The sequence below is a fragment of the Chenopodium quinoa genome, unplaced genomic scaffold (assembly GCF_001683475.1).
Source record: "Chenopodium quinoa cultivar QQ74 unplaced genomic scaffold, ASM168347v1, whole genome shotgun sequence".
In the NCBI taxonomy this organism is placed as follows: domain Eukaryota; kingdom Viridiplantae; phylum Streptophyta; class Magnoliopsida; order Caryophyllales; family Amaranthaceae; genus Chenopodium; species Chenopodium quinoa.
In genome coordinates, this window is record NW_018744113.1 from 2432500 (window position 1) to 2504588 (window position 72089).

General features: G+C 35.9%; 3 protein-coding genes across 5 annotated transcripts in view; 1 reads left to right on the forward strand and 2 right to left on the reverse strand.

The window, feature by feature from the left end:
• Positions 1–34791: 34791 nt before the first annotated feature.
• Positions 34792–50964, forward strand: LOC110692494 (cell division cycle and apoptosis regulator protein 1-like). 3 transcript variants are annotated; one of them, XM_021869506.1, is made up of 22 exons: positions 34792–34976; positions 35542–35615; positions 35740–35940; positions 36911–37195; positions 40027–40124; positions 40368–41033; positions 41137–41182; positions 41897–41989; positions 42096–42151; positions 42558–42675; positions 45220–45431; positions 45530–45593; positions 46968–47141; positions 47771–47801; positions 47876–48993; positions 49078–49152; positions 49278–49352; positions 49426–49815; positions 49973–50149; positions 50228–50269; positions 50355–50417; positions 50556–50964. In XM_021869506.1, exons 2-22 carry the CDS (start codon positions 35544–35546, stop codon positions 50652–50654), a joined length of 4155 nt encoding a protein of 1384 aa, XP_021725198.1. In that variant the 5' UTR covers positions 34792–34976; positions 35542–35543; the 3' UTR covers positions 50655–50964. The 3 variants fall into 3 exon arrangements, with proteins under 3 accessions (XP_021725198.1, XP_021725196.1, XP_021725197.1); XM_021869504.1 differs by having other exon boundaries at positions 34799–34976; positions 49940–50149; XM_021869505.1 differs by having other exon boundaries at positions 34800–34976; positions 47879–48993; positions 49940–50149.
• Positions 50965–65083: 14119 nt separating this feature from the next.
• LOC110692437 (protein FAR1-RELATED SEQUENCE 5-like) lies at positions 65084–65755 on the reverse strand. Its single transcript, XM_021869430.1, has one exon. The coding sequence runs from the start codon at positions 65753–65755 to the stop codon at positions 65084–65086; it is 672 nt and encodes a 223-aa protein (XP_021725122.1).
• A 2889-nt stretch (positions 65756–68644) lies between these two features.
• LOC110692438 (protein FAR1-RELATED SEQUENCE 5-like) overlaps positions 68645–72089 on the reverse strand; it is a 4691-nt gene continuing 1246 nt past the window's right edge. The window contains exons 3-5 of the mRNA XM_021869431.1: positions 69623–69741; positions 68745–69464; positions 68645–68662 (exon numbers count right to left, since the gene is read on the reverse strand). Of these exons, the coding sequence (XP_021725123.1) occupies positions 68645–68662; positions 68745–69464; positions 69623–69741 (857 nt within the window). The remainder of the gene's footprint in view (positions 68663–68744; positions 69465–69622; positions 69742–72089) is intronic.

Here is a 72089-nt window from a genome sequence, read left to right on the forward strand (position 1 = left end):
CTACTTTCCAATGTACTTAGAATCAGATTAAAATCTTTTGTAGATAAAAAGATATGTCCGAAATAGTGGAAGGGTGTCAGTTTTGGATAGAGTTTCGTATTTCTTTCATATCTTTTTCGTTATAGCTCGGATTTAATATTATAATATATCATTGGAAAGATAATTTAAAGATCTATCCAACCCTATAAAATTTGGATAAAAAATATGAGGCACGAAAATAATATCTGACTGTCTTTGAACATCTTTAAAATCCGAATAGAATTAGGACTTAAAAAAAGAAAGTTTTTTAAAAAGGAAAGTTTTTATTTAAATCAAATTCCATGATCTTATCTTTTCAAAAAAGGATAATTATGATCTTTTAGAAACTTATAGAAGATTCTAATCAATCCTAATTAGTTTAGGAATAGGATTAAACCTTTGGACCCTCCTCATGATCATTGGGTCGTAGGTAAAATCCGGTTTGGACCCAGTTTAGTATTTTGGCCATAACTTCCTCATTATTCATCGGAATTGGGCTTATAATATATCGTTGGAAAGGTATTTTTGAGCCCCATCCAACTACACCATTATTGGACCCTTATTATGGACCAAACTAAACTGTATTGGACGTTTTTATAAAATAGAGTTGGTTTTCGAAAACAGAAAGAAGGATTTTTAATAAAAACTAACCGCAACACTAAACTTTTCGCACTTTCACTTCATTCGATTATGGTTCGACACGAAAGGTATTCATCACTGGGTTTGGTTTTAGGGAGATACAAATGGGTGTCTACATATACGCGTTCGATACTATCCCTCAAGGTGCAAGGATTAATTCCTCCTAAACTATCTTTGTTGACTCGATGATAGAAGTATTTGGGTTACTTAGGCACGGAGGATAAGTACTTCATACTTCGTGATGCAATGATGATGATTATGATTGATTTTGAATAATGTTGATACTACAAAGCATGCTTCAACGTTATGTTAAGACTTCATGACAAAGGGTTCCTAATGGGAAGATTATTTAGTCATGTATCTGTGTAGTGTGTGAAAGTGACACTAAAGCTAGGCTGCAAAGGCTAAGTGTATGGAAAATAAATTTAAAAGAGTCCAAAGATGGCGACTCTTAGGTTAGGTAGGCTAATGATGTAGGGATCAAGCCCCCAAGTCTAGCTCTAAGTGAATAGGGATGAGCGTTGGAGATCCCTTGATATGATCATGGTATAAGTGTGTGAGTGTGAATATGAATGCATTTTTATTACGCCCGCACCCCAATGTGAGGTTGCCTACGTATCCTTTAGGAATCAGGCCAAATGTAGCTCTAGCCGAACCTCGCACAAGTGTATGTATACCTCAAAAAGGTCTTTTTAAGGATTGTAACGTGGTTAGGCTAAAGGTTAAAGAAAGAAGGGGATAAAGGCTCAAGACCCTAGATAAGCCTCCAAGGTGAGCAACTTTGCTTTTGAATCTTTGTATTTTTATGCTTGAGGCTTTCTCGCTTTTGAGCTCTCTTTCTTTTTTTTTTGTTTATTTTTTCTCTATCTTTTTATTTTTCTTTTGCATTTTTATTTTTATAAGTGTGGGCAATCTCGATCGTGCGGTCTATCACTCACTTGGCATTCATGTTTCTCAGGCACGGTACCGAGCACTCGATAAGAGACGCAATCCGAAACGTGTTCTTATCAAAGATATTTTCATATCATAAACATTGGAACACTTTCCCTTTTGTACACTTTTATTTTTTTTATTTTTATTTTCACTTTATTCTTTTGAGATCACTCACGCTTTTGTTCTTTGAACTTGCATAAGTTGCACACCATCCCATCCCAAGGTTAAGTAGATATGGGTTGAAGAAAGAAAGGTCTATCATTAGACGAGGCTTAAAGTGTTTTATCAAAAAAAGATTATATATTTGAAGGGTGAGAGGTATGATGGGCTACAAGGGGTGCCTCAAATCATTAGTATACCTTGTGCTTAGTTCAGCGTTTTTTTTTTTCTTTTTTTTTTTTTTTTTTTTTTTTTTGCAATGCATTGATCATATGCAAGAAAACAAAATGCTCATTTAATTAAAGGGGAAAATAGAAAAAAAAAACCCTACAAAATAAATCTAAGGAAAACAAAGGGTGCCTATGCTAGACTTATGGGGGAAAGGTTTGAAAAAAGAAGAAGAAAACATGAAATCTTGGTGAGAAGCTTGCCTTGTATTTTGTCTCATCATTATTTTTTTTCTTGTCAATCATATGACTCGAACTCGATTCAACATGCATAGATGGGCAGAGATTGTGAAAGAATGAAGGGAATGATATGTGTGGAGAAAGCATGTGGAGAGTGGAAAGATGTAGATGAAGAAATATGGAAGAAAGTATGTGGAGAGTAGGAAGAAGATGTAGATGAAGAAATATGGAAGAATTAGGAATAGAATGGACCCTGACTCAAATGACGGAAAAATCGACTCATGCATGAACCTAAGACATGGTCATGATGACATATACAAAGTGTTTGCTAAGACTAGTGAGTGTAGGTGACATGTTAAGACTAGTGTCATGACCATGTGGCTAGACTCAAGCAAAGACAAAATTAAGACTTCACGTATGTGCACTAAACTGGACATGCTGTAGTATTTTAGTCATAACTTTTGATCTGTGCCTCTGAGTGGGACAATACCAACTCCAAATTAAAGATAAAACTCGGGGATACAGATCCATGGGTTATACGACTCGTAGTTCTTCCTAGAACTCCAGCTATGACCAAAACAAGTTGACGCATGTGCAGTATACGGGAATAAAAATCCGGGTTGACTAAAAGGAATTATGACTCGATTTAAGGCAATTTTATTAGTTCAAATTAATTAATTAATTAATTAAACCAAGTCCTTTAGTCATTGGTTGGTTTATTAACACTTATTTACAAACACAAGTCAAACCAAACGGTCAGTTTAGTCACATATAAGCTATGCACAAGTAAAAGATGCACAAATAGTTCAAGTAGTCACGACATGATGCAATGAGTTTGCAACCTAACCATGGCTCTAGTTCTCTAAAGTTCAAGGATATAGGTTAAGTCAAAGAGGGTCCATGGTTATGAGTCTGGATGCATCGCGCGGAAGCCTTACCTTTGGAAGGGTTGGCGCGTATGGATGGGACCCCGCAAGTTAAAAACTTGCTTCCACGGTTTGGTGGATTCACTAACTCGGATAAACCCGTTGTTGCCAGGAGCGTTCGATTGGGTAGATGGAGCGTGAACCCCCAGAGGGTTATGGCCATATGTAAAACACATATGGGTTTCATAAAAGAGAGAAAAAACTCAATCAGGAAGTAGAATCGAGCCAACAGTGCTAGAAATGGTTAAAACAAGAAGGCAGAGTTCTGGCTCGGTATTGGAAGAACTTGGCGCCAGACTATAGGGACTGTCGCCGCAAAAGAACCCCTGTTGCCAAGCGACAGAACTGTTGCCAGGCGATAGAAGCTCTTTACAGGCGACAAGCCCTGTTTTCTAGACGCTAGTTCCTACATGCCTTGGCAGGTATCTGTGTTCTTAGAATTTTCCAAATTTCGCAATATTATTTCGGTTCTAGTTGTGAAAGATATTTCTCAAATTTCCTACGTGTAAAAATCCTATGTTTTTTACTCATTTCGGATGGTTTATCCAATGAGGACCTTTTTTATGCATATGACAATAATGTTAATCAAAATTACGCACATGAAATACTTAGAACTTTTCGAGTCTCATCCGCTCATTCTAAATTATTGCCAAAATAAGTTTCAGGAATTAAAATAGAAATCTTCCCCAGCAGAGTCGCCAAAAAAATGTAGGGAATATTTTAAGCACTATAACCCCAAGCTTGAACCCCACTGTGTTCATACATTTAAGTATGGTGGCGTCAAAGGGAAAGAAAGAGAGCAAAAGATTCGCCAACAAGTTTTAGGAACTTGTAAACCAATCACATGGTGAAGGTTACACCCCTTAACGATCCATGAGATCGTCAACTCCATAAGGTCTTGAACCAAATAGGGTTCGGGGATAAGGGTACGAATCCAATCTACAAAAGAAAGGACCCGCCCTATAAAATAGGCCTCTACTTTATTCTACTCATATTCATGTGCGCTTTTAGACTAACATGCAAACATTAGGTTAACCCTAAACCTGTTTATCTATGTTGGTTGAATATTAACGGAGGTTGAGGACCCTATTTATAAGAAAATAGTCCAGAAATCGATAGAATTTGATAAAAAAAATAAAACTCCACGCTGTCGCCAACAAACCGACCTTGTCGCCAGAAATTCATCTTGTCGCCAGGCGACAAGCCTGTCGTTTGGCGATAAAGACATTTTTGCGGATTTTGTTTTTATCATATCTTTTGATCCTGACTTCCAAATAAGTCATATAACATGTTGTTGGAAATCTCTTGAAGTCTACTTTTCAATGCAATTATAATCACATTAAAATATTTTGTAGATGAAAAGATATAGCCGAAATAGTGAAAGGGTGTTAGTTTTGGATAGAGTTTCGTATTTCTTTCATATCTTTTTCGTTATAACTCGGAATTAATATTATAATATATCATTGGAAAGATAATTTCAAGATCTATCCAAACATATAAAATTAGGATATAAAATATGAGGCACGAAAATAAAATCTGACTGTCTTTGAACATGTTTAAATTCGAATATAATTAGGATCTTAAAAAAGGAAAGTTTTATTCAAATTCAAATTCCTTAATCTTATCTTTTCAAAAAAAGGATAATTAAGATATTTTAGAATCTTATAGAATATTCTAATTAATCCTAATTAGTTTAGGAATAGGACTAAACCTTTGGACCCTCCTCATGATCATTGGGTCGTAGGTAAAATCGGTTTGGGCCCAGTTTAGTATTTTGGCTATAACTTCCTCATTATTCATCGGAATTGGGCTTATAATATATCGTTGGAATGGTCTTTTCAATCCCCATCCAACTAAACCATTATTGGACCCTTATAATGGACCAAACTAAACTGGATTGTACGTTTTCATAAAATAGGGTGGGTTTTTGAAAACAGAAAGAGAGATATTTAAATAAAAATAACCGCAACACAAGACTTTTCACACTTTCACTTCATTCGATTATGGTTTCAAGCGAAAGGTATTAATCACTAGGTTTGGTTTTGGGGAGACACAATTGGGTGTCTACAAGACTGCTTCGACCTTTTCTGGATAGGCATCTATCCCTCTCTCACTGATCAGAAAACCCAAGAACTTTCCCGAGCTCACTCCGAAGACACATTTCTTCGGGTTGAGTTTGATTTTATACTTGTTCAGGGTGGCAAATGTTTTCTCCAGATCCATGATATGCCCAGCTTGTGTGACACTCTTAACAATTGAGTCGTCAACGTATACTTCAACATTTCTACCCTTCTGGTGAAGGAACATTGTATCCATTTCCTTCTGAAAAGTTTCCCCAGCATTCTTCAGCCCGAAGGGCATAGCTATGTAATTATACACTCCCCCTTCTGTGATGAATGAAGTTTTCCTGCCGGTCTGGCTCATGCAGGCTGATCTGATGGTACCCTAAGAAGGCGTCCATGAAGCTTAGCAGGGCGTGCCCGCTGGTTGAGTCTACCAGTTGATCTATCCGCGGTAGCGGGTAATAGTCTTTTGGGCAGGCCTTATTAAGATCTGTGAAATCAACACACATTCTCCACAGGCCATTTGCTTTCTTTACCATGACCACGTTTGCTAACCACTCTAGGTAGTCACAAGGTTTAATGAATCCTGCCTCCAGGAGTTTCTCCACCTCCTCCTGGATTGCTTGGTTTTTCTCCGTGGAGAAGCTTTGCTTTTTCTGCCTAACTGGCTTAATATCCTCCTTCACATTCAGCTTGTGTACCATGACTGCAGGGTCAATTCCGGGCATCTCATCTGCGGAAAATGCGAAAATGTCTTTGTTCTTCCTCAGCAGCTTTATGAGGTGTACCCCTACTCCTGGGTAAATGTCTTTCCCAATTTTCACCGTCCTTGAGGGGTCACCTTCTGTGAGCTCGACTGTGACATGCTCCCCACTGGGAAGTGGTCTAGCCATCTACTCTTTTGCAGGCTCGAAGTTTTCCATTGCTAACTTCTGTTTATCCTTTTCCCTGTGATATTCTCCACGCTTCCTTTTCCTCGACTTCTTCTTAGGTTGCTCAGTGGGCCTTCTCTCGGAACCAGACTGCTTTCTAGTTTTTGCGGGTTGCTTTAGGGCAGTTATGTAACATTGTTGAGCTGTCTTCTGACTTCCCCTGAGCTTTGCTGACCGTCCCTCATTAGTTGTGTAGGCCATGGCAAAGTGATAGGTGGATACCACTCCGCCTATCTTGTGGATGAGCGGTCTTCCCATGATCACATTGTAGAATGAAGAGGAGTTTATCACGAGGAACTCTGCTCGGACATCACGCCTTCTTGATCTTTCCCCTACACGGACTGAGAGCTTGATTATGCCTTCTGGGGTATGCCCTGACCCATTAAACCCGGTGACTTCCTAAATCACCCTCTTCAGGTCTTTTCTGTCCAACTTCAGCTCGTTGAACGCACTGATGTATATGATGTTGGTTGAGCTACCCCCGTCTATCAGTATTCAATCCACCTCCCAGTTTGCGATTCTCGTTTTCACCACCAGCGGGTCATCATGAGGGTAAATAATGCCCTTCTGGTCATACTCGTCAAACGTGGCTTGCGGCTGCGGGGGGAAGAGGTGGCCAACTACGCTTATAATTGTCGTTTATCTAATGCATCATCGCCCGCAGGTCAGCCCGCGCTCTGTTCACTGTTCCCCCATGTACTGGACCCCCGCTGATCACATACACCTTGCCTTCTGGCTTGCCATCTCTGTCTCTGTCTCTGGCTGGGCCCCTATGACCTCCTCTGTGGTCAGTGCGGCCTACTCTATCCTCATCCCTCCTTCTGGGAGGGTCATCACGCTGCTTAAACTGATTCAAGTACCTTCTCCTGACTATGTCTTCTATGTTGTCCTTCAAGTGTGTGCATTCTTCAGTGGTGTGACCATGGTCCCTATGGAAGTCACACCACTTGCTGGTATCACGATTTCTATTAACCATCCTCGGGGGAATCTGCCACTTATCATCAGCTTTATTCACGCTGAATATATGAGACCTGGAATGGGTTAGTGGGGTATATTGGTAAAACCTCCCAGGCCTTGGCCCTCTCTTTGGATCTGACCTTCTCAGTCCTACTGCCCTGTCCGCTTCTCTGCGGTTTTGCTCAGCCCTGCTCGGCTTGTCCGCCCTGGGTGTGTTCTCTACTCGGGTGGCCTCTGCCCGCTTAACTGAGTCACTTGGTGCTTTCCTACCCAGCATTGCTCTGTCAGTCTCGTCTGCTTTGATGAACTCGTGCGATTTACCCAGCGCTTCAGCAAGTGTTTTGAGGCTCTTACGCCCCATATACGCTCTGAATGGTGATCCTGGTAGTAAGCCACTCTGCGTTGCTAGTACGCTACCTCCTAGCTCATATTTGGGATGGTTGTTGCCTCCTTGTTGAATCTGGTGATGAACTCCCTCAGGGGCTCATCTTTCCCTTGAACCAATGACATCAGCTCGGTTGTCATCTTAGTTCGGCCTACCAGGGTTATGAAATTCTCCATGAACATTCTCTTCAGCTGGTTGTACGAGTATACAGAACATTTGGGAATGGTTCCATACCACTCCGCTGCTAGCCCCTCAAGGGTTGGCGGAAAAGCCTTACACCAGACTGAGTCTGTCATAGTGTAAAGTACCATATGGTTCTCAAAAGCTGATATGTGGCTTTTGGGTGTTGTGGTTCCGTTGTATCTGCAGCTTGGCATCTTTACCTTCTCCATTAGTTCCTCCAAAATCTCCTGACAAAATGGGGAATCATCTGGAACAACCTGGATTCGCGCTCGTTTGTCTTTCTCCGGGCTAGGTCCCCGCTCTGAGGCTGGTGATCTGCTGCGAGGGACCCGCTTCTCCGGGCTGATTTGAGCCGGGGTTATTTCCTCCACGCTCCATTATCGATTCAGGTTACGAGCTTCCAGCTCCAATACCTTCTTCCTCAGCTGAATGAGCTCTTTCTACTCAGGGGTGAGGGCCGAGGACGCCGGCTTCTTCGCTGCGGGCTACACAGCTGCCGCTGTCGGTGGCGGACTTGCTCCCTTACCCATATTGGTGAGGACCGCCGTCATTGCAGCCAGCTGCTCCTTACGGCACTTAGAGAGGTTCTGCTGAATGGCTGACATATTTACGGGCTGCGATTTCTGGGTTATAGGTGCTGAAACAATGAGATCATTGTTCGCGCCTGTTAACGGCATTCCGTATTTAAAAATGGAACTGGATCCCACCGGGTCTACTGGTTTCGACGCCGCTTTAGCAGCAGCCGATGTTGATCCGATGGGGTTGGATTTCTGCGAGATGGTTGATTTGGGGTTTCCGGTGGATCCTTTTAGATCGATGGTTACTAGGGGTGTTTTTAGTGGTGTTTGGCTAGTCTCATTGGTTTTGGACATGGGTGTCTGTACAGTTTCTTCTCCGGCCATGGTGGTTAGTTAACTAGTCCCTAGCTCAGTTGGTGAACCTCAGGTTAGATGATCCTTCCCCTCTTTCTAGCGCCGGCTGGGTCCCGTCAACTACCTACACAAGCCAGCACACTTAAACTGCCCTCGAGGGTGGCTCGAGGAACCCCCCTCCAAAGCTTAAGTTAGAGAGTGTTTAGAGAAAGAAAGTGTACTTTAAAATATGTAGGAAGTATAATGACTTGAGTGTCTAACCTCTTTTCCGTTGTACTTTACCCTCTATTTATAGGCGTGCCATCTCCTTCGTGGAGAGTTCAGCCTGGTCAGCCATACGGGATGACCCTGCAGGGCTAGTGAGCCCTCCTTTAATTGCTTTCTCGGCAGTGAGTGCGCACCCTAGGGGCTAGGCGATAGTTCAACGGGAGCTATCCTATACAGTAGGCAGAAGATACTGCTGCAAGCACTTGGTGAAGAACTTCAAGAAGGAATTTCTTGGTTTGCTGATGTTCCAATTGTTTTGGAAGGCTGCTGAAGCATTCAATCCATTCACCTTTAAAAAAAGCAATGGAAGCATTGCAGAAGGCCAATCCTTTAGCTCTTGTTTGGCTGTCAAAGCTTGGACCACAATCAAGATGGTCAAAGCATGCTTTCAATCCAAATGTGAAGTGTGATACAAACAAATCAAACTTTGTAGAAAGCTTTAATTCTACCTTAGGCATTGATAGATGCAGACCAGTCCTTACTCTGGTTGAAGGTATTCTCACATTCCTTACCTTATTTATTTGATTTAGTGTTAATTCAATAGTAGTAATTGCTTATCTATTTACCATTGCAATTGTTTCAGGTATTAGAAGAGTCACCATGGTTAGAACGGCCACTAGAAGGGAGGCATATGAGAACTGGAGAGATGATGTGTGTCCTAATATCATGAAAAGGATGCAAGTTATTAGCCATGAATCAAGGACATGCAAAAGTTTGAAGTCTGGAGATGGTGAAAATTTGAAATACTTGATGGAATATTTGTGCTTCCAGTGAACCTAAAAGAGAATACATGTGTATGTAATGCTTGGCAACTTACTGGATTGCCTTGCAAACATGCCATGAGGGCCATTTTGCACTCAAATGAAGACCCTAGGTTCTACATCAGTGAGTGGTACTCTGTCACAAGGTATAAAATGGCTTATGGCAACTCTATCAAGGCCATACCAGATGTGGAGAAATGGCCTGACAGTCCTTATCCAGAGATTGCCCAACCAAATATGAAAAGAGGAATAGGGAGACCTGCAAGGAATAGGAGGAGGGAAGAGGGTGAGCAAGCCAAAGGGAAGAGGTTCAGAACTGTCAAGTGCAGCAAATGCAAACAATTTGGGTATAATGCACAAACCTGCTGTAGGGAATATTTCAAGCATCATAACCCCAAGCTTGAACCCCACTGTGATCATACACTTAAGTATGGTGGCGTCCAAAGGGAAATTAAAGAGAGCAAAAGAGTCGCCAACAAGTTTTAGGAACTTGTAAACCGTTCACGAGGTGAAGGTTACACCCCTTAACGGTCCATGAGATCGTCAACTCCATAAGGTCTTGAACCAAATAGGGTTCGGGGATAAGGGTACGAATCCAATCTACAAAAGAAAGGACTCGCCATATAAAATAGGCCTCTACTTTATTCTACTCGTATTCATGTACGCTTTTTGACTAACATGCAAACATTAAATTAACCCTAAACATGTTTAATATATGTTGGTTGAATATTAATGCACAAATAAATCTATTATTGGCGATCACTTGAATTAAAATCATATTAGCCTAAACCAAATTATTAATATCTTATTAAGCGTGATTTCAAGTACAAATTCCCTTTAAACATGCATACAAGGCGTGATCAAGCAGTAACTATAATATATAATAAGCAACATAATAATCATCATAATCCTAAAAAGGCATAATAAAGCTTATATAACAATAGCAAGATCCTAGGCATGATACTAACAAGATTAATAACAAATCCTAGCATGTCACTAAGCATTAAAGAGTAAAGCTTTAAACCTAACATGGTACTAACATGATATTAGAAAAGAATAAAAGGCACCCTAAACATGATTCTAGAAAGCAATAAGAACATCCTAACATGATACTAGGAATTAATCAAATCTAAACATGATTTCTACATTGAAATTAAAATAGGGAGTAAGCTAATCACTTACTTTGAAGCCTCGTACCTCTTTCTAATAATAAAATACATGCGTTAGTAAACTTCAATGAAAATAATAAATTAAAGAATTAAATTAAATAATTTGAAAGAAAGAGTTTAAAAGTTTAGACTGGATTTGGGACCAAACCCTCAGAAATTATCATCCTTTCACGTCTGGGGCGAAGGCAACTTCGAAATTGGCTAGGTGTTTCCAGATCTTGTGAATGCGGTATTGTGTTTGTAAAAAGCTAGTTTAGAAAGAGAGAGAGAGAAAGAAAGCTATATTGCTCAAGAGAGAATTTGGTGATTGTGAATGAATAAAAACGGAGTTTCGGGACCCTATTTATAATAAAAAAAAAATAGTCTAGAAAAGCATAGAATGTGATAAGGAATAAAACTACAAGCTGCCGCCACAAAACCACTATGTCGCTTGGCGACAGAGTCTGTCGCGTGGCCACAAAGTCTGTCGCGTGGCGACAGGTCTGTCGATTGCTTTCCACGCGGAATCCAATCTTTAACCAAATTTGATCTATGAAATCCGTATAGAAGCTAAAATCGGATTTTTAATAAAATAAATAATAATATTTTATTCCAAATAAAACTCATCATAATATAATTATTAATCCTAACTCTATTAGGATTTAAAAGAACCTTCTAGAGAATTCTAGAAGACTATAATTAATCCTAATAATTTTGGGCATAACAATTAATATTGGGCCCTCCTATAGATCATTGGGCCGCATGTAAAGATCAAACCGAGCCCAGATTAGTATTTTGGCCATAATTTCCTCATTATTCATTGGAATTGGGCTTATAATATATCGTTGGAAGGCTCTTTGCAAGCCCCATCCAACTACACTATTATTGGACCCTTGTCACGGACCAAACTAAACTAGATTGGCTATTTTTATAAAATAGAGTTATTTTTAAAAACAGAGAGAAAGAATTTTAAATAAAAACTAACCGCAACACCTGACTTTTCACACTTTCACTTCATTCGATTATGGTTTGACGTGAAAGGTATTCATCACTGGGTTTGGTTTTGGGGAGACACAAATGGGTGTCTATAGAAGCCCCCACTTTGACTGAGTTTGGAGAACGCATGTTTCGAAAACAAAAGTCAAAGTATCGATAGGGACGGAGAATGATTCAGAACGTTCTGCGATCCCAAATCATTCTTATAACGCCGATACCTGTAACTAGTGTTAGTTAAAGAGATAAAGAGAGTTAAGAAATGCGTATCTTGCACCGTCGAGCACACGTCTCTAGAGTAACCGTTTTTGTTGCATTTTGTTTTGATGACCTTCCACAAGCTAGAGAACGCCATCCCGCCTGAAAACTGCTACGCTTGTAACTGCCTCCAATTTCCGCTGTGATAATCTTCCGCAAGCCAGGGAACACTATCGAAGATTGCTTCGCTTGAAACGATCCTCTTCCGCTTTGTGACCATCTTCCACATTTTAGGGAACATGATCAAAGATAACTTCGCTTGAAATCACCTTCAGGATAATATTCCGAAGAAAATTATCGAAGACCAATGCTTGTCGATCTTTAAAAGTTCGCTTGAACTTTGCTTCCGCTATGTCGTACGTCGGCGCTTTTACTGCTTGCGAACCATTACGTTGGTGCTTTTGCTGTCTATGAACCATTATGTCGGTGCCTTTTTAGTGAGCCAATGTTTAGGCGCTTTAAGTGAAGTGAGACAATCTTTCATCAGGTTGATCACTTGATTTAATCGTAATCAAGCCGATTACTAAATCATGTCAAATTGCTTAGGGGGCTAACTGGCGTACCAAGGAACCCACACTGCTGCACGAGGTCCACATAACCATAATATGGAGCCTTGTATACTGTTGTCGCTCCAGCGCTAGCCAGAACAACTTGTCGCCGCGTTTAGTGCTTGTCGCCAAGCGATAGACCTTGTCGCCGCATGACAGACCTGTCATTTGGCGACAGGGTTGGGTATTTTAAATATCCGCCCTTTCTTCTTCATTTCGCTGCTGCTCTGCTTCCTCGCGTTTGCTCAAAATTTCGATCCCCTTGTTCTTGCTCATTTCTTAGCCGAATTAGCTCAAACTTGTTGCAAATCGAAGCTTATCTCATCTATTTTCCCGATCTATGTAATTTTTACACAAACTCACTCCGGTTTTTGATGAATTGTGCGTTCTTGTTTACGAAATTTCGAAAAATTCGAAACTTGTCTTGCTTAATTTGCTTTTTTTGTTGAATTTTATGCTATGAATTTGCTTGATTATGCTTGTATATTGCCTTGGGAGTATTTTGAGACTTGTTTGACTCAATTTGGTGAAGAAACAAATGATTCACCATTGTTGGACCTCTCGAGGTCGTGAAGAACAATGTGACCCGTTCTTTGCGTTCTTTTCTTGTACAATTTGTCACAATATTTGCCATAGTATCGCAAGAAATTCTTTGGTTGCTTGAAAATGCTAATTATGCTTAGTTTGAATCTGTGCTTTGTTTTTAGTACTACGTACTCTGTTTTTCACGAACATAGTATCATGCGGCTAGGCGAACTTTAGATACTATAGAACCTTAAATTTAATTAATTTTCATGATATAGCATGGCTAGACGACGGGATTTTGGTTCTCAGTCGAGGGACTCGCGCCGAGAGGACGAGCCTGTTAGCGAGACCGAGGACCTTTCTTCTAGACTAGGACCTCTCCTAGAGTGGGATGAGCACACCCTTTTCTTCGCTCCAGTACACCACCTTTCGGAGCGAGTGCGGCGGGGTCTGCAGAGTGGACAGACCCGTAGTCACGGTTTGGACAACTCCACCATCGAAGCGCTATACGAGGCGTTCTTCAGTAGAGATGTCGCGCTTCGACAGCTTTGGGAGTCATGTGGGTTGACTCCCCTTTTTGGGCCACCCAGACCATGTATTCTTACGACGGGGGTAACCTCGTTGTCCGAGCTCTGGTGGAGTTCTTTTGGGACACCACCAACATCTTCCACTTCTCATGGGGTGAGATGACCGTCACTCCGGCCGACTTCAGTCTTATAACGGGTTTGGAGTTTCATTCTACTCCGCTACCGTTCGACAGTGACATTACTGTCTACTCGCCGATAGTTCTGGAGTTTTTGGGTCTGATCACTGTTCGGGCCCGTGCCGAGGCTTAGCCGGGACAACTCAGTTCCCGGTGCATTCGCCGTTCCACACTGGTAGCGGCTTTCGAGGATGATGCGACCACTCGCGAACAACGGGTGCGCATCTTTGTGCTGATCTTGCTGTTAGGGATCTTTTCCCCTGATAAGGGTAGTCGAGTACTTCTCTACTACCTGAGAGCTGTTCGCGACCTTCACTTGGTCGGGACATATGACTGGGCCTGTCTGGCCTATGTTGACTTTCTTCTAGGTCTGCGACTTTCCTACCGTTATAGAGCCTTGTCTGGAGAGGTCGCACTTTCCAGTTTCTGGAAGGTCGTAGAGGTATATTTCCTTCCTTTTAAATTTAGCTCTAGACTAGTGCAAGCATTTACTAATTTTCCATTATCTATGTAGATTTGTTCTACGAGTATTTCCCTTCACTCGCGCCAGCGAGACCTCCTCGCGAGCTTCCCATCGATGCTAGTTGGGAGGTCGCCGCGGTTAGGTCGAGACTGCACGTATTCGAGAGTTGATCCTCTCGATAGGTTCTCGTGAACACTTGCCTTTTTTATTATCATTCTTTTAATAGAATTTATCTTACATAGCTGTTTTGTAGGAGCCTGGTGTGGTCGACCGACCCTGGGCTAACTTTGTTGTACCTGTGCTAGCCGCACAGTACACTACCGAGTGTCGCTGTATGACGCTGCGGTATATCTTGGCGAGAGAGTGGCTATCCAGCACTCCTCAGATGTTTTTGTCGTCCCTGTTCGCCCACCTCAACACATGTTCCATGAGGCGTTGCTACGTGATTGGGCGAGCCGATCGTCTCAGGGCACTCCCTGCCGGTCTCATGTCCATTTGGGATAGAGTTACGCAGATGATTTGCTGCCCTTGCTAGCGCGGGCTCCTGTTTAATCTGAGGAGGCAGCGGTATACTTTGTTTCTCTTTTTATTTTTCACTAGGTAACCCCCGAGTGAAATCTAATCATTTGGATTTATCTTTATCAGGCTGGGCCTAGGGAGTTTGTTCCTCCGAGGATGTCCATTCGTTACCATGGCATGTTCGGACCGATCGAGGAGATGATTCCTCCAGCCCTCGAGGATCAGCATTTTGTGGAGCACTCCATTCCTCGTCATCAGACTCGGGTGAGCTTTTATATAAATTTTTCTGTTTTTGCATTTGTTCGGTATAATTACTAACTTTGTTCCTTTGACAGTTTTCTCGCGAGGTGGTGACAACTATAGCGAGGTGCATAGACGCCTTTCGCAGCTAGCTCGTGAGGTTGCGGAACCGAGCTACCTGTCGTAGTAACGATGTCGAGGAGGTATTTCTCTTGTATTTCTTTTGCATCGTCTTTTCATTATATTCTTGCTTGGTATTTGACTTGATTTACTTTTGCAGGGACATCCTATTCCTTCTCCGCACACTCGGTTGAGACCCGAGCCCAGGAGAGAGTCGACTAGGTCCGACTCGAGGCGTCGTCGCACTTCTTCGAGTGGTCTGGGTGGCCGATCTGAGGCTGCTCCTACGAAGGACTCGGCTTCTTCACCTGAGGAGGTCTTTGTCGGGTCGACGGGCCAAGGAGGGACGACATCGGCTCCTTCAATGGGTGGTGGGACGTACGAGGTTGGCCCGTCGTCGCAGCAGCCCTTGCAGCTTCAGCCGTTGTCGATTGACTATCAGGGTGAGTCGGGTTGGACTGGCCCTGAGCTGAGGTTTCCGGCGGCTGACGGGTCAGGAGATGGTGAGGGGCATACTCCTCGTACTACTACGTTTTTTGATGCGATGGGTGTACCTCATCAATTGCGGCCTCCAGCACCATAGTTGTTCCTGTGTTTACTTTTATTTGACTTTGTAGGACTTTGTCTATTGTATTATATTACTCATATATATTAGACATATTGTATATATACAAACTTTATATTAAGCTTGTATTTTTTGCATTTTATTTTTCATTTTATATGCATGTGGGTGTGTGCGAAAAATTGTGACTTAATTTTTGCACAAAAATTTCCGTTCCGTCATTTTTACAATCAATGGAGGGTATCCGACTTTCTCCCCCAAAAGAAAAAATGAAAAATAAAAAACTTTGACTAAAAATAAGCTTAAACTTAATTTTAATCGAAAGAAAAAAGCAAAAATGGATTGAAATTGGATATAAAAGTATTGAATAACGGGGTGTAATATGCAAAATCAAAGTCAAATTGGAGTTAGAAAAACGCGGTTCATATGGCGCGTGGCTGTCGCTGGCTGGAACGTGTTGTCGCCACGCGTTTACTTTGTCGCCACGCGACAAGCTTGTCGTCTAGCGACAAACTTAATTTTCCATATCCTTTCAGAATTCGAAATCTGGCAAAAAATCTGTTTATAAATAGCCATCTGAGGATTTCTGTATAATTTGAACAGATTAAAAATTAATTAAATTAACAATTAATCATGTCTTTAGCTAAGAAAAGCTTATGTGATTTCACATGTGAGTGGTGTCGTTCTTTAACTACTAAAGAGAGAAAAGAACTTGACTTTTTCCATATAGGGGGTATTTATGGCATAAAGGGGGTAGATCTTGACATAGACTTTATTCATATCGCCTTAGAATATTGGGATTTTAATACTCATTGCTTTAGATTAGGCTATGATGAAATATGCCCTTTTCCGGAAGAATTTGGTGCTACTTTAGGTTTCCCTTCATTAAATCTTGCGGTAATGCCTAGAGTGAGTGAGTATTATTATAAAGATTATGAGCGTTTCCTTGATCTTAGGGGTAAAGATCTAAAAAACATAGTGCTTGGTAATAATGTTGACTTAAAAGAATTTGCACGTTTTTATTTTGATAGACTACGCTCCGAATCTTTTTATGTTTATAGAAGAAGGGATTTCCTGTTTTGCATTCTTAGCCAATACCTTCTTACTAGTGGTAAAAATAATGAGGGCCAAGCAATTATAATAAATATCTATATTAGAAAAAATTAAATCAGAGAGAAATCCAATGTCATTAATTGTTGGAGAGACTATGCTTAGTCTTGATGAATTAAAAAGGAATCCTAAAGCACCTCTTCGAGGCTCTCCAATTTTATTACAGATAGAAAAATAATATTCATAATTACAGAAATTAAAAATTTATTTTTGTATAGCAATACTAATTATGTGCATTGAATTTTACAGATATGGCTCATGAAGAGACTAGAATTTATTAGTCCTCCTGATAACATTGACAAGTATACTCCCAATTGCTTTGTTCGGCGAAAGAAGCGTTTCTCCTTGAAGATGGGTCGCTGTGAGTGGGGCAAAGTATTTGCCTCTTGTGACTACTCCATTAAGTGGGTTGTTCCTTGGTGGAAGCTTGAAAAGATTATTGCTTGTAATACTCAACCCTTTTGTCGTCTTCCTAGCTTGTCAAAATTGACTTTTTATTATCCCTGTAGAGTAAAGAGACAATATGGGATTGCGCAAACCATTCCTACGGGAGATCTTCGTCGCCCTTATGAATTTCCTGTTTCACAAGAAGTGGAAAGATTTGACAAGTATTGGTGTGCTAGACCTTTATGGGAGGTGATTACCCAAAAGGTTCCACCTTCTTTGTCCAATAATATGAAGCAATGGTTAGATGGGAGATCTCAAAAGGACCAAATCAAAGTAGAGAAGACCAATGTGAAGGCTCGCCTTGGTGACAAGAAAATTCTTGCTAAGGAACGCCTAGGTGAAAAGATCGAGTTTAAGACTCCTGTGATGCCTAAGAAGAAAAGTTCTAATAAGGACAAACGAAAAAGAAAAGTTGACTCTACTAAAAAGAAGATTTGGGTAGAGAAAAAACATGGAGTTTTAGCTGAGGGAGAGACCATCCATACTAAAATAGAATGAAGATCCTCTAATGGATGTCTCTTAGCAAAAGTAATGGATAAAGAGGAAGACTCAGACAAGAATTGGAAAAGAATCAAGAAAGAAAAGAAAGACTAGAGCATTGCTTTTTTTATGATTTATTAGACAATTTAAGTTAAATTTTAATTTCTTTAAGCTTTATTTAAATTCCATCAATAATGTAATTTTTTATTTATTAATGTAATTTCAGCTTTTTAATTAAATTAACTTTACATTTTGTTTATTTAAAGCAATGAAAACAACTTAAAATATTTTTTCCGAAAAATTTCTTCGAGTACGGAAGTCAAAAAAAACTTGCCCAGATGCTCGCGGAAAACTGGCGCTGCTCTTTCGAGTCTGTCGCCAGTGTTTTCCTCCTGTCGCCTGACGACAAACCTGTCATCTGGTGACAGGGTCTGTTTTATGGAGACAGTCTTGTTTTGTTGCGCTTATGCCTTTGTTGATGCTGGGACGCGAAATTTTTAATAATTAAAGTGGCCGCACCCTTTAAAGGGTTGCCTACGTATCCTTTCCTAAGGAATCAGGCCAAACGTAGCTCTCTTGAGTGTCCTTACTCAAGTAATTATGGGTAGTACTTCTTAAGTTGGTCAAGGTTTGTCATGTTTGAAAACTCATTGCCATCCATGTCAGTTAATTTAGCCGCACCTCCTGACAAGATTGTTTTGACAATGTATGGTCCGGACCAATTGGGCCTAAATTTGCCTCTTGGAACCAAAATATTTTTCCTTAATGCTTTTAGTACCAAGTCTCTAACCTTGATATTTCTTGTCTTGACCTTTTTGTTGAAGTGTCTAGCCATACGAGTTTGGTAGCATTGGGTATGACGTAAAGCTTCTAGTCGTTTTTCGTCGAGTAGAATCAACTCCTCGTACCGTGCTCTAGTCCATTCAACTTCATCGAGTTTACTTTCTAACGCAATGAGTAGAGAAGGTATTTCTAGTTCCACAGGTTGTACGACATCCATTCCGTAGACTAGGGCGAATGGCGTATTTCCTGTTGATGTTCGAATTGACGTGCGATAACCCCAAAGTGCAAAATGGAGTTTGTCAGGCCAATCCTTGTAATTTTCAGTCATTTTTTCGATGGTAGTCTTTAAGTTTTATTAGCTGCCTCAACTGCTCCATTTGCTTAAGGCCTATAAGGGGAAGAATGGTGATGTTGAATACCATACTTTTGTAGCAATTCTTCACATTCGGCTTGAAAGTAAGTTCCATATATTGTCACTTATCATCTCATGTGGGACTCTATATCGAAAAATTATGTTCCTTTCGATAAAGAGTGCTACATGTTTTGCAGTGAGTTTAGCATATGATTGTGCTTTGACCCACTTTGTGAAGTAATCAATTACAACCAAGATGTATTCGTGACCTCCTGTTCCAGGAGGTGTGATTTTTCCAATTATATCGATTCCCCATGTTGAGAAAGGCCATTGTGATGTGTATGTATAAAGGAGAGATAGGGGAATATGCTGCAAATTTGCATAAATCTGGAATTTAGGGCATCTTTTTACATATTGATGACAATCCTTATTCATGGTAGTCCAATAGTATCCTTCTCGCATTATCTTTTGGACTAGCATTTTGTCGTTAACATGTGTTCCACATATTCCCTCGTGGACTATTCTCATAGCCCTTTGAGCGTCCTTTTTGCCTACACATAAGAGAGCTCGACCTTTGGTTACTCGTTTATGTAACTCATCTCCTATGAGCACGTATTGGGAAGCCAAAAGTCTTAAAGCTCGTTTTGCTCTTTTGTCAGCATGAAGAGGGTATTCCCCTTTGGTGACATAGTTGAGTATATCAGTATACCATGGTTCTTCTTCTTCTTATTCTTCTTCTTCTTGGATTGTTTCATCATCCTCTATAGCTTGAATGTACGCTGGCTTATGTCTTTTCTCTATACTTAGAGGCATTTGCTCAATTTCCTTAGGAATTCTAACCATTGAGGCTAGTCTTGCCAAGGCGTCGGCAAATTGATTTTCTTCTCGAGGTAGATAGGTGTATTCTACCTTTTCCAGTTGATCAGTGAGAGATTCCAAGTAGGTTTGGTAAGGAGCTAAGATTTCTCTCCTAACTTTCCACCTTTTGGAGATTTGGTTAATGATCAAAGAGGAATCTCCGAATATTCAAAGTTTCTTTACACCTAATGCTAAAGTTGTTTCGAGGCCTACCACGCATGCTTCATATTTTGCAGCGTTATTGGTAACGTCGAAGTCTAGCTTTATTGAAATTGGAACATGTTCCTCTTTAGGTGATACTAATAGGACCCCTACGCCACATCCCTTTTGGTTTGAGGCTCCGTCGAAGTATAGAGTCCAAGTATCATCTTCCGTGACCATCAAGTCTTCATCTGGAAATTCATTGTCAAGTATTGGTGTCGAATCCTCTATTGGAAAGTCCGCTAAGAAGTCCGAGACCACAGATCCTTTAATAGCCTTTTGAGGCATGAATCTTACATTGAATTGAGCTAAATTAACTATCCACCTCGAAATACGTCCATTAAGCGTAGATTTCTCGAATAAATATTTAAGAGGATCCAATCGTGATACTACAAAGACGGTGTGGACAAGCATGTAGTGTCTTAATTTGGTTGTGGCCCACACCAATGCGAGGCACAATTTCTCAAGTGGTGTATAGTGTGTTTCGTATTCGAGCATCTTTTTTCTTAGATAGTAGATGGTGTTTTCTTTTCCTTCTACTTCTTGTGCGAGCATAGCCCCCATTGTTTCTTTGGTGATTGTTAAGTACAATCTTAGAGGGATCCCTGGAAGTGCTGGGGCTAATACGGGGGGATTGGCGAGATAGGCTTTGATCTTCTCAGAGGTTTTTTGACACTCATCGTCCCATATTACTGGCACATTCTTCTTAAGCATCTTGAACATTGGTTCACATATTGTTGTTAGCTTGGATATTAACCTACTTATATATTGCAACCGGCCAATAAATCCTCGAATTTGCTTCTCGGTCTTGGGCGACAGCATTGACATGATTGCCTTGATCTTGGTTGGGTCTATCTCTATTCCTCTAGAGCTTATGACATATCCCAAGAGTTTTCCTGAGGTTACTCCAAAAGTACATTTGGATGGATTCAACCTCATGTTGTATTTTCTTAGCCTCTCGAAGAATTTTCTTAAGGCCACCTGATGTCCTGGACGGTCTTTGGATTTCACAATCATGTCGTCCACGTATACTTCGACTTCCTTGTGCATCATGTCATGGAGTAGGGCAGTCGCTGCTCGTTGGTAAGTAGCACCCACGTGTTTCAACCCGAATGGCATTACCGTGTAACAGTAAGTACCCCAAGGTGTTATGAATGTTGTTTTCTCCATGTCTTCTTCGGCCATGAGAATCTAGTTGTACCCTTCATATCCATCCATAAATGAGAGAAGTGCGTGATTCGCTGTATTATCTACCAAGATATCGATGTGTGGTAAAGGGAAGTCGTCCTTTGGACTTGCCTTATTTAGATCTCGATAGTCGACACACATTCGAACCCTACCATCCTTTTTCGGAATTGGGACCACATTTGCGACCCACTCGGGGTATTTGAATACCCTGATAAAGCCTGCAGTTATTTGTTTTTGTACTTCTTCTTTTATTTTAAGAGCTACGTTAGGTTTCATTCGACGTAACTTTTGTTTTACAGGTTTCATTCCTGGGATTAGTGGTATAGTGTGTTAAGCATTTCTCTATTAATGCCTGACATATCTTCGTATGACCAAGCAAATACATCAATAAATTCTTTAAGTAGATTGATTAAATCAGTTCTTTCGTCTTTGTTTAGCATGAGTCCCATTTTAACTTCTCTTTTAGTGGTTGGATCTTTTGAGATATCAACCGTTTCAGTATCCTCAATTATTGGTGTTTTATTTTCAAGTGTTTCCATTGCTTTAATAATTTCTTTGTTATTTTCATCATTAGTTAAGCAATGCTCGTCATCTTGAGTTAAAGAAAAACACGAGGAGTAAGGGGAAGAAGACATATTATTGAACTCTGAAATCATTACATCAAACAAAGAAATGTTCGTTGGGACTTGATTACTAACTATCCTAGGAATATATGTAGAAATAGAAGAGCTAGAGGGAGGTGCTACAACTAAAGACTTAGAGGACTCGATAGGAGAAGACTCTGACTCGGACTCTGACTTAGACGATTCTTCAAACATTGGCCCTTGTTCTATTGTTATCGAGATCTTCTTTCCGTTTACAGTAGTCACCTTCATTGTCTTGAGCCATCCTCGCACTAAATCTTCCGCTGGAGTGATGAGCTTTGAAAGGTCAAAGTTCTCACTTTGTAGGACCTTTTGAATGAGTGAAGAGTTATCTTCTACATATCAAAGCATGGGGGTGCTTTCTCCTTATAGCTAGGAGTTGGGATCTCATCTAGAAAGCAACAATCTAGGAATATTTCAAACCCAGGTTGTCTTATGCCATTTACAACAAAAGAATCTGGAAATTCGTAGCATGGATAATCTTCTCCCTCTCTTATAAATTGTCTGTTTAAGGTAAGAGGGTATTGATCCATTAGAATTACTTTCTTTTGCGTGCGAGCGTTCCTACGTGCTCTTGATTTCTCCCGGGCTCGCTTTAAATCTTCGAGAGTTGGTTCGAAACCAAGTCCGAAAGTATCTAATTTAGGGAGGCCAGGTAGTCCCATCTGTTTTGCTATCTCTTTCTTCTTTCCTAGATTCATTCCAGGGAAGTGCCCTTGTTTTCTCAGGATAGCATTGGTTACCATGTTTGAGTGGAGGTCATAGAGAAGAGGAGCCCTTTCATCCTCCTCTATCAAGGAGACCTCTTCATTAAAGCCCCACAAATCTTCATCGTACTCATCATGCTCCACATTGATTAGTGGATTTTCTATTGTTTTGATTCTCATAGGTGAAGCATCGATTGTAATCGATAGTCCTCCAACTATGGCTTTTAATTGTTGATGAAGAGATGAAGGGACGGCCTTTAGGTCATGGAGCCAAGGGCGTCCCAATAGTAAGTTAAATGAAGCTTTAATGTCTACCACTTGGAATGTAGTATCATGTTCGATTGCTCCCGCCGTTACATTCATGGTAATTATGCCTAGTGCTTGGCGACGTGAGTTATCGTAGGCTCTTATTCCTTGTGTTGATGGGGATAAATCCTCATCTCTTATCCCTAACATCCTCGCAGTTCTAAGTGGGCAAACATTAATTGCTGATCCATTATCTACAAGAGTCATAGGGACGTTCATTCTCTTGCAGATTAATGTGAGGTTAAGAGCTTTATTATGCTTAATTGTCATCTTCCAGCGGTAGATCCTTGTCGGAAAAAGTGATCAAATTGATGGGACTTGAGAGATCACTTGTGAAGAAGTTAGCCAACCCCTCAAGAGTGGTGCCCGAATCTATCCCTACTTTAGCTAGAGCATCCATAACAGCAACTCTATGTTCTCGGGATGTAGCTAGAAGTTTCCATGCATTCATTTCAACCTTAGTCTTTTTTAACTGTTTGACAACATCATTGTCCTCTATGATTGGTGTGGGAACTTGTTGAATAGTAGGGATAGGTTGTGTTGTAATGGGAGGTTGCATTCTCCCGGACCTCGTGAGGACATCTATAGGTGAATCCTCTTCGTCCCAAATGTCACCTACTGGATATATTGTCGAAAGTGGAGTTTCTTCGACATCTTTAAGGTAGACATATTCGTCATCACTATCCTAAACCCCATTAATAGTAGCATCTTGTTCATGTGGGATTTGAATTAGTTTCTTGCTATCAATCAATCGTTGGACCAATTCTTTGAATTTGAAACAGTTTTCTATTGTGTGTCCTCCCGATTGATGATATGGACAATAATATCTATCTGTCCTTTTAAGTGATTCAAAAGGTCTCAGTTTAAGAGGTTGAATCTTACCATTCTCGGAGAGAATTTTGAACATGTTTGCATAAGATGTCCTAATTGGAGTGTACGACCTATTATTCTTTTTAGGGGTGTCAATTACTTGGAGGGAGAATGATTTCTTCTCCTTAGGTGGAGGCCTACTCTTGAGTAGCTCCTTTTGCTCTTCTCTTTTACAACCTCCATGGCCTCACGTAACAAATCACTTGCTTGCAAGAAAACCTCAATAAGGATGCCCACTTCTTGTTTAGTTACGGGTTCTTGCCCACAAGGAAAATGATCTTTGGCGTCTTTGAAGACTTCCTCCTCCTGCTTAATGGGTTTAATGAGATTTGAGGGGTCAACTTGATTTTCCTCATCAGAAATGGCTAAGGAATCCGACATTGGTGCACTATTAATACTTGGCTTTTTGCTTGCAGGGGGCGATGGAAGTTTATTATTATCAATCAGATCTTGGATAGCTTCCTTTAGCTTCCAACAACTTTCCGTGAGATGGCCCCTACCTAGATGATACTTGTAGTGTGCATTGGGATTCCAGCTAGCCGTTCTCTTTTCGACAGGTGGGTCCCCAAACGGTCCAATGGGAGTTATAAGACCTTTTGCGTGTAGGCGATCGAACGCGGTGTCATAACTCATACCAATAGGAGTAAAGTTCCTCCTAAATGGTTTCTTTTGTCCCTGATTATTCATAGCAAGGACTTCATTTAAGTTAAAGGTGCTAACATTATTTGAGTGGGTGGTTTTGGAAGAAGAAGGATTGTCGTTCTTCTTGCCTTTCCAGCCACTATTGGAGTTACTGTTGTTATCAGCTTTTTGCTTAGCTAGGTCGTCTTCAATGTTGATACCAATGTCATAGACAGCCTTGAAAGTGTATAAATTGTTTTGGTACTTGAGATGCTTAGAGTATTTTCCTTGGAGGTTCTTAATGAACATCTTCACAGATTCTTTTTCACTTGGCACCTCAACCATCGTTGCATAGGTCTCCCTCCATTTGTTAAAGAAGGAAGTAAAGCCTTCATTTCCTTTTTTTTTTAAGTATTTCAAGTTCCCTATGATCGGTTTCAACTTGAACATTGCACTTGTATCTATCAATGAAAGCACTTACAATGGACTCCCAACTAGAGTTTTTCTCTTTATCAAGAGAAAAGTACCATTGTTGACACACAGTTTCTAAAGATAAAGAAAACATATAATGAAAAGCTTTTTTATCTATTCCCTTAATATTCATTACAATTTCAAATGCTCTTAAATGACAATAAGGGTTGTCCATTGGCTTAAATTTCGGGATGTCGTTGGCATTGAACTTCTGCGGAAGAACATCCTTGACCACCGAGACCCCTTGGGAGCTAATGCCCTGGAATCTATAGTCATTGGATAGTTTGCTCAAACTTTCCTGGATGAGCTCCATTTGTTGTTGTCTTGCAGGGTCATTAATTTGAAGAGTTAGATTCTTCAACATTTCAGCCATAGTAACCACTTGTCCTTTAACTTCGTTGAGTTCTTCTTGACCTGCCATTATCTTCTTAGCTTTCCTTTTCCTACCAATTGGCTTATCAAATAGTAAAACTTGAACAAAAGTGTTGTCCTTGATTAGACGCCCTTCCTTTCTTGACCACGAGCTGTAAATTAAACCATATTCGTTTTAATGACTTGACTCAAGTTGACTTTGATTTTATGGTTTAAAAGCGAAAAAAGAAAGCAAAAAAAAAATCAAAAATAGGGTGCATATTTTTGGGAATGGGTTCAAACAAATGGTTTGATTAGAGGATTATTATCCGACTTACCCCCCTAAAAAAATGACGAGAAACACACATTCAAGACTCTCTAGACATGGTCATAGTGTGACAAACATGTTAAGTGTGTGCTTTATAAGTGAGTGCAAGTGACATGCTTTGACAATTGTGTGTGACCATGGGACTAAGTGCCTAGACTCAATTAAAAACTTAAACATGGCTTAAACCATTAATACATCGATTAAACTGACTAGCAAACTGTAGACCTGGCAAATGGGTCATTCGGGTCGGGTATGGGTCGGGTCAAGTTCGGTTCAAAAGGTTATCGGGTCAAGTTCGGGTCGGGTCATTTCGGGTCTCGGGTTGATTTCGGGTCGACTGATAATCAGGTAGGGTCGGGTATCGGATCAACACTTCGGGTCGAGTTCGGGTCAGGTCAAGTTTGGGTCGGGTCAGTTCGGGTTGGGTCAATTTTCGGGTCGGGTCAATTTTCGTGTCAAATTCGGGTGATGCATTGGGTTACACATTACAGATTAATATAAAAAAAATTAAGTCAATTTGATTATGGTTTTTTTCTATTTCGGTTTGCTAAGGTCAAGTCTTTAGCTTAAATGAATTATGGTCATTTCAGGTATAAGATAATTTTGGTTCGGGTCACTTGGGTTTCGAGGCTATTTGGGTCAATTTATTCAATTTAAAGGTCGAGTCAACTTCAAGTCTCGGGTCAACTTCGGGTCGGGTTATTTCGGGTCTCGGGTCAACTTCGAGTCAGGTCATCTCGGGTCGGGTCGTTTCGGGTTTCGGGTCAAGGTCGGGTCAGTTCCACTTCGGGTCGGGTATGGGTTGGGTCGGGTTGATTCGGGTTTTGGGTCAATTTCGGGTCACTGGTTTCGGGTCAATTTTGGGTCACGGGTCGGGTCATTCGGGTCGGGTCATCGGGTCTGGGTCTGGATTGCCAGGTCTAGCAAACTGTTTAATTAGACTCGTCGTGATGACTCGAGTAAGAATCTGGACTGTCGCCGGAACAACAGAATTGTCGCCACTATTTAAAGCCTGTCGCCGGGCGACAGACAGTAAACAGAGGCGCCACAGCCCAAATTTTTGCGCCATTGCAAGAACATTAATCTGGACTGTTTCCAGTAATTTTACTCTTAAGGGATTTGCCTAAAGTCTTACTAAGTCAGATTGATTAATTTATTAGTCTTTAATTGGTCAAATTAATTAATAAATTAGTTAGACAAAGTCCTTTTTAGTCATTAATCGATTTATTAGACTTAAACACAAGTCAAACAAACGGTTAGCACATATAGAGTATGCACAAGCAAATAATGCACAAGTAGTTCAAATAGTCACAACATGATGCAATGAGTTTGCAACCTAACCATGGCTCTAATTCTCTAAAGTTCAAGGATATGGGTTAGTCAAAGAGGGTCCATGGTTATGAGTCCAGATGCATCGCGCGGAAGCCTTACCTTTGGAAGGGTTGGCGCGTATGGATGAGACCCCGCAAGTTAAAAACTTGTTTCCACGGTTTGGTGGATTCACAAACTTGGATGTACCCGTCGTTGCCAGGAGCGTTCGATTGAGTAGATGGAGCGTGAACCCCTAGAGGGTTATGGCCATATGTAGAACACATATGGGTTTCAGAAAAGTGAGAAAAACTCAATCAGGAAGTAGAATCGAGCCAACAGTACTAGAAATGGTCAAAGCAAGAAGGCAGAGTTCTGGCTCGGTATTGAAAGAACTTGGCGCCAGACTACAGGGACTGTCGCTGCATAAGAACCCCTGTCGCCAAGCGACATAATTGTCGCCAGGCGACAGAATCTCTTTAGAGGAGACAAGCCCTGTTTTATGACGCTAGTTCCTACATGCCTTGGCAGGTATCTGTGTTCTTAGAATTTTCCAGATTTCGCAGTATTATTTCGATTCTAGTTGTGAAAGATATTTCTCAAATTTTCTACGTGTAAAAATCCTAGGTTTTTGACTCATTTCGGATGGTCTATCCAATGAGGACCTTTTTTTATGCATATGACAATAATGTTAATCAAAATTACGCACATGAAATACTTAGAACTTTTCAAGTCTAATCCGCTCATTCTAAATCATTGCCAAAATAAATTTCAGGAATTAAAATAGAAATCCTCCCCAGTGGAGTCTCCAAAAACTTTAGGGAATATTTCAAGCATCATAACCCCAAGCTTGAACCCCACTGTGATCATACACTTAAGTATGGTGGCGTCCAAAGGGAAATTAAAGAGAGCAAAAAAGTCGCCAACAAGTTTTATGAACTTGTAAACCATTCACGAGGTGAAGGTTACACCCCTTAACGATCCATGAGATCGTCAACTCCATAAGGTCTTGAACCAAATAGGGTTCGGGGATGAGGGTACGAATCCAATCTACAAAAGAAAGGACTCACCCTATAAAATAGGTCTCCACTTTATTCTACTCGTATTCATGTGCGCTTTTTGACTAACATGCAAACATTAAATTAACCCTAGACCTGTTTAATATATGTTGGTTGAATATTAATGCACAAATAAATCTATTATATATTGGCGATCACTTGAATTAAAATCATATTAGCCTAAACCAAATTATTAATATCTTATTAAGCGTGATTTCAAGTACAAATTCCCTTTAAACATGCATAAAAGGCGTGATCAAGCAATAATAATAATATATAATAAGCAACATAATAATCATCATAATCCTAATAAGGCATAATAAAGCTTATATAACAATAGCAAGATCCTAGGCATGATACTAACAAGATTAATAACAAATCCTAGCATGTCACTAAGCATTAAAGATCAAAGCTTTAAACCTAACATGGTACTAACATGATATTAGAAAAGAATAAAAGGCACCCTAAACATGATTCTAGAAAGCAATAAGAACATCCTAACATGATACTAGGAATTAATCAAATCTAAACATGATTTCTACATTGAAATTAAAATAGGGAGTAAGCTAATCACTTACTTTAAGCCTCGTACCTCTTTCTAATAACAAAATACACGCGTTAGTAAACTTCAATGAAAATAATAAATCAAAGAATTAAATTAGATAAATTGAAAAAAAGAGTTAAAAAGTTTAGACTGGATTTGAGACCAAACCCTCAGAAATTATCAACCTTTCACGTCTAGGGCGAAGGCAACTTCGAACTTGGCTAGGTGTTTCTAGATCTTGTGAATGCGGTATTGTGTTTGTAAAAAGCTAGTTTAGAAAGAGAGAGAGAAAGAAAGCTATATTGCTCAAGAGATAATTAGGTGATTGTGAATGAATAAAAACGGGGTTTCGGGACCCTATTTATAATAAAAATAGTCCGAAAAAGCATTAATTTGATAAGGAATAAAACTACAAGATGTCTCCACAAAACCACTCCTGTCGCTTGGTTTTCACGTGCTTTCCACGCGAAATCCAATCTTTAACCAAATTTGATCTATGAAATCCGTATGGAAGCTAAAATCGTATTTTTAATAAAATAAATAATAATATTTTATTCCAAATAAAACTCATCATAATATCATTATTAGTCCTAACTCTATTAGGATTTAAAATAACCCTCTAGAGAATTCTAGAAGACTATATTAATCTTACTCCCTCCGTCCCCTTTTGATAGTCCCTTATGGACAAATTTTAGTCCCAAAATGTTCACCCCATTTGCTTTTTCCAACAACCATTAATATTAAATTTTTACTAAAATTCCCTCCAATTTGCAACAATACTTGTGCAAATTTAACTTTTCCATGTAAATTTTGTTTTTCCATGTACTTTTATTACTTCCTCTCTCTACTTTTTTGCATACCCAATGTCAATTTACTTTTTCAATGTACTTTAACTATTCTTATTTGTATTTATTAATTCCCGTGAAAAATGCCCAAAAGGAACTATAAAAAGGGGACGGAGGGAGTAATAATTTTAGGAATAACAATTAATATTGGGCCCTCCTCTAGATCATTGGGCCGCATGTAAAGATCAAACTGGGCCTAGTTTAGTATTTTGGCAATAACTTCCTCATTATTCATCGGAATTGGGCTTATAATATATCATTGGAAAGCTCTTTGCAAGCCCCATCCAACTACACTATTATTGGACTCTTGTCACAGACCAAAATAAACTGGATTGAATATTTTTATAAAATAGAGTTGTTTTCAAAAACAGAGAGAAATAATTTTAAATAAAAACTAACCGCAATACTTGACTTTTCACACTTTCACTTCATTCGATTATGGTTTGACGCGAAAGGTATTCATCACTGGGTTTGGTTTTGGGGAGACACAAATGAGTGTCTACACCTACCAAGGTGGCTTGACCGGTAAACAAAAGGTGGCCCTAGGTGAAAGCTCTAAAAAATAAACAAACAACAAGGGAAAAGGGGCATCTATGAGCCAACCTAAACCAGCAACAGTGGCATCACAACCATTAAGAGTTTCACCAAGGAACCAGAGAGCAAAGGGACCTATCTCATCATTACAGCCAATAAGAGTCTCACCAAGGTCAAAGAGAGCTAAAGGAGGGATCTCAGCATTACAACCTGCATGATGTGTGTCTTAGGAGTAGTTGGTCAAAATAGTGCATGTTTTTTTGCTTCTTAATTGACTGTATGTGTCAAACTTCAATATTATGTGTTTCAAGATGTTAAATGCTGTTTTTTTGGACAAAACATTTAGATTATGGGTTGATGTAATGTTTTTCTTTTGGAAAATCAATGACATATCAGCATTATTACTATATACAAAAATTGCTTACAAAAATTGACAAAAGTAGTACCAATTTTATTCATTCATCATTCATTGAGCAAACCAAAGTACATCAGTTCCATACCTAATACATAACCTCCAACATCAACATTCTACTTCATACTACTACACCTAATTCATCACTTAGAAACAATAAATAGCATGATAAAATACATTATCAAAGCCATCTTCACAATTAGTTTGATGAAATTCACCAAATCATCCAGCCTTGAAGTAACACCAGCAATACCATCTTGTTCAACTTTGCAAAATGCTTATCAATGCTAAGCATAGTTGGCTCATTACTACAAAAAAATAGAAGAAAATTAGCCAAACCATATGATTTTAGTGGCATGAAAGTATAAAGATATTAGGTTAACTAGGGACTCACTCCAAGCTTCGTAGCCGTCCGGATGAATTATCCATCACATACTTGAGTAATGGTTCCCGAAACGTACGAATATATTTTGGCCTCCAGTGTGTAACATAGTCCATTGGCAACGTCTGAACCCCAATCATCTTCCTTTGTCTCCTACTACGCTCGGTTTTCCTCCTCAACATCTCCTTCTGTGCAGCGGCTCGGAGCTTTAACGGGGTTACCGGTTCATCTTCAGATTCAAATGTAATCTCACGCAACTCCACATCATCAGATATTTCTGGACCATTCCTATTCTCCAATCTCTTCTCCTGTCCTCCCTTCAGTTCTGCCTTACCACTCTGATCCTTCTCTTTATCCTTCTCTTCCTCCTTCTCATTCACCTTCTCATTTTGCTTATCAGTCTCCTTCTCATTCTCCAAATCATTCTCCAAATCATTCTCCTTCTCATTGACCTTCTCATTCTCTTTCTCCTTTACATTCTCTTTCTCCTTCTCAGTCTCTTTCTCCTTCTCATTCACCTCATTCACCTTCTCATTCTCCTTATCTTTCTCCTTCTCAATCTCTTTATCAATCTCCTTATCATGCTCCTTCTCATTCTTTTTCTCCTCATTCTTTTTCTCCTTCTCTTTTTCCTTCACTTTCTCCTTCTCTTTCTCCTTCTCAATCTCCTTCTCCTTATTCAATACCTCTCTTGTATACTCTTTATCCCTCTCCAATGATGTATGTTCATTAATCTCCTTCTGCTCTCCCTCTTCCTTAGATAATCTCTCTTCATTAATCTCCTTCTCCTTATGCTCTCCCTCTCCCTTATCCACTACATGTTCTTTATCCACTCCCCCTTGTTGATCCAGTCCCTGCTCCTCTGTAATAACTTAACCCTGCAAAAAAATTTGGGGGCTATCCAACCTAATGCTTGAGAACATTCCATCAAACACATTGGTTTCACAAAAGTTTGTACAATCATTACCCAAAGTATACTTAGGTCCCTTATACTTGTTACTCGGCATGTCAAGCTGAATTGGATTCTCAATCAATATGTATGGTTGATTGGGGGCGATGCATCACCATTAAATGGACCACCTACAGATTGAGTAACAGTCCACACTAACGAATTGACATCTATGTCTGAGTTTGACAAAATCTCTTCACTCTGTACTTGATAAAAATCTTTTTTAAGTGAGTTAGAATTGAACTCCTTCACAACATTCTCCACCTGATTAATCGTCTTCTGCAAATCAACCGACGTGTCTGCATCATTAGTCTGCACATTCTCCACCTGAGCCAAATTCTCCATAACTTTTGGATTGGCTGCAGATATGATCAAAGTGATCACAACATCAGATTGCAGGTTGTAAAATTTATACTTATTTAAAACAACTGACTACTACATAGATTTGGAAGCTGTAATAACCTTCTCCAAAACTTGGGGCACGACCAAACGGGTCGATCGGTGGTTGCCATTCTTCTCCTCTTCACATTTTTGGGATTAGTATCCACTTCCTCTTCATCCGGTTCAACATCCAGTTCAACATTCAATACACTTTTCAAAGCATTTAGAACCTAAGGTTAAGATTAATAAATTAAAATTAGCATCAACACACCACCTCAATCACAAACACTAAACAATTATAAGAAAACACAAACCTCAACACAATCTTTTGATCTTTTACTCGTACAAGGCAAGATGTCTCCTGCTTTTAAGGGGTGTTCCCGCCCATAATTCACATTAACACACTACCAAAAATTTTACACAAATAGTTAGTCAGACATATTTAGTCAAACATATTTGTAATTACAACATATATCTAAAGTATGTAAACACTTACACCAAGGGCTCCATAATTACCACTTTCAAACTGATTAGCAGATATTGCCTTGTTCATCTCCTGCCTCGACCACACTTTGATCCTAGGAAACTCGCCCCATTTAAGGGGTGAGCAATTAAGCCGGTCCAAATAAAACACCTAGAAATTTACATAGGCTGTTATTAAACAGTCATTGATATCAGCATCATGTATATCATTGCAATTTAAATTAAACTTACCGCCAAGAACAAGGTACATCCACCACTACTTGCATTAAAATTAAGATCATCACCATAGAACCTTTTACTAAACTGCCCTAGAGCTTTCATTAGCTCATCAAGTACAAACTCACACCAATTATACAGAGGAGCATTGTCTGCCACTGATACACCATGAAGAAATTGCTTCTTCATACGATGGCATGTCGATGAACAGAGTACACTCAACACATACATTAGAAACACCTTCTTAAACTCATCTTCATCCACACAAGGACCCTCCAGATATTGCACAAGTGTCTTCCTAGTTATGCCTCTTGTCCCACATGTTGTTTTTGTGTTATATGTATTCTTGAATCTTCCAACTCCTGGTTCACTACCTTCTTCGGTACTACTATAGGACCATATGGAAGGCCCAACACCTAATGGACCTGAATTGGGTCCAATGGTAACACTTGTCCATCAACAGTCAACGCATTTTCTACTCACATCAACCCTTGTACAAAGCCAGAAGGCCAACTGTCGTGGCAGCCCCTTGAGATAAAACAAGCCACCAAAACCCATTTCCCTGACGACATGCTGCTTGCTTTCATCAAAACTGCCTAAATCCTACCCAATGTCTCCACGGGGCAGTTGACATTCATTGCCTGCAAAAAAAGTGACACAAAAATATGATTACTTGTAAAACTTCCCAATTTCTAGCATTTTGATACTATTCTCAAAACACAGCAAGGGATTTGATTTAATACCTTTTTCTTGCTCTTAAAAGAAGCAATGACAATCCCAACCTCCTTCACCTTTCCTCCTAAAGTTTTGGAATTGTCCAAAACCAGAAAACTGCATAAATATCCCCACAACTATAGGAAATTGCTTGCCTCCATTCATATAAACAAACCAACTCACCACAAAACACCTTCTGATCAATTTTCTTTTTCCTTCTCGCTTTGCGTTGTGCCTTTCTCACCTACATATCAATACATATACATCATTCCACATACATGTAATCATGTCTTACCTCAACAAAAATCACAATTCCTACAAGTTCAACTCTTACCTCATCACCCCTACTGTAACATTGACTAACATCATCACTACACACAGCACTATATTGCATTGCTGGATGCACTTCTGGTTCAGGTTCATACTCAAAATCAGATTCTGACATCGATCCAGATCCACTTGATGATGATTCAAAGGATGATTCATCACATGATTCTACCTCAGACTCAACCACTTGTGTCCTGCTGCGACCCTCTACTTTCATACCTTCTTTTCCATTACTCCTACCTTTCCCTCCTTTCCCTTTAACACCTTTACCAGCTTTACCACTACCCTTTATGGCCTTCCCTTGACCTGAATATCAAAGAAGGGCTGAATATCAAAGAAGGACTAACCCACTTCAAATAATGCCTCTTAAAAATGCAACTTAAAACTTCACAATTCATCAGTATTCAATCAACTTCAAACTTCCCAATTAATGAATATTAATGCATGAATATTCAATCAAATATTCAGTTAGCAATACAAAAATATCAATTCATGAATATTCAATAAAATATTCAAACTTCACAATGCAACTTCAGACTTCAGAATTCATGAATATTCAATCAAATATTCAGTCAAATACCAATAAAATATTCACTCAAATATCAATCAAATACTCAATTAGCAACTACACACTTCACAATTCAACCAAATATCAATCAAATACTCAGCTACACATCAAAAACTCAAATCTAATACACAAAATCAATTACCAAACTACATGCATGAATATCAATTACCAAACTGCACAAAATCAACAACACAACTTCACAAAATGTACTACACACATACAGCTCTACATCACAACTTCACAAAATCTAATACTCAAATTAAATCTCTACAAAATCAAATCATCATAAATTTCAAACTTAAAAAATTTCACAAAATAAACATAACAATTATTTCTTATATATAAAACAAAAAACAAACAGATTATTTGATTAATTCAATTACCAATTTCGCAAAACCCAAACCTTAATTTCAATATTAGTTCTTAATTCAAATTGCATTACCAATTACATTAGTGATTAATATCAACTAAAACCCTAATTCCACAATTCGCTAATAATTCAATCAACATTGGACCCATTCATTGTCGCAAAATCGCACCTTTAAACCCTAAAGTACAACTACTACCAATTGAAATTTACCTCGTCCCTTCATTGGAAACACGAAGGCTTCCCCGATCAATACCCCTCCTATCGTGGACGAAAATGGTGAACAACAAACCTCTGCAATGGACGAAGGATTAACTCTACACAAGCGAGAAATTACCAAAATGCCCTCGTGCTATTTACAGCACGGTGCAGAGATATACCCCGAGAAACTTGTATTTACCCCTATTTTATACTCGTACATAATTATTTAATTACATATGTTGATTTAATCTTCCTTTTTACTAAATGTTTTCATTTTTTTTTTCTCCGAAGCTTTAACTTATACGCTGCATCCCTCTCCTCCATTGAAGCGAACTCTGATTTCTCCATTGGAACGGGGTCATCACTCCTCCATTGCAGCTCCTTTTGAGGTAATTTATTTTTGCTTTTTCTGTAATAATCGAATATCAATTTCACAATCTAGGGTTTATTTTCACACTATCGCTAATGTAATTTTCAGTAGTTGTTTTTAGGGTTCTTCTTATATAGATTATTAACCTATTGGTTATAATTTTTGATGTTAGGAAAGATTATAACGATTGAATTTGTTGTTAGATTTCTGTTATGTGCTCTATGAATTGATAATCTTAAGCGAGAAGAATTTTATGTGGTTTTTGGAGCCTAATTTTATAATTGAAAAAAAATTTGGTTGCTAATTTGTTGCAGGGTTTTGTTTATAACCCTTCAATGTTAGGATGGAAGTATAATAATGGAACTTTTCTCCCTGGGTTCAGGGCGGCTACCCCTCTTCCCCCGGCTCAGGGCGGCCGCTACATCTGCCTTGGGCAGCCGCCTCTTTAGCCCTGGCTCAGGGATTTGCCTGGAATTGTAATGTTCATGCCACCATTTAATGCTAACTTGCTAGACGCGCATTGTTTATCTCGTATGTGTATATTTATGAACATGGACCTGATTTATTTGTCATTAACTTTGCAGGGATGTATTCCTCCAGAGGAAGTGATTCATATGGGCAGCAGTCCTACACTGCGCAATCATCTTATGGGCAAAATGTAAATATTATTGAGCCTTCACTCAGATATTTCTCTTTTTGCTTATCCATGTTTAAGGCATTATATGTCCTTTTAATGGGGTTTTGAATCCGAAGCTCATATCTGCCTCTCGTTTTTTATGCAGCCTTCATCTGCATATCCTGGGAGTTCTGCTGGTGGATCGACTAGCAGTTCTCAGTTGACCATGGGGTCTCGACATCCTTCGATTTTGGGTGGTCCTCTTGAATCAGAACTTGGTGGATTTAGAGCTCATCCTGCAGCAGCACAGTATGGAGGACAATATGGTTCCTTATATGGCCAATCTTCACTGAGTGCTGGTCAGCAGGTCAGTGAAAAACTGGTATTAAAGATGTTGGAATAATTGATGAGGTGGCATGATATGCCTTTCATCCAGGATAAGGTTTCGAGTCACTTATGTGCTTCATGGGCAAACAAACCACACCCAAATCACCGGGACCTAGAGTTCAGGGTTGGTATACCTTGGAGGCTGGATCAAACCATGCTGCGGGGCTTTAATTTGATTATTTTATAAAATGGGAAGCATTATAAGAAGCTTATTGCTGAGCAATATTGTCTTATCAATTTCCCTCACAGCCATTTAGCATTCCTCTTTCTTTCGATCTTTGGCTTTTCGCCCTTCCGTTGTACCCATGCTATCTCTTTCGCTACTTCCTCTCATTCTAGACCCTTCTGTGTGGCTGGTCCTTCCTCATCATCGATATTCTTGTTTTCCTTTCCTCTTTAATTTCTTGTCCATTTCAGTTATTTAAACCACTTTTAATGATTTTATCTAAAAACCTGGTCTAGCTCACCCAGCTAATTGAAAATGATGGCAGAATTGATTTGGTGGTTGATGATTTCATGGAGAGAAAGAATATATAAGTTAGTGTGCTTGGGAGGGAGGGGGGGACTGAGGGTTATTTTTATTTGTTTCTTTCCCTGTTCTATTATCTGATGAGATTTCTGAACAACCAGCTTTTGGAAAATGGGGATATCAGTTTTTACTCTTGTGAACTACTTTTTCATTCTCTTTAAATCACAATGTAACCCTTTTTTTTTTTTTTTTTTTTTTTTTTTCGGGAAGTTGTGAATTTTTTGCAGCATTACTTCATTTGACTAATGCCAACCCAATTGTTTTCCTCTGAATTATGATTGCTCTTAAGCCTCGTATTTTAAAACTTATCAATCATTAATTGACATTGCCATTACTTGTCTAGTTTTAAAATTGCTTACCCATGTTAGTATATTTAGTAGTTTTTGCTCGTTAATTATGACAAGTCTTTTTGTTTTTGAAGGGCACTTCTGCAAGTGTCAAGGGATCTGGGCCATCTACTATGGAAGGACGTACTGGTTATGGTTCAGGGATAGCAGATTCCCCAAAGTATACCGCTAAGGACTATGTGGCTGCTGCTAGCCATGGATATGGCCACAAATCTGAGCTCTTAATTCCTGATAAGATGGCTGATTATGTATCACTTGAAAGAAGGCAATTTGCTGAAAGGCAGGGGGGTTATATGGGAAGAGATCTGCCAGTTGAGGCTGGTGGAAGATATGCTGATTCTGTTGGCTATGCTCATAAGGTATATTTTTTTGCCTCTTTCTTTGAATTTTTATGCTTGATCTTTTGTTATCTTTATTTTTTCCTTTTGATTTGGAGTTGGATAGAGAGGTGGGGAGGGAGGGGGGGGGGGAGGGTTTTGGATTTGTTGTTCTGTATGCTGGTTTAGTTTTGTGATTCTTACTTTTTGCTCATTTGAGCTTTTGCTTACTTATAAGACCATTTTTGTTAAACAACGCCCTTAATTCACTTGCCTACTTCTTTTGAAAATCATGGGTGAACGCCCAGGTAAAAATCATAAACCCGCGTATGTGAAAACGCCCAGATATTTTGTATAACCGTGTGGGTTCATGAAAAATTTGGGCGTTTCTGCCTGGTAGTTCTAAATGTTTAGGCGTTTGGGTTTGTTTTTTTGGACTACCATGGCAGAAACGCCCATTTTTTTCATAACACCGCACAGTTATATGAAATTGTTAGGCGTTTTTAAAGAATCTTCGTATGGTGAAAAAAATCCAGAAATTTTGTACAACAGCCTTGAAATTTATAGGGAAAAATTATAAACCCGCGCGGTTATATGGTAAAACAACCCAGAAATTTCGTATAACTATGCGATTTTACGAATTTTTGTGTATTCAACCTTGATTTTAAAATTAAATGTTTACGGCTTTGTCAGAACATACAAAAAAATATCACCACATTTTCTCTAGCAAATGTCCCTTAATTGGTGGTGTTAGGTGGTGGTTTAATTTGTTAGGAGGATAGCGTATGTTCTCGATCTAGAGGGGTGAAAATCATAGTGTCCATAAAGTATATGAAAACGGTAAATTCGTCCATTTATTTTAAAATGTGGGCGTTACTCGGTAAAATAAGGGCGTCGTTTAGCGTTTCACCTTTTTTTTTTTAAAAAAAGGTAAAGTTTTACAATATTTGTTTAATGAGTCCTCTGTCGGTGGATTGTCATTTTAGCATACTTAAAAATCCATCTAAGCAATTTGAGGTTCACTTAATTGGCATTTCATTTATTAAGTAGTCTGTAATTGTAAATATTTTTTTCACACACAAGCCAAGCATGTTATCTGTATTGATCTCCTCCTTATTCATTAATACCATTGAGTTGATTTAAGAGCTGGTAAGTTGAGTGCTATTGCAGTCACTGGTAGGGAGATATATGTCAATTTAAGTGCGTGTTGAACCAAAAGTGATCTGATTCTACCTTCTTACTTGTATGTTAAGTTCATTGCAGAGTCTGTAGATGGTTGTCATTTTTGTATGTTGTGTGTTCGTGGTTTGTTGATTTTTATTTTTTTTTCTTTGAGGTACTCCATTGTTATTTTCAAGTTACACCTGCCAAAGCGGCAATTAAATAACTTCATTTTAATGTTACATCTTTCCTCCCATCGTCCCCACTCAAACTCACTACTACTTTTTTTTTTTTAGGAAAAATTGATTCTAATAATCCCACCTTTATACGGGATATTCTTCTATTGGTCCCTAACTTGTTGGTAACCGGTTTTCATAGGTTAATGTGCCATGTGTCGTTTTTTAATTGGTTGAAAAATAAAACCTAAAAAAAAAATTGAAAAAATAAAAAAAAATAAAACTGAAAAATAAAAAAATAAAAAACAAAACTGAAAAAAAAGCAAAACCCACCAACCACCTCCACCACCGGAACCTAACCTTACCTTAGCCCCATAAAAACCGGCCGGCCGCCACCCTACATCCCTGAAAATGGCCGGCCGGAACCCACCATTACCGAAAACCACCCCACTAACCAAAATCAACTCTCGAAATCATCCCCAACCCGAATCCCATCCCCGAAACCACCACAACCACCACCCTAAAAACCCCACCCAACTGCCGAAACCCCCTTCTAATCGAAGAATATTCCCTCTTAACCGCCAAAAACCGCCGAAAATGCCTGAATCTCTTACCCAAATTCAACCTCAAGCCATCCCTTGAAATTGATTCATTGAATTTTTTTTTTTTAATTCATTGAAATTAAGGGCTTCGATGGTTTTCGTGGGTGTGAGGGTTGGAATCGGGCCGGATTTTGTTGGGTAAAGGTGGGAATGGGGTTCCGGCCGTGGGAATGGGGGTTCGGCGGTGGAGGAGGGGCTGCTGTAGGTTGGGGTTAGGGACCTAGGGTGTTCGTTTGGGGCTGGCTTAGTTTAAAAAAAATTAGGTTTTCTTTTTTTTTTTTAAGTTTTTTTTTTTTTTTTTTTTACCATTTTTAACTAATTATTTAGTGACACGTGTCACTCAAATTAAAAAAAAAAGTTTATTTGATGTTCAGGTTACCGGTCATAAGGGACCAATAGAAGAAAATTCTCTATAAGGTGGGATTATTAAATAATAATTTAAAGGTGGGATTATTAGAATCAATTTTTCCTTTTTTTTTTTAAATATTTTTTCCCCTCACATCCTATACTTTTCAATAAAATATGAACTCCACTATCTTTTCTAAATTTCAACTACCCCACTTACCTCTTATGATATTAAAGTCAATTTGATTGCCTAAAACTATGTGCCGTTCAAAGTGTAACACTTACAATAAAAATGAGGGAGTATTAAAATTGATGTCGACTTTCAGTGATATTGTCACAAGTCATTTCAGCTTCATGTCTGTAATGACTAATGATATAGACCAGCTGTTACTATGTTATTTCCTCAGATTAACTTTCTTTAGTACCCCTGTCGGAGGTTGCTATCTACATTGACAGGCTAAGTATTATACTGTTCTCTCTCTAGAATATAGAATTTGCTTGATTGAGGTTCTTGTTGTGGTTCCTGTTGTCCAACTTTTGTGGTCCATGTCTGGCAACCCGGTTTTAATTAATTTTGTTTCTTCAACAGTCTGAGATGTATGATCGTCTGGATCAGGCTTCAATTCTTCGACAAGAGCATATGTTGAAATCTCAGTCACTGCAATCTGCTTCTCATGAGGCTTCCAGGTACTTTTCATTGATGTCAACTTTACTGAGTACACAGACTCCTTAAAGTTTTGTTTTGTGGATAGCATCCTATAAGCTGTTGCTCTGAGATTTTTCTGCATGAATAGTACTATCTAATCATCAATAAATATTGCTCTGGTTGTCAACCACCTCCATGATTATGATATTGTGGTGCTTGTATGCAGCATTACCAATCACTATTTATATTCCTCTTTACACTAAATAGCAACACGTTTCTGGCAGACAAGCTGATTATCTTGCTGTAAGAAGTGGTACATTTCGTCATCCAGCCCAAGAGCTTGTGTCTTATGGAGGAAGACTCGAGGCTGATCCTCGTGTATCAGCTGTTGGGAATTCACCATATGGTGGACAACCAGCTCCTTCTATCTTGGGAGCTGCTCCTCAGAGGAATGTAGATGATATTGTGTATGCTCAAACTTCATCAAATCCTGGTTATGGAGTAAGCCTTCCTCCGGGTAGGGACTATGGCATGGGGAAAGGGCTACATGGAACTGCTCTTGATTCCGACTTTCCCGGTAGCCTTTCATCACGTAGTGGACTTTCAAGAGTGGATGATTTAAAAGACGATAGATATCCTCGGGTACTTGATGTGAGAGAAGATGAGCGTCGCAGGGAGCAATTGCGTGATAAAGAACGAGAAAGAGATAGGGATCGAGAACGGGAACGCGAACGTGATCGAGAAAAGGAGCGTGAAAGAAAGCGCCTTTTAGAGCTTCGAGAAAGGGAGCGTGAACGTGAACGTGATCGTGATCGTGAGCGCAAACGAGCACTTGAAAGCAGACGTGATCGAACTCCACCAAAATCATCTAAGGATCGCCGCGGTTCCTCATTGACGAAGGATGGAAAACCCTCAAGACGGGACTCTCCTCGCCGTGAAGCTCTTCATAGGTGGATGATGATAGTTTGAATTTATCATGCTGTAGTTCTCTATATATCGTTTCTCGCATATCCTGAAGCTTCTTTACTAACTTGTTGTTCTATTACGCTGAAGGATCCATTCACCTGTTAGAGAAAAAAGGAGGGAATATACTTGCAAGGTAAATATATATCAAAAGAGCCTACCCTCTCTGTATTATAATTGTATCATCTGGCCTCTCTCTATGGGTATATGAAATTGGATGCTGCTTAGTTTTTTATCACATGGCTCCTTCCACTCCTTCTAGAGAGCTGTTTACTTATTCTGGCAAATCTTCTTGACTCTTGCCTTCACCAACTTTTTTCTTGATCATCTTCTTGGTACTTTCTCGAATGAGATCTTACAGTCTGGATACTTCCTTTTGAGCCTGACAGATTATGCTCATCTTTTTATTTTCTTTCCTTCTATAATCATGTACCTTCTTTACCTTACCTAGTCACCTGGCTTGCTCTTCTTCTTTCCCTCATCCGCAAATTTCACAACTCTTTTCCTATGTCTGTGCATTAATATATATTCTAATTTTTGAGTATTTGTGGTTTTTGAGTGCCTTTGGATGTATGAAATACCCCCAAGAGTATTAAGAACATGTATCCATACATGATTAGCATGAAATTATCTGTAGGAGTTGATATCTCAGATTATCATTTATTTGTAGCAATTTGGTCTTTATAGTTGGCTTATATATGAGGAATGAAATGATCTGCCACTGGTGTTCTTTTTGATTGGGCATGCCTCGAATGTATTGTAACATCTACGTAGCTCACACCATAGCTGGTTGGGTACTTACTAATTAGCTTATGCCTGACTCTGCTTTATAATTATCTTTTGTCATCAGGTTTACACTTCTTCTTTGGTAGATGTGGAGAGGGATTATCTATCACTAGATAAGCGTTACCCAAGGCTTTATATATCACCTGATTTCTCAAAGGTTTGTCATGATGTGCAAATAAAAAAAAAATTATTTAAACTTGGTTTATTCCAGGGCTGCTTATTGAAATTCATATTCCTTAATTTGATTGAATCCCAATCTCAAGGTGGTGGTTAATTGGCCAAGGGTGAATTTGAAACTTCCGATGTACACTCCTGTCAGGTATCTGTCTACTTAGCATCTTTTCTCCACTCCCTCCTCTATCTCCCCCCTTCTATTGCATACCTCTAGGATTTATGAATATGAAACAATACCTTACACTTCGTAACAAGTAATTATTAGAAATAGGCCAAATAACTGAGAGTTTGTATTGCTAAATTATGCCATGCATGCATTAAGTCGAGTACAAACACTGAATGTCATCAATGCAGTTTTCCACTGTTTGATGTGCAGCGTAGTACCTAGATCTATCAATTTTGTAGAGTTTGTCTATTTATTATAGCTAAGGTATATAATACAGCAGTTTTTGGTGAGAGCTATTATGTTTTTGCTTTGTTTTGTATATCCCTTCGTAACTTAAATTTGAAGTAAAATTTCTATTTTGTTTCCCAAATAATTTTGGAAACAGTTTTGAGCATGACTTTGCGGATGATGCGAGTGGTGCAGTTCAGAAAGAGCTCTCTACAAAGCATTCAGATACAAATACTGCTAATCCAGAGCGTAGGGGCACAGTATGGAATGCAAAGGTGAATCATTTACCCCCTTTCCCTCTACCAGCTAATAAAATGTCTTAAGTATAAAGGATATACGTGTGGAGTTTTCCTTACAAGTCCGTAAGTTGAAATCTTCTCTCAAACAGAGTGTGATTGAAAGCGGTCCTTACTCCATAGCTGATGGAAAATATAGAGAAATTTAAATTAATTTTAAAAACTTCGTGTAGGAGTGTTAGTTGTCTGGCATAATTGACTGACCATGTAGGAAATCAAAGGATGGCATGTTGCTGGGTTATTAGGCACTTGCAAATTTATGCCCTTTTTTGATTAAAAGTAGACTTTTCATGATTATTTAGATGTTTGTGCCTGCCATCCTCATGACTTGTATTGTTCTCTGTGTGAGGGCTTTGGAGTAGAGGCGTAGAACCATTAAGAACATTGTATTTAGAATGTTTTTTTTTACTTATATTTAAAGAGTGAAGGCTTTTTAAAACTTATTGAAAGGAGAAATCAGATTAGCAGCTGAACTGGATAAGTGAGACTGTAAAGGCGACTGTATAAGTTATTGGAGAAATTGACCTAGCACTTTTGAAGAGGCTATAGGCAGCAAAACCTTGGTTGCTTAAGAAAATATCCGTTACCTATTAAATAAACATGTGTCCATGCCCACACACACACACACACACATATTTTGACATATGCCCTCTATTTCACAAAGAACCACTCACTTTCCATTTTCATTCATTTCCTAAACAACTTATATCTTTATTCTTATTTGGCATATATTATGTGAAGTACAATATAACTTGTACTTGGCCACTCTCTCTTTCTCTCTCCCCCGTGTTCTCTCTTTTCCTTAAATATCTTTTTATAAATACTATTGCACTAGAAAAAAAAAGTGTGGCCCAATTTTCCACACGCTATTCTCTCTTGCAAAAATTTGTGTCTACAATGAGTACTTTGTGAAAGGAGGGAGTATCAAGATTTTAAATATTTGAAAAATGTCTAATAAGTAATTAGCTTTATTATAATATTTTTATCTTCAACGTTTCTAAGTTTTCTTAACTTTTGAGAATATAGCCTCATCTTTCTGGCTCTTGTTATAGCTCTTGTGCTACTTGGCTGATATTATTCAGACCATGAGGCTCTGTAGTGTGTGTTTTGAGCAACTTGCTGAATCTATTTTTATACTACCTCCGTTAACAATTATTTGCAACTTTTACAAAAAATGGACGCTAAAGATTATGTGCAACATTTCCAAACCTTTCCATATTTAGTAAAAAAATTAACAAAATTACAAAAATGCCCTTAAAACTTTATAACATCAATTATATTCTTAAAAACATGATTAATTAATTACTAATCTAACCTAATCAATCGAACTGCTCCTATCAAATTTAATTCATCTTCCCCAATAACTCGTTGAAATCAACCAAACTAGTTCAAAATCATCCAATTTCTCCACATTCATACCCTTATTTTTCACCTTCTTCATCTTCCCCATTACCTTTCTCCCTCCTCCTTCAAACTCATTCCATATCTGGTACGACGAAGAAGACGACGAAGAAGAAGACGACATAGGCTGTTGTTAGTGGGTTGGATGGGTATTCGGTGGGTGTGTCGGTTTCTTAGGTGGTTTTGGGTTTGAATTGGGGTGGGTCGTGATTCTGGGTTCGAGTTGGGGGTTTAGTTTCTGGTGGGTTGGTCGTTTTCGGTTGGTGGTCGTTCTCGGTGGGTGGTTTTCATAGGTGGTCGTTTTTGGTGTGTGGGTTTTGGTGGGTGATCGTGGATTTAAAATCTGGGTTCTGGTGGGTGGGTTTTGGAGGGTGGTCATCGATGTGGGTTTTGGTGTGTGTTTGTGGAGGTGGTGGTTCCGTCGGTGAGTTTCGGTGGCTGGGATGCTGGATTGCTGGATGGTTCTTTCAATATTTTTTTTTTAAGATTTGGATTGATTAACTATTAATGACGTACCCTTACTTTTTGTTAAGCACCTTTAAGAAGTTTTGCATTGGAGTCCGTTCCTCTCCCCAAAGTTGCACATAATCGTTAACGGAGGTAGTACATAGAATTTTCAGTTTGAAACCAAACCATCTTTTGCTCCATGTTGTCTTGTATTCTGGCTGTATGCTGCGTTTGAGGAGTCTCTTAAAAAACAAAGCTTTAGTCCCAAAATAATTTGGGCTCTGAGGAGTCTCATCAATTCCTTAAAGTTTGCTTCATTTTTCTTTAGGAGTGGTAGGAGTTGCAGCTTGGACTAAGATAATGCTGCCTGTTAGAAATTCTAAAAATGTTACTGTATGGGCCACAATATATTTAGTGAGGTGGTTGTGATTACAGTATTGGATTGTTATAGTTTCACTTATATAGTACTGGAGTGTCGAGACGAGTTGTAACTTAATGCCTTTAATTACATTGTATGGTGAAATAGCAAGAGGCAATGCAACCAGTGAATGTTTTAACGTGTTAACTTTTGAAGCTAGGTTAATCTATTTGGCGTATAATTTTTTTGCTCTATTTATGACAAGATACAGATGCAGGATGAAGTTTAATAGATTTATTTATTGAACTCTGTTACAGATGATTTTGATGAGTGGGCTTAGCAGGGGTGCTACAGAAGACCTCTGCTCTGAAAAGCTTTCAGATGATCGCATACCACATTTATGCAATTTACTTAGGTTTGCTGTGTTGAAAAAAGATCGTTCCTTGATGGCGATTGGAGGCCCTTGGGATGCTGTTGATGGTGGAGATCCATCACTTGATGAATCTTCATTAGTCCATACAATCCTCAGGTTTGTGAGTTTTGTGTCTGTATGTATTTGACCTGTTGGTGGAATATTGTGTGTGATGTTCACATAATGTGAAGGATATGACCTTTTATTTCTTGTAGATATGCAAAAGATTTGAGCCATCTTGATCTGCAGAATTGTCAGCATTGGAATCGTTTCCTTGAGGTAAAAAGCCTGTGGAATGTTGTCTACAGTTTCTAGGTAGATTGTTTTGAATATTGTAAATGGGGAATTTTTTACTTTGGTATTGCTCTGTACCATTACTGTGTGAACTGGGGTTATAGTTGGATTTAGTTGGTTTCTACACAAATATCTATAATCTTTTTACTATGCATTATGACTGAAAAGTACTTTGGTCAATTTAACCTATTATTCACATTTGTTATGTCACCCTTTCACCCCCAACTTGCTAATTTCCTTAATGAATGCAGTCAGTTGTAACTATGGTTCATGATAATTTATAGGTGTGTGCGCTGGCTTACTAATTAATTTCTTTAATTATTGTTAATTTCGATATATCTATGTACTATGGTGCAGTGGTTACATTAAGCAAGAATTTAGGATGATATTTTGTAATCCATTATTGAAGAATCCATAATATTAAATTTTCGTTTGTTTGACTATTCAAGTTAGGCTGATGATATATATATATATATATATATATATATATATATATATATATATATATATATATATATATATATATATATGGATGCCCTACTAGTAAATAGTATGTTGATTATATTATAGAACACCCTCTTTGGTTATCAGACAAGTAAGTATAAGGTAAAAGAATGATCTGATTTGCTGAATAATTGAGTACAGAAACATGAGATGTTTTTACATCATTCTTAAGGACTTAAGGTTGATTGCATGTCTTGTTTGTTATAAAAACAAAACCTCCCTTTCATATTGTTTGTAGGTAATGTATTATATCAATCAAAACCTTACTGGATTAGCATCCTTGTTAAGAATTCTTCTGTTTGCCTACCTGTATTATATTGAGGATGCATCCTGTTAATCTGTTATGTGACTTACATCATTTGTGAGTAGTGACTTTTGTACTATCTTTAAATACCTTTGGCCTTTTGCTGACATCTGATCTTACTATATCTGGTTTTGGGCTCTCTTAACAACTTAGCTAATACAACCCCCGTCCTTTAATGTTCTTGATGCTTATTAATTGCACAAGATCAAATAAAACAGGAGTTAAAAAGTGGGATAGGAACTTGCTAGTGGAAAAAGTAAATATATGGGCAAATATATATCTTTTTGTGTGGGGTAAGGGGGGTAAAGAGATATACATCATTGCCAAATATAGATAAAGTAGAAGTGTATAGAAATAAAAAGAACAGAGTTATTGGGAAGCGTATTAACGAACAGAAAGAAATGGATGTAGTAGTACCTTAACTGACTTAGTTAGCACTTAAGCAATATGTCAGCTGAGCTTAGCTAGTAAGGTCTTTGTAAATTGTACCAATGAGATTAGGTACTCTTTCACTTATTCGCTAAAGTCTTCAATGCTCCTCTGGTCTGCAGATACACTATGACAGAGTTGGCAAGGATGGCCTGTTTAGTCATAGAGAGATTACTGTACTTTTTGTTCCAGATCTTTCAGACTGTCTTCCTTCACTAAATGTATGGCGAGAGCAGTGGTTGGCACACAAGAAAGCTGTTGCGGGGCGTGAGAAGCAACTCTCTTTAGGAAAAGAGGTTTGTCTTGTGAGCAAAATTATTTACATTGTCTCAATTCTTTATTTTTTGTATGTCATTTTTTTTAAGCTTCAAAAACGCATTTTATACTATAATGCTTGGATTTATGGGTGAGTGCTTGACCCGGGTATGGATACAAGATTCAGACATGGGATTTTTTTTTAATATGAAGACTCAGGGACCTAGGTAACAAGTTTAAATATATTTAACGGACACAGAGCCTTGGGTATTATCTATTAAAAATATTTTTAATATGTTATCTTGTATTCAACTTTTAATGTTGTATATTTATTACTCGTATTTAATTTTTTAGATCTATTGATTTTACACTATAAAATTGATAGGAGTAACTTGTGTGTCTAAAAGTTTACTGTATAATATAAAAGGAATTGCCCCCCCCACCCCCCACCCCCCCCCCCCCCCCCCCCCCGGTCTCTCAAAATGTATCCCTTTGGCTTCTCCAATTGATCATGGTGTGTTCTGGACATTATTATATGTTGCTTATTGCACTGCAAGCTATAAGGAAATCTTTAAACATATGATTGTCAAGGTTATGGTTGTATTACTTAAATTATATTAATTCCCGAAAGCTTTCTATTTATTGATGCTCTTTGCATTATTCGATGCAGAAACCAAAGGACAAAAGAGATCCCCCTAAAGGTACTGGTCTTTGTAATGTGATGCACAGTAGTTATTTTCTTATCACATGCAGTAAATATATTTTCATTTTGTAGCAGAAAGCAGCTCTCCACGAGATTCTAAAAAAGCTGAGAAAAAGAAGGAAGTTGTGAACACAGAACAGGCATCCAATGCTCATAAAGAAAAAGATGGAGACTTGAAGAAGGCTAGCACGACTGATAAAGATGGAGAGAAAAGTGTCAAAAGTGCTGAGAAGAAAAAAGTGGATGAACTGACTGAAGAAGAAGCTAACAATGTAGAAAAGAAAGGGACAGGGGCTAACACTAGTGCTCAGAAGGGTGTGAAGCCTGCTAAGAAAAAAATTGTTAGGAAAATTGTCAAGCAGAAGGTTACTGACAAAGTAGTCACTGGTGAAAATGGAGGTAATGATAATAGTAAGTTGGAGGATAAGCTTGTTGAACCTATGGGTATTAACTCAGAAACTGGTCAGCAGGACTCATCACCTGCAAATGCCACTGGTGTTAAAACTTTTACAAGAAAGAAAGTAGCAAAGAAGCTATCAGAAGCTGATGCTGCCGTGAAAGAAGTGGACAAAGAATCTGGTTTAAAAAGTGAAATATCACCAGATTCTTCTTTAAATAAATCAGAGGAGAAGATAGATGCTACTGGTATCACTGTGGTGCGGGATGGTCCTGTAAAAAGAGTAGTGAAAAGGAAAATCATCAAGAGGGTGCCAAAAAAGAAGGCCACTGGTGTAGTAGCCAAGACTGTGACTAGCCAGGATGCTGGAAAGTTAGGTGGTAATGTAGGTGATGCTAAGGTAGATGGAGACAAGATAAGTGAGGGTGGAAACTTGGTAAAATGTGCTTCTACAACACAACCTGGAGTAGAGAGCTCTCAAAAGCATGATGATGGGGTGTCATCTAGTAAAGTTGGGAAGAGTGCTGACCAGGTCAAAGTAAAGGAAGAAGATATTCCTGATGAGAAGAAAGTTTCTGAGACTAAAAATGATCCTGTGAAAGACATCCAAATTGACTGCAAGGGAACATCAAAGGTTAAGGCAAAGGTAGCAGATGAGAAGGAGAGGAAGGAGAAGGATAAAAAAGATGAATTACGAAGCAAATCAAACAAAGATTCGGATCGAAAAAAATCAGATGAACCTCCTCGGCATCCTGGGTTCATTTTGCAAACAAAAAGTGGCAAGGAGACCAAAGTTCGTGTTTGTTTTTTCATTTCTGTATTATATTAATATTGGGTACCTAATATGCCATTGCCTGATTATGGAAAATTACTGCAGCTGCGATCATTGTCACTTTCTCTGGACTCATTGCTGGATTATTCTGACAATGATGTTGAAGAAGAGACATTTGAGGTCTGTTTAATTCTCCTGACCCTGCCCCTCTCCTTCAAACAATCCTTGCCGTGCTGTCTTTAACCTGTGTATGTTGTATCAGCCTAATCTACTGTTTTTTTATGATGGTTTTTTCATGCTCACAGCTCTCAGTATTCGCGGAGTCTTTCTATGAAATGCTTCAATATCAGATGAGTTGTCGTGTATTAACATTTCTACAGGTATGGATGTGTAGTTTCTACTGGAATTTGTCTTTCTAGTTTGTACATTATGCTTACATGGCTACTTTTACAGAAATTGCGCGTTAAATTTGTCACCAAAAGAAATAGACGGAAAAGAGAGAGGGAGCAAAATGATGAGAGAAAGGGAAAGGAGAAGGCATCAACAAAGCGTTTGAAAACTGAAGATATTCCTACTGAAGAGAAGTCTAGTAAACCCAAGCAGAAAGATGAAACTATTTCTAGTGATGAGAAGCTGATGCCTGAGGAGGATGACAAGGTTGTAAAGGGTGATGAATTAGAAAAAACTGATGATGCTGAAAAGGATATAGTAGAAGATGATGAAGAAATGATTGAAGAGGAGGATCCAGAGGAAGATCCAGAGGAAGATGATGAAGATGGTGAAGATGATGAAGATGATGAAGATATGCATGATGCAAGCCTTCAGAAAGACTCCTCCAAGGAGGTAAATGTTTATAATGCTTTTACATATAATGTTTTAGAATTAAATCTGATGTTTAATTTAGGAGCTTTGTACAACTATTTGCTCACTTGCTTTCGCCATTGACTTGTCGTGTTTTCTGACGTAGAATATTGAGTTGGGAAATATTGATGCTGAGCAGGATCAGAAACAGGATGATGGACAAGATGCAAAAAAGCAAGTTGCAGAAGATAATGCCTCATCCAGTGAGAAAAAAGCTGGCAGTGATGCAGAGGCCAGTAAACAAAAGGAAGCCAGAGCTGAGATTTCAAAGAAAGCTTCAGCTGATAAAGCACCAGTGGACAAAGAACTATTACAGGTAACTTTACAACAACTTAGATTTGAGTTCTGTTTTGTTCACATCATTTTTGCTGATAATGGTGGCTCATATTATCAGGCATTTAGGTTCTTTGATCGAAATAGAGTTGGCTACCTCAGGGTAAGCATGCAAACTTATTGTCTGTCTATCATAGAAGTGTAAGGTTAACTTAACCATTGACTTGGAAATGTGAACCTTTGTTCAGGTGGAAGATCTGAGGGTGCTAATCCATAATCTTGGAAAATTTTTCTCTCACCGGGATGTGAAGGTTAGAATATGCAGACATTCTGCCAAAAAAAAAAAAAAAAAAAAAGGAGAATATGCAGACATTATTTTGTCTTCTCTCCCGATGTTTCTCTGTAATTTGTAATTGAGGATCATGTCTGCTGTTTGTCTTATTTTGTAGGAACTTGTGCAAAGTGCTTTATTGGAAAGCAATACAGGACGGGATGACCGTATACTGTACGAGAAGTTGGTGAGAATGTCTGTTGACATGGATAAGTAATTGCTGTTTGGAATTCGATTTGATGTAGCTGTACAATGATGCTTATATACCTAACCTTATATCGTTTCAAATGAGGCAACGATAGTTCTGAATGGTAATTATTTTCAGATAGAAGCAGGTATTTGGGTAGTAGTTTCAAAATTTGTTGGCACTCAGGTGGTAAATTATGAAATTTTTTGGTTATAGAATTTGTGGAGTTGTGTTTGTCAGATTTCAATTTATCAATTTTGATATTGGATTGAATAGTTGCAGAAATTTGAATCAGGTAACACCGTAATATCTCCAGTTGAACTTACATTATTAATCGTCATTCTAATCTGTTTCAAAAATGTTTGTAGCTAGTCTAGCTACTTAAGTGCTTGTTTGTGGTTGAATTTTGGAATACAGCCTAGGAAGATGCTTTTTCCATGTAGCTGTATAGCCTGTATTTTCAAGTAATTGCACATTTATGTTTAGAGCAAACTCTTTTCTGCTCTGAATGTACAATAAATTTTTGTGCAATTTCTTTATATTATGGGTTAATTTACTACTTTTGGGGCGACTTAACTTTTATTGATTATCATTGTGCATTGATTTTTTAGGGCAAGTTCTTTCAATGGTATTATGGTCACCAATTACTAAAATACTTCGAAAGGGTTACATTATAAAGAGAGACTTCGTCAGACTAAAAAAATTTGTATCAAGGTGGTATATGATCATTTTGGGATACTTTTACATTTGGTTTGTAGTACTTGTAGACATTTTAATTAAAGATATTATTTGTCAAAGTTTATATTGACATACATGCCTAATTAAAATCCGATAATTATTTGAAACAAAGAGGGTATCAAATATCATTCAAAATGCATGTCACAATACCATGTTGTAAGTGAAAGAAAACAAAATAAGTAGGTTTTATATCAATGTAATTGGTGATACATTTGACAGTAGTCCACAATTACAGTATATAAAGCTGTGTTAGAAACTCTGTCTATTTTCTTTCATGTCTCAAACTTTTTTGGGTTTATTTTTTGTTTTGTTAGTATGGGCCAGCTTTATTCTCATCTAACTGTGGAAATATAGATATATCCTCTTATTTTGGTAGCAATTATTAAACAAGGGAGCATTAAATTCAGAGAAGTCATATTTTTCTTGGCAACGTACAATAATAACATACAAGTCATTTTCGTGAAGGAATCCTAAGGGTTTTATTTATGGAAAGTGGGCGAGTGTGGAAAGTTAGCTCATTTGTAGTTAATTAATGCACCAGCCCACTCTCATCTTACGCCGTCTCTCATTATTAAATTAACTTTTTGACTTATTTAATGTACTGAGTAGGATGGATTATATAAGATATCTCACATAACTATACTTATTTAATAAATTATTGAATGTCATTCCCGAGAAAGCCTAGACGGCTAGACCTTTACTTAACATACTAGGATAGACCCTTAGTCTAATTAGAATTACGTATTCATTTGGGAAACTAATTACATGTATAAATGACAAACCTTGAAAATTAAATCCGACTAAAACGCTCCATACATGATAATCTACTGTACAAGCAATAATTCTATGGTATATATATTGAACAAAAGGACATCGTGAAGAAAAAGACTTGATAATATAGTCTACAAGCTAAATAATAATACATTCAATAATACAACCAATAATTTTAGTTCTGAATTGTTTTCTTTCTCTAATAAGTCGTATTTTCTCAGTCACCTCGAAGTGAAAGGGAGTAGGGTATGAAATAGGAAAGACAAGAAATGAAATTTCACATGAATTTTTGATGATAAAGAATCTTTAATTATTCATGATTAATATAGTTTCGAAAAATATTGTGTAGAACGGACTCATGTGAGTCCATTCTACTAACAGGCCCGCGTGCGGCCCGTTTTATAATAATTCGGCCCGCGCGCGGCCCGACTAATAAATATCAATGATTTTTTTATTTAAAAAAAAAACAAAATTCTTCCAACGTTCCGCCTTTCTCCTTCTTCTTCTTCCCCACGTTTTCTCCATTACTATCAACTTAACTACATTTTCCCTAAAATTTCGCATCACTCCTTCATTTTCTAGCTTATATTTTACTTACATGTACTTAATTTTTATTTTTTTTACATTAACCCTAATTTTCGTCTTCCTCAACTACATTAATGGCTGACCTTCCCCCTGTTGATGATTCTTCTCCTTTAAAAGTTTATATGAAACGAACTAAATGATCATCAAAACAGCCTCCGAAGATAGTTGAAATGGCAGAAAGGTTAATAAATTTCGTAGTTATTTTTAGGTTATTCTTTTTTAAAAAAAAATTGTCAGTAATTTTTTTTTTATTCTTGTTATTGTTTTGCAGGGATGATTCACAGCATCCGAAGAAGCGTGGTCCTAAACAAGGTTCTAAACGAAGTCGATCTGTGAGGTGTGATATTCGAAATAAATTCTTTTAAATTCGGAAAAATATTGTTTGTATATTCAGATGCACACCAGGTGTTCGATGAAATGTAAATTGTTGTTTTTACTTTGAATATTCGTGTGTAGGATTATGTTATTTTTGATGGAATTACATTTGTTGTAATTTTGATTATATTGAGGATTGACTATTGTATAGTCAGGAATTATATTTTTTATATCAGAAATAAGCATTTTATTATATTATCTTTAATTGTATTATTTTATTTTGATAATAGTATATGTTTTTCAGGATTTAGATGATTTTCATCAGAAATTAAGTTCTTGTTGTTTGTATTCAAATTACTTCATTAATGAATAATTTATGTTATTTTTGATAATAGTTTATGTTAGTTAGGATTTAGATGATTTCCATCAGACATTAACTTCTTGTTGTCAGTATTTTATTACTTTATTCATGAATAATGTATCTTCAATCAGTATTAAGCTTATTTTGGTCAGAATTTAAGTTAATTTTGTCAGGAAAAAGATAAGTAGTCTCATAAATAAGATTGCTTTTATCAGGGATAACATATTATTGTCAACAATAATTAAGTTCTATTTTTTATCAGGATTAATATTATTTCTTTCATAAATGAAGATATTATTGTCAGAAAAAATATAATTATGCTCAGAAATAAGATTATTTAAATTAGGTCTAAGATATGTGTCATTACATTTCATATTGCTTTCATCAGGTTTAACATTATGTCTGTCAGGAAAAAGATAATTATGCTAAAAAATAAGTTTACTGTCATCAGGGATAACATAATTTTTACCAGGAATAAGTTTGTCTTATTCATCTTTTTTATTTTTTCAGTGCTCTTACTGAAGATGATATTTCAGACCTTGAAATTGGTACTAAATCTGGTCCTAGTTATCTTTGTAGAATTATGGAAGATTTTAGTGATGAGCAAAAGAAGGATGTTATAGAGATTGGTTTTGGTGGATTGCTTCATATGAATTTGCAGGAAAATATCAGTCATCAGTTGTACAACTATATAGTAACTCATTATAATCCTCATGCTAGAAATCTTATTGTTGGTAAAAAGGAACATGCAATTCATATTGATAGTTCTGATATTGCTGATGTGTTAGGTATTCCTTTTACTGATATACCTGCGAAAGAGATTTCTAAAAACAAGAAATCAATCAATCCTGATGAATATTTGAAGATAGAGTGGAGGAGGTTCTTGGGTTTAGATATAGAGGATGACTCTCAACAGGGAAATGAAGCTGAAGCACAGAAGCAAAAGAAGAGGAAAACAGAAGAAAAAGCTGTTCTGGGTAGGAAGAAGAAGAAGACATATGTCGACATTCTTACTTATAAGATGTTGTTTGAGAAATATAGACATAGTGGTGCTGAATTTAAAAAGATGTTTGTTATGTTTGCTGTGTCTACAATCCTGGCTCCAATTGGTGATAAGTCTCCTAATTTTAATATCATCAAGTCTTTAGAAGATGTGTGTTTCATTAAGTCCTTCAATTGGGCTGGTTATGTTATGGACTTCTTATGTGGGTCAATAGCAGATATTCAAGCCTTTGTTTTGAAAAAAAAGGAAGGAAAGGAGTTGAAAACAAAATTTAAACAAGTAAATGGATATCTAGTTGCTTTTGCAATTGCATTTTTACAAAAGTTTGAGTTTGGGACAACTTTACATCGCAAGCCGTTTATTTTGAACTGGAGTTGTGAGAGTTTGAATGAGAGGATTAAGTCTGTTGCAGAAAATATGGATTATGGTACTGTGAAACTGTACCCTGCTGCCATACCAAAACAATATGCTGGCAAATCTGAACAGGCTCTTCTTAAAACTTTAAGGCTGGACAGTATTGAATTTAAGATTGAAGACAGTGATGAAGATGAATATTTGGATGAAAGGCAAGTTGAAAAAAAGGAAAGAAAGAAGGAAGATCAGGTTGTACAATCTACTAGCTTTGAATTGAAGGATATAGATGACAAAGCTAGATATGTAATGTACAAGATTCCTAAAGAGTTTCCTACTGATGCTGAGATTGATAATATGGATATCGATGTAAGTTTAAACTTCCATATTTTTATTATATTTTTAGATTTTGTATAATTTGCTTTTATCAGAATCAACATTAATATTGTCAGTTAGAAATTAGATTACTATTATCAACAATAATAAACTGTTAGTCAGGAATATGGTAAATTTGGTCAGGAAATGAAATTAATATATTAAGGTTATTGTTGATTTATTTACATTGCTGTAATTTGATAATACATTATTATTGTCAGGATTTACTATCATATTATCAGGAATTATATACTTTCTATCAGAAATTAGCATTAACTAATATTATCCTTAATTCTATTATTTTATTTTGATTATAGTATATGTTTGTCAGGATTTAAATTCTTTCATCAGAAATTAAGTTGTACTTGTCAGCAATAAGAAACTATTAGTCAGGAATTAGATAAACACCCTCAGAAATTAGATAACTATCATCAGCAATAAGAAACTATTAGTCAGGAATATGGTAAATTTGGTCAGGAAATGAAATTAATATATTAAGGTTATTGTTGATTTATTTACATTGCTGTAATTTGATAAAACATTATTATTGTCAGGATTTACTATCATATTATCAGGAATTATATGCTTTCTATCAGAAATTAGCATTATCTAATATTATCCTTAATTCTATTATTTTATTTTGATTATAGTATCTGTTTGTCAGGATTTAAATTCTTTTCATCAGAAATTAAGTTGTACTTGTCAGCAATAAGAAACTATTAGTCAGGAATAACATAAACACCCTCAGAAATTAGATTACTATTATCAGCAATAAGAAACTATTAGTCAGGAATAAGAATTATGTTATTTTCTTACATTTTACTGATTCATTTTTTATTCTATTTGTTGATTAGCCTGTGAAGAAGAAAATGATGAAATTTGGTCGAGACTTGAAGATTGTATCAGAGAACCAAATAGACTTTGCTATTGATTTGAAGGATGAAGCAAAAACATATTCACAAGAATCTCAATCTCAAGGAGAGGATGATTTCTATCCTAATCCTGAATTTTTAGCAAAAATTGATGCAATAGTTGAAGCTGCAATGCAGACTAAAACTTTAGCTACTAATTTGGATTAGTTTGATAAAAAACTTAAGTCTGATGCAATTGTAAGTTTGATTACATTTATTATCATTATTTTATACTTATTAAAATCATATTAGATATATATCTGATATTATTCTTTATTTTATATAGGTGAATGATGTTATTTCTGATCTTGGTTTGCAAAAAGATCAAATTGAAGATAAAGAACAAAAAATTTAGAGGATGCAAACCAAGGAAACAAGGAACCAGAGAATAAGGCAGATGATTTTAATGGTTTGAATGTTGTTCAAGGAAGTGATGTTGTTCAAAATTTGGATAGGGAACCAGAATTAGTTGAAGGCACAACACCATCAGAAAAAGAGGTGCATTCAGTTAGTAATGAAGGTCTTCTTAGTTCCACATCACCTCCAAGAACACCAAAGAAACCCAAGGGACTCAATGAAATTTATTCTTTTGCTATGAATGAGAATCAGGCTAGGCTTGTGCAAGAAGGGAGGAGTTTCCTCAAGGGAGATACTTCTTTGCCTAGATTTACTCTATTTACTCCTACTCCTCCTACTTCTCAAGATACACCAGTATCCCAAGAAGAAAATGCACAAGTTACTGAAAAAGAAGTTCAAGAAACTTCTGAAAAAGAAAATGATAAAGACAAGGATGATGACAGCACATCTAAGGTGTAATATTTGTATTTTAACTCAATAATTTATTTTAATAGTTATTGTATTTAACTATCATATTTTATATAAATAAATGTGTTTATTTTTCTATTTTATTGTATTTATTTTTATTTGTATTATTCATATGCTTTCAGGTTGTTACTAAATCTAATGATGTTATTCAGTCTAAAGCTACAGAAGAACTTCCTTTAGCTATTTATCAAGGTCATCAGGTAATGGTTTTTGTCAAAAATTATATATATTTTTGTAAGGAATTCTGAGTGAATTAGAATTATATTGAGTTAGTCAGGAATAAACTTGTGGTATTCAGGAATTAGATTGAGTTAATCAGGAATTAGATTGAGTTAATCAAGAATAAACTTGTCACTGTTAGTAATTAGATTGTGTTAGTCAGGAATAAACTTGTGGTAGTCAGGAATTAGATTGAGTTAATCAGGAATAAACTTGTCATTGTTAGGAATTAGATTGTGTTAGTCAGGAATAAACTTGTGATAGTCAGGAAATAGATTGTATTATTCAGGAATAAACTTGTGTTAGTCAGGAATAAACTTGTCATAGTCAGGAAATAAAGTTATTAGTCAGGAATAAACTTGTCATAGTCAGGAATTAAACTACTTTTGTTATGATTTATATTATGTAGTATAAATTATTATTGTCATGATTTAGAAGACTTTTGTTTGATATATATATTTTTTGTCCTTGTAGGAAGCACAACCTCAGCCTAGAGATGCATGTGCAGTTTTAGAATTGCTGAGGAATAAAATTGTTGCTGCTGAATCTATTCCAATTGAATCTCCTACTGCTGCTACTGCTGACATAATTTTAATAGATAAAACTCCTGATCCTCCTAGTATTGATGATGAGTTTATGGTATCAGAAAAACAACCTCCCAAAACACACATTGAGTTAATTGATGTTGATAGAACTCCCAGTACTACAGATGTTCCTGGTGAATCTATTCTTATACCTGTTGATAAATATTCTGGAAAAGGGAGAAGAGATTTCATGAATTAAGACAAAGGCAGGAGGAGAGATTGCAAGCTAATTTGGTAGCAGCTGGTGATTCAGATTGGGTTCTACCACCTATTCACAAGATTCCAATTCAAAATAAAGACAAGATTGTGTGTAGGAATTTGCAAGAAAACAAGCCTTTGTATCACAGAAGATTGACTGAACATGAATTATACATGTGTGATTACTTGTTTTTTATGCAATATTTTGAGCAACTTGAGTTAGATCCTACTAGTGAAGATTAGTGTAGACACCCATTTGTGCCTCCCCAAAACCAAACCCAGTGATGAATGCCTTTCACGTCGAACCATAATCGAATGAGGTGAAAGTGTGGAAAAGTCAAGTGTTGCGGTTTAGTTTTATTTAAAATTCTCTTCTCTCTGTTTTTGAAAATAGCTCTACTTATTAAAAATAGCCAATCCAGTTTATTTTGGTCCATAATAAAGATCCAATAATAGTGTAGTTGGATGGGCCTCGAAGAAACCTTTTCAACGATATATTATAAGCCCAATTCCGATGAGTATTGAGGAAGTTATGGCCAAAATACTAAACTGGGCCCGGTTAATTATTTACATACGGCCCAATGATCTAGAGGAGGGCCCAATGTTAATTATTATTCCTAAAATTATTAGGATTAATTATAACTTTCTAGAAGTTTCTAGAAGGTTCCTTTTAATTCTAATATTATTAGATTTAATAATTATTTTAAGATGGATTTTTATTTGGAATAAAATATTATTATTTTTATTGTTATATTATTATTTTTTTTAAAAGATACGTCTTATCTTCTGTATGGACTCCGTAGATCAATTTGGTTAAAGATCGGATTCCGCGTGGAAAAGCGCGTGCAAGTCAGACTGTCGCGAAACGACAAGTCTGTCGCTAGGCGACAGACCTTGTCGCCTCGCGACAGCGTGTATTTCTGGCGACAACGTGTAGTTTTATTCCTAATTGAATTCTATACTTTTCCGGACTATTTTTCTTATAAATAGGGTCCCAAAACTCCGTTTTCATTCATTCACAATCACCCAATTCTCTCTATTCTCTCTTGAGCAATATATGCTTTCTTTCTCTCTCTCTCTTTCTAAACTACCTTTTTACAAACAATATTCCGCATACACAAGACTTAGAATCATCTTGCCAAGTTCGAAGTTGCCTTCGCCCTAGACGTGCAAGGTTTAATATTTTCTGAGGGTTTGGTCCAAATCTAGTCAAAACTCTATTTAATTTGATTATTTAATTATTCTTTATTATTTTCATTGAAGTTTACTAACTTGTGTATTTTGTTATTAGAAAGAGGTACGAGGCTTCAAAGTAAGTAGAATAGCTTATTCCCTATTTTCACAATGTAGAAAGCATGTTTATTAATGTTTAATTCCTAGTATCATGTTAGGATGTATTTATTAGTTCCTAGTATCATGTTAGGATGTTATTTATTGCTTTATAGAATCATGTTTAGGGCGCCTCTTATTATTTCTAATACCATGTTAGGTTTAAAGCTTTGATCTTTATGCTTAGTGACATGCTAGGATTTGCTATTAATCTTGTTAGTATCATGCCTAGGATCTTGCTATTATATTTAAGCTTTATTATTAACATGATTATGATTATGATTATTTATGTTTATTATGTTGCTTGATTTTATTTTATTGTTATTGCTTGATCACACCTTTTATGTTTGTTAAAGGGAATTTGTACTTGAAATCACGCTTAATAAGATGATTAATAATTTGGTTTAGGCTAATATGATTTTAATTCAAGTGATCGCCAATAATAGTCTTATTTGTGCATTAATATTCAACCAACATAGATTAAATAGGTTTAAGATTAATATAATGTTTGCATGTTAGTCAAAAAGCGCACATGAATACGAGTAGAATAAAGTAGAGGCCTATTTTATAGGGCAATTCCTTTCTTTTGTAGATTGGATTCGTACCCTCATCCCCGAACCCTATTTGGTTCAAGACCTTATGGAGTTGACGATCTCCTGGATCGTTTTGGGTTTACAAGTTCCTAAAACTTGTTGGCGACTCTTTTGCTCTCTTTTCTTTCTCTTTGGAACGTCACCATACTTTAGTGTATGATCACAGTGGGGTTCAAGCTTGGGGTTATAGTGCTTGAAATATTCCCTACAATGAGGGAGTTAAGAAACGTAACCACAATCTTTATGTAGAAGATGTAGGTTATGTTATCTATCAGTTTCCCACTGAAGATCTTGAACAGAGTGATCTTATTTTGGTTAAGGAGGAGTTCTGCTCCCTACGTCCATCTGAGTGGGTTAATTCTGCTATTCATGATGCTTGGGCTACTGTGCTCAACATTGAAGAGAGTAAAATAACTAACAGAGGAGTTTTTCAATATAAAAGATTTGTTTTTCAAACTAAAGTTGCTGTAAGTTTTTTTTTTCTTTACTTCATTCAGAAATAAATTTTATTTATAGCATAATATATTTAATATATTTTTTTGTTTTGCAGAATCTTACATGGAGATACTTAGAAAAGAGAGCTATTTATAGAAAAGAAGTTGAAAAAATAAAGAAACAGGAGGAAATTTTGGAAACTTTGAAAAATAACCCAGTAGAGTATGCTAAGTTTAAAGATGATTTGATAAAAATGGAGCTTGATTGTCAATTGAAGCAACATAAAGGTGAGGAAATTTATGATAGCATTTGCAAGTGGGTTAGGCGTTTTCCATCGATCAACATAGCCGAAGCCAATTTGGTAAATTTTTAACTTTATTTCTTCTTTGTATATTGTATATTCAGGAATAAGCTAAACATAGTATGCTATAAGCTTTTATTAGTCAGATTTTATCTTGTTATTGCAAGGTTTAATTTTATATTATTTTTTGTTTGGTTTATGGTGATGTAATTGCTTTTATCAGGAATTACTTTATTTATGTTAGGAATTAAATTGTGTTAGTCAGGAATAAAATTGTATAGTAAGGAATTAAATTGTTCTAGTCAGGAATAATATTGTTTTAGCCAGGAATAAAATTGTGTTAGTCAGTAATAAAATTTTGTTAGTCAGGAATAAAAATGTTTACTCAGATATTATGATCTTTTAGATTGATATTTGCTTCTTTTAGTTAGTTAATAAATGTGTTACTTATTGTGTTTTATTTATTTTGCAGCTAATCTTTCCCATTGCGTACGATAATCATTTTAGTCTGCTGGTTTTCAATTTCATTGATGGTATTGGTCCAAGAATAGATTGGATAAATAACTGGTTTGATATTAATCGAGATAAATTAAATGGAATAGACAGAGTGTTGGTAAGATATTTTAAATTAAATTTGTGAGTATGTTCATTGGAAATTATACTTTTAGATGCTTATAAATTTATAATTTATATATTTATAATTACAGATTAGAGCTGTTGGTATTTTTTTGAAAAAGCATGAACATCCACAAGGTGACAAAAATTTGGAAAAGTTGGAATGGCATGAACCTGAGTTTACATGGCAAACAACCCATGAAAATGAGGATTGTGGGCTTTTTGCATTAATGTGTATGAAAAAATACAACGGTGTAGCTGGAGGTCTTATTAACTTGAAATATGTAAGTATTTTTTCTCTTTTGTTTTTGGATTTATACTTATTATTTTTTAGTATTCTTATTTTGTATTTTTATAAAATTTGTAGAAGCAAAATCGGAAGATATATAGATGCAAACTTGCTTATGAGTTGGCTACTAGAGAAGATAATTTTTTGCGGAAGCAATTGTGGAAAGATTGCATTGAATTTTCAATTAATAAGCACAAAATTTGGAAAGCTCAACCTGCAAGAAAAAAGCTAGAGGCCCAACATGAGAAAGAAAAGGAAGCCATTCGAAGGAAAAAAGAGAGGCTGTGGAAGTTGAAGCAAAAACAAAAAGAAAAACAGCAGCAGCAATTTGAAATTGAACAACAGCTCCAGCAAAATGAAGACAAAAATTAGACTTTTTTTTTTAAACAATTAATCATACATGTATATATATATATAAATTTTTTGTAGTCAGATATTAGTTTTCTTTTGTATAGATACATATAAATTTTGTTTATATATGTATATATTTTCTATTAAATTTGTTTTCTTTAATAATTCCAATTTTTAATGTTGTTTATGTCAGAAATTAAATTACCTTCATCAGTAATAAAAAAATAATTTATTTGACCAGGAATAAAAATAATTATATCAAGTAATAAATCATATTAGTCAGATATTAAAATACTTGTGTTAGAAATAAATTTCAAATGTTAATTTTAAAAATTTAAAATATCAAATTTAAAATGAAGAATATTTTTGTCATAAATTAAATTACTCTTGTCAGGAATTACATTATTTATGTTAGGAATTAAATTCTGTTGGTGAAGAATAAAATTTTGTTAGTCAGAAATAAAATTGATCTAGTCAGGAATAAGATTTTGTTAGTCAGGAATTATTATTTTACGATAATCAGGAATTAAATTGTGTAAGTCAGGAATAAACTTGAGTTAGTCAGCAATAAGATTTTTTAAGTCAGGAATGAAATTGTGTTAGTCAGTAATAAAATTAGTTTAGTTAGGAATAAGATTCTGGAAGTCAGGAATTAACATTCGGTAGTCAGAAATTAAATTGTAATAGTCAGGAATAAACTTGAGTTAGTCAGCAATAAGATTTTTTAAGTCAGGAATGAAATTGTGTAAATCAGGAATAAAATTAGTTTAGTCAGGAATAAGATCATGGCAGTCAGGAATTAAATTGTGTTAGTCAGGAATAAACTTGAGTTAGTCAGCAATAAGATTTTTTAAGTCAGTAATAAAGTAAGGTTAGTCAGGAATAACATTGATCTAATCAGAAAACAAAATAATTTTTTTCAGAAGTAATAAAAATATATCAAACCTCAAAATACCAAATTTAAAATATCAAAATATAGTATTTTTTACAATTATTTTGAATAATAAAAAAAATTTGAAGATTGGCCTCATGATAGAAGAAGGCAGCAATAGGGATGAATTAAATGAGTTGTGGATTAGGAGTTATTGTTCCAAACTCATTTGGATCTCTTGTTGTTGTTCTTCTTCTTTCAAAATGTCCTCTAATTCTTTTGTTCTTCTTTGGCCTTCCCTTTGTTTTTGGTCGTTTTGGATCTTTTACTGTATTTCTTCTTTCTTCTTCTTCATCAAGTTCACGAATTTTTTCTTCATTTGTTCGGAACACTTTCCTTACAGATTTGTACATTTGTTCCAAAGTATCATCACATATTTTTGATGCTTCTTCATTCCCTTGACATGTTGTCATAAGGTTGTAAAAATTCTTTGTTATTGATTGCCTCCAAGGAGTGTTTATTAATGAATGATTTGTAGTTGAATTTCCTAATAAAAAAAAAAATAGATAACTAAATTTTTGTTAGTAATAAGACAATTTTACTCAGAAAAGAATGCAGCTCATGAATAATGATATAATTTTCTGTTAAAATAATATTATAATGACAGAAATAAAATTACTTATGTCATGAAAAATGTAAGAAAAGTCAGCAATGAGCTATGCCATAATTTTTTTTTTTCTGTTTCAGCCATAAGTTTTATGACAAAATTGATTTTATTCTTGTGTATTTTGATATTATTCCTGATAAATTTTATTTATCAGAAGAAATATCAAATTTTTCAAAAAGAAAAATTATTTTGTTGAAAATTGATACAAATCTGAAAAAATAATTTATTACATTTCTGAAAAAAGTCATACAAAACTGAATAAAGTCATGAAAAAGTTCTATAAATCTGAAAAGTAATTTATTGCATCATTGAAAAGTCATTCTATTCTAGAAAAAGTAATTTATTGCATCATTAAAAAGTCATTCAAATTTGACTAAGGTTATAATTTTTTCTGTTAAATTACAGATTATTTATTGTTGTTCATACATAACTTTTTTCTGTTTAAAGGCTGTTCTAAATCAAGTTTTTTCTATTAAAAGAGTTGTATTATAACAACCTCTATTGTGTTCTATAAAAGGTGCATTCTTGTAACAATAACTTATATTTTTCTTCATCTAATAAATCTTGAAGATAATGGCTGATTTCCACGCAAATAAGGAAAAGTGTACTATTATTGTCAAACCAATTGATCGCGTTAGTATGGTAAATATATTACATTAAGTTTTAAATTTATAAATTTGTTTTGTGTTTTAGTAAATATTTAATGATATCATTTTTTTTTATTTCAGTCACTTCCTGCAGAATGGAAGTTTTTTCTTCTAAAATTCAAGAATTTTGTTAGAGTCTTTGCTGGGAAGAATGGCAGAGAAGATAGATTTTGGGAAGTAAGAGTCATAAGCATACCAGAAGATACAGGTTGTGGTGGTATGTTGATTGATCGTGAATGGGAAAACTTTGTAGCTGCGAACAACATAGTTCCTGGAGACAGACTTGATGTTTACCATGATCATTATTCCATTTTATTAGAATTTTTAATGCTGATGGTACTGAAAGGCTTCCTAATGAAGCAGGAAATGGTACCAATGTATAAGTTTTTTAATATTAAGTTTATGTTTGGAATAAATCTGATTTTATATCAGAAATAATAATATATGTATCAGATATTAAAATATGTTTTTCATGAATAATAATATTGGTATAAGATTATAATATGTTGTTCATTGTTCAATATGTTCAGGAATTAGATTATTTTTGTCATTTATTAGATTTGTTTTGTCAGGAATTAAATTATGTATGTCAGGTATTAAAATTTTTTGATTAGGAATTAATATGATTATATCAGGAATTAGATTGTATATTTCAGGAATAAAAATGTTTCAATCAGAAATTAGTTTGAATGGATCAGATATAAGATTATCTTTGTCATTTTTAAGATTTGTTTTGTCAGGAATTAAACTATGTATGTCAGGTATTAAAAAATTTTAATCAGGAATTAATTTGAATATATCAGGAATTAGATTGTATATTTCAGGAATAAACTTGTTTCAATCAGAAATTAGATTGAATATATCAGAAATAATATTATCTTTTTCATGTATTATATTTTTCAGATCAGGCATTAAATTATAGAGGTCAGGAATTAGATTATCTAGGCCAGGTATTATACTCTTTAAGTTAGCTGTTATATTTCTATGTCAGGAAATTATTTATGACAGTAATTAAAATATTTAGCTCAGGAATAAAGATATTTTTATTTTATACTAAATAAACAAGTAATAAATTTTAAAATAACAAAGTATGTACGTACCTGATTCATTCCCATCTCATATGCTTCATTTAGCAAGCTTGGTCCAACGTTTCAGAATGTATCTCTCTGGTATAGCAAGTATGTTGTACATTAGCATTATCTTGATAATGTGAAAGCACAGCAATCCAGTCTCTGTGAAGCACATACAAGAACACATAAACTCATTGTTTTGAGTGTAATATATGACTTGATAGGTGTGCAAATAATCTTCATCAAGAGAAACATCAAAGAATTTGACATATTGCATTGAAGTGGCTTTTTCTCTTGCATATGCTCCAAGACTTGTTTCAAATTCCAGCCTAAAATTCTTGTATAAGTTTAGAGTATAAACTTCAGCTGCATGTTTTAATATCTTTGTTGTTGTTCTTGGTCTCTCAGTAGTACATCTGAAGTTGTCACTCTTTTCAGTGCTTCTCCATCTTTTCACAGTAGCTTCAAATATGTGAAAGAACTCCAAAAGCTTAGTGGTTTTGTTGGCCTTAAATGAAATTGCTCTGTTTGTTACTTCTACCCTTTGAGATGAAAGAATTCCAGCTGAGAAAATATCCTTGCTCAATGCTGTGCACCATTTATCTCGTAGACCGTATAACCTGTCAAACCATTCTTTTTTCTCTAAACCATGTTTTTGAACCATCTTGTGCCAACAATCTTCAAAGTCAGATTCAGAATCACATCCACTTAAGCATTTGTGAAACATATTTTTGAATTTAGGATTGGTTTTTAGAGTTCCAAAGTGTGACACAAAATTCTTTTGCAAATGCCATAGACATAGCCTATGTCTTGAATTTGGATAAACCTGCAACAAAAAATAAATTACTTTAGTCAGCAATATGATTACTATAATCAGGAATTAAAATATTTTAGTCAGGAATTAGATAAATTATGTAAGATATTTGTATATTTTTCTCAAGCATAACAATATTAGAGTTAGAAATTAGCAATATGATTATTATAATCAGGAATTAAAAACATTTAGTCAGGAATTAAAAAAATTTAGTCAGGAATTAGATAAATTATGTAAGACATATGTATATTTTTCTCAGGCATAACAATATTAGAGTTAGAAATTAGCAATATGATTATTATAATCAGGAATTAAAAACATTCAGTCAGGAATTAAAATATTTTAGTCAGGAATTAGATAAATTATGTAAGACATTTGTATATTTTTATCAGGCATAACAATATTAGAGTTAGAAATTAGCATATTTTAGTCAGATATTAGATAATTTAAGTCAGGTATAAATATCTTTAGGTCAGGAATTAAATATTTTTAGACTTTTTATTGAAGCTTAGAATCTATATATTTATCAGTCAAATTAATCTTCCACTGTAATTCTGCCATTTGGGCCCCAGTAAACGGCTAAAAAACAGTTACTTTTTTCCTTTTATAAATCATTTCCTTTATAATTCAATTTGGCATCCCAACTTCAATTTCTTCATAAATTCCACATATTTGAGCTCAATTGTAACTGTAGAAGCAACAAAGAAAAACTTATTCTAGAGTTTTATAAATCACTCATTTCGTTTCAGGTAACCTCTTTTTCTACAAAAATAATTTTAAAATATTTTTTCTGAACATTTATTGGATCCTGTTTTTATGTGTTGTTATTTATTTATTGTTGGAATTGTTGTGTCAGAAATGGAGGAGAATAAGGTGATTCTCATATTTAAGTATTTGAGTGTTGTAATTGATATTGAATATGAGATTGGCAAAAATAACTTGCAAGATATAACAATTGCATTTGAAGATCAACTTCGTGATATGGATGATCCAGTAGAAGGATCAATTGACCTTTTGTACCCTGTATTTTAGTATATTTATAAGGGGAAGTATAGGACCTTAGAGGATGATGGTGATGTATTCAAGATGATTAGGAGGTTACCTAATCAGAACATATATAACATACATGTAGGGAGCACAGATGACCCCGGTTTTTTGGCTGACTGTATCATTGAGTACAGGATGAAGCAAAATGGGACTTGGCCACCCCCTGGTTATCCTCATTATGGTGCCCAACCACCACAATGAACAGGTCTGCATGACTAAGATGTGAATAATTTATGTTTTGTTGGATATTGTTGCATAAACTAACATCTTTTATTTGTTACTGTAGGTTACAAGGTGTCTTGGAATAAGTCATCACCCACAAACAAGAAGAAATGCATATCAGAATATATCTTGAAATATGTTTATTATCATCAGGAATTAGCATATTTTGGTCTGATTTTAGATAAATTATGAAAGGTATTAGTATATTTTGGTCAGGAATTAATAGTCTTAGAGTTCACTTGGAGTTTTGGATAAGGACTAAAAAAATGTAATAATCAGAATTGTACTTGAGGTACTGGATAAGGACCAAAAAAATGTAATAATAAGAAAAAGAAATATATTTAAAAAGTATTTTTTTTAATATTTTTTATTTGTCTATAAAACTAATATTTACTCATACATTTTGCATGTTTTTGTACTTGGTATATTCTCTCTCCTAAAATAAACTTTTTTTCAATATTCCTCAAAAATGCAAAACAATTCTCAGTCTTCTACTTCATCAAACGATCCTCAATATTTCTCAAATATGCAAAACAATTCTCAGTCTTCTACCTCATCAAACGATCCAGAAGAAAATGCAATTGATAACTTTGAAAAAAAATTAAATGATCTGTTGGATAGAAGAGATAGAGTGAAGAATGGACTGATGAAGCTCTATGAAAAAGTGGAAAAGAATGAAATCGAAGAACTAAGCAAGAGAAAGAGAGCACAAGAGATATGGCAGGAAACACAGAACAAAAAGCAGAAAGAAGAAGATCAACACAAGATGGAAGAGAAAGAACAAAAAGAAGATCAAAAGAAAAAACAAGTTTAAAATCTGAAGAAGAACAACAAGAAGATTATGATTTCAGGGTTTTTTTCTTTATCTTTTTTTTTTTTGTTAACTTCTAATCACAATCAATATCATTAAAATATATGGAAAATATGATATGCTTTTATGTTTATGTTTCTGTATTTGCTGTTTTTATTATCAAAAGCTTTATTCAGATATGGTTTAAAATGATATGGTTTTGTTGGTTTTTATTCAGATATTGGTTTTTTTTATTGAATTAATAATTTTTCGTCAGGAATTATATTATTTTAGTCAGGAATTTGATTTAATTTGTTATGTATTCGTTATTTATTTCAGAAATAAAATAAATTATCACAATCAGGAATAATTGTTCAAGTTAGAAGTTGTATAAATAAAAAGGAATAAGAATATTTTACTCAGTAATTATAACATTTTGCTCAGAAATTAAATTAGAATTAAATTAAATACATTTTTAATTAGTAATGACTTAATTTTGATCAGGTATTAGAATACTTATATCAGGATTAAGGATCTTGCTATCATGAATAAGATTTTGTCAATTAGTATTAAATAATTTGAACTTATTAATATATCTTAGTCAGGTATTGCCTTTTTTTTTATCAGAATTAATATATTTTTTATCAGGAATTATATTACATTAAATTATGAACCTGAAACATATATTATTATTCAAGAATTAAATAGTTCTTAGAAAAATTAAAACAGGTTTAAGATATTTATCAGGAATTAGATAATTTCTGTCAGGTATTGATCTATTTTTATCAGTTATTAAGTTATTCTAATCAGGAAACAATATATTATGAAGACAAAAATTCTTACCTCTGGTGTGGCGTTACTCATTGCAAGATCCTGATCAGTGAAGATTGATTTTGGTTCAATTCCACACATTGACTTTTTGAAAATTTTAAGAAGCCAAACAAATGTCTCAGTCTTTTCATCACTTATGAATGCACATCCAAACATTGTTGTTCTCCAGTGACAGTTTATACCAACAAATGGTGCACATATCAACCCATATTTGTTGGTTCTGTATGTTGTATCAAAGATTAAAACATCCCCATAGGCTTTGAAATCTTCAAGCATTTGAGGGTCACGCCAAAAATAGCTCACCACATTGTTTTCTTCTCCAAATTTCAGTCTATAAAAGAATGAAGGATCATTATCTGCTCTCTCTTGAAGGGTATCTAATACATTCTGCATGTCTCCACCTTCAACCATACTCATTTTCACCCTTGATACATAGTTAAGGTGGTCTCTCTTAGTATGACCTACACATTCTTCTCCTCTAGCTTCATTGGTGATATAATTGTAAGCATCCATTGGTTTGATACCACTTTCAACCATACTCTCAATTAGCTCACCCATTGGTGCTGATATTTGCCTTTCTGATCTTAGATGATGTCGTTGAACTGCTATAACCAATTCATGATTATGCTCCAACTCATGTGTAACAGCTTCGAAATTTCCTTCTTTATTTTTCTTGAAACGAATATGAGCTTTGCATCCAGTTCTTGTCTCATTTACCTCCCTATCTTTTCTCTTTTTTTTTCATCAGTTTTACCCAACATGGGTATTTCCACTGAATTTTGTTCACCTGCTATCTTCATTTTACCCTTTGTATGTCCTTCCTTAGAACATCTAAAATAAAACTCATACAATTTATTATTGGTATCTCTTCTCTTTGTTGATTTTCTGACACTGAAACTAACAGACCTTGAATGAGCTTTGTATAACACATATCCCTCATTGTAGTCTGATACTGTATAACCTGCTAGACATTTACTTATGTTTTCATCCTTTTCATATTTGTAATAATCTGCAACAAAAGTATATATGAATCATATCATAATTTATTTTTGTCAGGAAATACAATATTATACACAGTAAATAAATATTTTTTAAATTTATAATACTTAAGAATTACCATGTCTTACTCAGGAATTACATTATTTAAATCAGGAATTACTAAATACTAGTCAGGAAATAAATCATCTCAGTTTGGTTTAGGATTATATTAATCAGGAAACAGATAATATTGGTCAGGAATAAAATTAGGATTTTTTGACTTTTACCACCAAAAAAAATCAAAAAAATGTTTTTTACCACCAAAACTTCTAAAACTTTTATTTTACCACCAAACAAAAAATTAAAAGTTGTTTTTTACCACCTGTCGTCAAAAACCTAACGGAATTTTTTAAATTCTTCGATTTTTGTGTTAAACACATGTCCTTTAGGGGTTTTGGGCGGCACTTTGGCCCTTTGGGCTCAATTTGAGGTCAGAATTGGCAAAAAAATGATCGGAAATGTCTCGTTTTGCGTGTTTAAAAAACCTCGATTTGCGTGAACACGCAAAACGAGGCATTTCCGATCATTTTTTGTCAATTCTGACCTCAAATTGAGTCCAAAGGACCAAAGTGCCCCCCCTAAACCTATGAAAAACATATTTTGCGCACAAAATTCGAAGGAAATTTTTTTAAGCCGTTAGAGTTAACGGTTTTCTTGACGTTTGGTGGTAAAAAACAATTTTTAGAAATTTTTTTGGTGGAAAAATAAAAGTTTTAGAAGTTTTGGTGGTAAAAAACAATTTTTCGATTTTTTTGGTGGTAAAAGTCAAAATTTCCATAAAATTCTATCAGTCAGAAATAATAATATTTGTATCTGATTATAATATGTTCATTATTTTTTCAGGAATTAGATTATTTATGTCATTTATTAGTTTTGTTTTGTCAGGAATTAAATTCTGTATGTCAGGTATTAAAATATTTTGATTAGGAATTAATTTGAATATATCAGGAATTAGATAGTATATTTCAGGAATAAAATTGTTTCAATCAGAAATTAAATTGAAACAATTTTATTAATCTAATTTCAGTCACAAAAAATAGTCAAAATATTACTCAAAAAATAGTCAAAAAATTGTTTGAATCAGAAATTAGATTATAATAGTCAGGAATAAAGTTATCTCAGTCAGAAAAATAGATAATAAATTACTCAGGACATAAATGATATGGTCAGGTTTAAGATAAAAAATAGTCAGTTAGATTATTGCATACAATAATTAGAATTTAAAAAGTCATGACCTTCCCTCTTCCAAAACATAAAAACTTAAAAAACACTTAAAATCATTTACCAGACATAAAATTAATTGAATAAAATGAAATGAATTTACTAGAACAGAGGTTAATTATAAATGAAAAGACATATTTGAAAAGGCATGACCTTCCCTCTTCCAAAACACTGCATCAATTCACAATCTAAACATTATATATAAGAAACCACAGTGTACAACAAACTATATTCAGAAAAAAAAATCCATATAAAACTATAAATTGCTGCACTTAGAAATTTTAATTAATTTTATAAGAATATAACTACTGCTATTACAAAAGGTATATTTTTTTCGTATTATTATCATAAATTTGTTAGTGTTGTTTTATTGTGTTTTGTTATGATTTATGTTTATATTTTGTTTTGTTTAGATGGATAATCAAATTGCACACCCAATTGATGCCTTAGAAGATGCACATCCAGCACTTGCAATTGAAGAAATATTGTGCATGCATATTTTCCCTAGGTGCACCTTCAAAGCCCAGGGGATGATTAATTGCACGTGTAAATATTATAATGAATTATGGTATTATAAATATTCGATTCCAGAAACAGTAAGAAGAAATCATAATTCAAATGAATGGTGGGTTGCATATGACATTATGAGGCATAATGGTTATGGTTTTCACAATGGCATGGTGCAAGACTGGGCTGAATTTCTTAATGGATTACGTTTAATTTTTGCTGAAGAAGAAGCCAGCAAAAGAAAGAGAAAAAGAGAAGAGGCAAGCCAACCAAGCAGAGAGGCAAAAAGAATTAAAATTGAGGATGATATCAGTAGCTTATTTTCAATGTTTTGTACTTTATTATAATTAAATAACATTTCAGTAATATGTAATTTTTGAAAATTTAATTGATGTTATTATATTTTTTGTTTTGTATGACGTTATAAAGTAATTAAATGTTTTTTGAAATTTATAATGCTCAGGAATTAGCATATCTTAATCAGGAATTAGATTTTTTAGATCAGGTATTATGATATATTATTCAGGAATAAAATTAACTCAATCAGGTTTAAGATAATATTAGTCAGGAAACAGATAATAATAGTCAGGA

Coding starts and splice junctions, on each gene's coding strand:
- LOC110692494 (XM_021869504.1), top strand. CDS start 35,544: ATGTATTCCTCCAGAGGAAGTGATTCATATGGGCAGCAGTCCTACACT. Junction 35,616..35,739: donor AATCATCTTATGGGCAAAAT/GTAAATATTATT, acceptor TTTTTTATGCAG/CCTTCATCTGCATATCCTGG. Junction 42,152..42,557: donor CCGATGTACACTCCTGTCAG/GTATCTGTCTAC, acceptor TTTTGGAAACAG/TTTTGAGCATGACTTTGCGG.
- LOC110692437 (XM_021869430.1), bottom strand. CDS start 65,755: ATGTTTCACAAATGCTTAAGTGGATGTGATTCTGAATCTGACTTTGAA.